We start from the raw sequence: 71,312 nt of genomic DNA, 5'->3' as shown, positions 1-71,312 counted from the left end.
CCTGAGCACCACCAGGAGTGACCTCTAAACAGAGAATCAGGAGCAGCCGAAAGTGATCCACAAAAGCAAATAAAAGACAACGGTTGTAAATAAATCCATGCATTGTATTTCCAACCCCAGCTGAGCAGATCTAAAGCAGGGTTGTCATGTGAATTAATGAGCCAAGACAGTCATGGGGGAGAGAATCATGGAGTCTGGTGGATTCTGACTCACCAAACCAAAACTTCTCTTCATTTATTAGTTTAAATTCAACCGGGAAAGGGAGAATCGGATGAGAGACAAAAATACCTAGTCTAGGTACTTTTTTTTTTACATGTCAAAGAGATGAATGAAAAGGAAAGAAGAGGGGCCAGCGAGATAGCATGGAGGTAAGGCGTTTGCCTTCCATGCAGAAGGACAGGGGTTCAAATCCCAGCATCCCATATTGTATCCTGTGCCTGCCAGGGGCAATTTCTGAGCCTAAGCTAGGAGTAACCCCTGAGTGCTAAAGAAGAAGCTAGAAACCCCTTTATTTTGGATAAAAGCAGAGTGTTCCAACAAATCGTGATATAACTTAATGCCTTCAACTATAGCAAATACTAGATTTTAGATGGACAGTAGTGAGATCGATTTTCCTTATAAAATGATTTATACCAAATCTGGATCCCTTTTATTCTCCTCATTTCTTTCTCTGCTGTCTTTTCTTGCTACTATGTCCAGGCTGCAGTGTCCACCAGGGCCTGGACACTTCAGTGGCGGTGCTCATAAACATGTAATGCACTGGGCATAAGCACATGTGTGTGGCTCTGAGATGCTCAGGGACTGTGCTGGTGGAATCACACCTATAGCTATAACTCACAGCCTCATACCTGCAAGGTGAACATTCTACTACTGGGACACTTTCCTGGATCCAAATGTTTTATTGCATGAATAAGAAGAACACAAAGATCCAGTAAAATCCAAAGATCCAGTGGCAGCAGAAGAATCCAGACATTTAAAAAAAAAACTCCAAATTACACATGAGAGCAACAAATTTTGGTCCAGATCAAAGCTTGGATAGAGGCTTCTTGTATGCCCTCCAAACCTAAATTCACCTCCCTCCCTTAGGCTCTACACCTACTCAACAGCGAGAGTTGTTCTGGTCACATTCACATTTTGGTGTGATGAAGGGTGATGGCTAAGCACAGCTACAAAAAGTGGTGTTGAAAATCCAAAAATAATTACAAGAGCAATGCCATGGCTTTCACATCTGGACCACCAAGCAATGATTAATGGGTCCCTATGTCAAACAGTGATGCCTTGGGCAGGATTCAGTTTAGTGACCTCAGCATGAAAAACTCTGTATCCCAGTTCTGATCCTCTGAACTGTGCTATCCTGGCCACTACTCTTTCTGCACATATCAAACTGGACTCCGAAGACCAAAGAGTTTCCCACTGTATTCTTGTTTAAAACCGAAATGCACCCATAGCTAAACACAGGTTCATGTAAACATTCTGTAAAAGCACCCATGGAAGCTTGCTAGCCAAGTAGGACCTATGTCCCACTCATGAAAATTTAAAAGGATAAAACAAGGTTGAAATAAGCATCTATTCTGTAGTGGGGGGAAGGATGCTACTTAGCAAATTCACTGGGCTTCTAAAAAGCAAAATTTTCTGGGGCCGGAGAGGTAGTACAATGAGTAGGGCACTTGCCTATACATTACTGACCCAGGTTTGATCTCCAGCATCCATATAAGGTCCCTGAGCACCACCAGGGGCCACTCCTGAGAACAGAGCCAAGAACAGCCCCTGAGCACCACAAGGATTGCCACTACCCCCCCCCCAATGTTTTTGCCATTGGGGGGGAGGAGTTAGATCTGAAGTCAAATTATTTAATTTTTCCCTACACTTCCCTTAAGACCCTGAATTGCCCAGACTGTTCTCCACCTTATTATGTTATTCTTCTTTCTGTCACGAGTAAAGAAGACTCTGTTCTTTCCAATCTTTGAACATTTTCACATAGGCCAGAGGTGAAAGGTTAGTTCCTTTCTAGTGGCAGGAGAGGGAAGTAGCATTGCTCCTATGAAACAATAATATGGGACCTGTCATAAGCCACACTGGCCCAATAACAATATAGAAAAACAGATTTATACTGCTAGAATATATATACTAGGAGCTTAGAAAGTCTTATTTTTGACTTGCCTTCTTGAGGCAGTGTTCTCCCTTGAACTCAAATTCCAGTCTTTCTTTCCCCTTATTTCTTTCTAAGTAAAATTTGTCTAATAAAAGCTATCTTTCTTCATTAAAATTAGAAAAAGCATTATTTTGTTAATATATACAGATATTCATTTAATACGCTGCATACATGAAACACATAATGTTATTTCAACAAAAATTTTTTTGGAAGAGAACAAATACAGAATGATCTCACTCATAGATGAAGTACAAAGAAATGAAGCAGAGAATAAAAATGACCAATGAAAACAAGCCCCGGAATTCTGCCAACAGAACTGAGTTTTCCAAGCATATTTTCAGAGGCTAAGGGTGGGAGGAAAGAGAAGGATTAGGGGTAAGAAGTTACCTCTAGGGGTGGCTGTGGTGCAGTACTAAAGCATAAATATTTGTATTACTATAAATCATGCTATCTCAAGGGTTTTTTGGGGATTGGGGCCACACTCAGTAGCGTTCAGGGGTTTCTCCTGGCTTTGTGCTCAGAAATTGCTCCTGGAAGGCTCAGGGAACTATATGGGATACCGGAAATAGAACCCAGGTCCGTCCTGGGTCGGTCGCATGCAAGGCAAATGCCCTACTGCTGTGCTATCTCTTCGGCCCCACTATCTCAAGTTTTAAAAGTTGAGTTAGATAACAATAAGTAGAATGGGTATAATGTTTATCCTGGAGTCTTTGTGGCTGTTCAGAAAGATGCTTCCTGCTGAATGCTCAACTGATTAAGGGTAAACAGTAGGGTCTTATAAACACTTCTAAACACTATAGCCACTGCCCCCTCTTTAGTGAATCCAAATCATCTGTGTGTTTTAATTTTCTTTACCACTGACTCATTCCCATAAGCATAAAGCTCACTTTAATAAAAAGAAATACATTAAAGAACTTCTCTTGGTCCCAATACCCTTCTAGCTACTGCCTCATTTTCTTTGCTCCCATTTAGAAAACAACTTCTCCAAAATTCAGGTTTCAAGTCTTTGAATTTGCTTCCCAGCCCCTGTTGAAGTTGCCCAAATCTCATCACACACCTATAAGAATCCTGGTTAGAGTTGCTGATGGTCGACCTCCTCAGAGATAACCCACTGATCACTCCTGGCTCTTATTTCACTTGACAAATCTTCACCTCTTGTCACAATCTATGCCTTGAAAATCCATCTTCCCTAGTTGTCTGGGTGTCACTCTATCTTTCTGGTCATACACAGCTTATTGGTTAACTTCTCAGTTGTAAATATTTTGTCCACTGTTAGGTCTTCATTACCATTTCCATTAGGATGTTGGTGACTCTCAGATGTGTGCCCCCATGTGGATTCTCCGAGCTCCTGAGATCTATACAGAACTTTCTATGTATTTTTACTTCTACTGAGATTTGAACTTAATGCTGCCCAAAATTGAACTTCTAGACTTAAAAGCAGCGTCTTCTTTGCAACAAGTCGACTTTGTGACTAGATCCAGGTAATGCTCTTCATTAAAAGGAACCAGAGCTCTTTGGAGAAAGAACTGATTCTTGGATAAGGAGGCAAATAAAGAATACATTCCAAGAGCATACTGCAGTGCCAAAAGGTAACAAAATATTCAAGGGGATGAGGATTTGTAAGAAGAAAGAAGAAGGAGGAGGAAGAAGAGAAAGAAGAGGAAGAGGAGGAAAAAGAGGAGGAAGAGGAAGATGATGAGAACTAGAAGAAGAGGAGGAATAGGAAGAAGAGGAAGAGAAAGAAAAAGAAGGAAGAAAAGGAGGAAAAGAGGAAGAAGGAGAAGGAGAAGAAGGATAAGAAGAAGGAGGAGGAGGAAGATGATGAGAAGAAGAGGAGGAATAGGAAGAAGAGGAAGAGGAAGAAGAATAAATAAGGAAGAGGAGAAGGAGAAGGAGAAGAAGGAGGAGAAGAAGGAGGAGGAGGAAGACTGGGACACATCAAAAAGAGAAGGAACAACCAATGCTAGTGTAGATTTGGGGAGAAATGAAGTCTCAATCATGCTGATGGGAGCCTATACTGCTCCAGTCTTTTTGGAAAACAATATGGACATTCTTCAAAGAAAATTAAAATTAAGCTTTCATATGATCCAGCAATACTACTCCTAGGGATGCACTCTGCATTCCTATGTTCATTGCAGCACTATTTACGATAGCCAAAATCTGGAAACAATCCAAGTGCCCCAAAACAGATGAGTTAATAAAGAAACTATGAGACATATACTACACAGTTGTTAGGAAAAATGAAGTCATGAAATTTTCTTATACATGTATGTACATGAAGAGAATTGTGCTGATCAAAAGGAGTCAGAGGGAGAAGGAATAGACATAGAATGATCACACTCATGAAATATACAAAAAGATAGCATGGTATTAATATCCATTAATATTCATCAATATCCAGAGACAATAGTGATAAGGTCCATGAGGACCAGTCCATTGTAGGAAGCTTGCCACAAGTAGCAGGGGAGTGAAATTAGGGCAGAGAAAGGACCACTATGACAGTGAAAGTCAGAAATGATCACTCTGGATATAAACTGGGTGCTGAAAGGATATAACGTAATATTCAGGATACCCCTTCATTAACAATATTGCAAACCATGGTGTCTAAAAGGAAAAATTGAAGAAAGAAGAAAGGAAGGAAGGAAGAAAGAAAGAAAGGAAAGAAGGAAGGAAGGAAGAAAGAAAGAAAGGAAAGAAGGAAGGAAGGAAGAAAGAAAGAAAGAAAGGAAGGAAGGAAGGAAGGAAGGAAGGAAGGAAGGAAGGAAGGAAGGAAGGAAGGAAGGAAGGAAGGAAGGAAGGAAGGAAGGAAGGAAGGAAGGAAGAAAGAAAGGAAGGAAGAAAGAAAGGAAGGAAGGAAATGTTTGACACAAGGCAGGTGGGGGGAGGGCAGGAAGGAAACTGGAGACATAGATGGTAGGAAATGTACACTGGTGAGGGGTGTTGTACATTGTATGACTGGTACTCAATCATGAACAACTTTATAATGTGTATCACATGGCGATTCAATTAAATAATTGATTTATTAATAAAATAAAATAAAACATCTAAAAGAAAAGAAAAGAAATACAGAGGAGTCAATATAAGAGCTCCCAATGGTCAAAGCTAGAATAAGTTAACCAACAAAATGAAATAGTACTAGATTATAGCCCCAAGTATAACCTAAGATGCCACAGATCCATACTGATATAAATAATTGAATGCAACAAAATTAAAGAGTACTGGTTGGTTATAGCCCCAAGTATAAAATAAAAATTCATGAATCCATACTGATTACAAATGATTGAACAAAGAACTAAATAGAGGAGATCAGATAAATGCAGAAGATTTCATGCAATTAACGTAGAAGCTACTCTGCCTGAAGAAATGGAAGAGGATGTTTCCTTCAATGCAGGCTCTGTGCAAGGGTTCTCTCTGAGAGTGGGGCATGGAAGGGATCAAAAGAGTAATTTTTAGGGCCAGAGCAATAGCAATAGTGAGGAGGGAGTTTGCCTTGCACACAGCTGACCTAGGTTCAATCCCCCAGCATCCCATATGGTCCCCAGAGCCTGCCAGGCGTGATTTCTGAGTGCAGAGACAGAAGTAACCTCTGAGAGCTGCCAAGTGTGGCCTCAAACAAACAAACAAACAGTAACCTTAAATCCAGTCACTCATTCAAGAGATGTACGCAAGCTTATGTTCATTGGGAAGTTTATAATGACCAAGATCTGGAATCCCAAGCACCCAATAACAAGTAGAGACATTGTCTACACTGGAACAGAGCTCTAAGAAAAGATAAAATCTTGCCTTTTGCTGCAACATGAGTGGAACTTAAGAAAAATAAATCAGGGCCAGAGGGATAGTAAATAAACCAGTGCACCCCTCAAGCCAGGGTGGAAGTATATATACCCCACATAAATAAGCAACTAAGCCATGAATAATAAATCCATATTGTTAAGGCAGGAGAAACACTGAGCACATTATAATCAGGTGAGTGAAACTGTCCACACCAATTTGTGGTAGGCAAATGTTTATCTACTTGCATTTTTTTAAAAGTAACTACAAGGATTTGTCAACTCTTCTGGCCTTGAAATGATGAAAAGTTCTATCTTGGCTCCAGGAAAACATGGCTGAACTAGTGGTGAGGAAGAGAATGGACCCCAAGATAGACAGGGTGCTGTAATAGGTAACAGGTACTATTTCCTGACCACATGCTAATAGCATAGTCTCATAAATTCTCATTTATTATTTTTAAAAATTATTTCAAAATCAATTCTTTAATTGAATCACTTGAGATACACAGTTATAAAGTTTCCATGATTGAGTTTCAGTCATACAAAGTCTAACACCCTTCACCAGTGTACATTCCCTGACACCAATGTCTCCATTTCCCTTCCATCTTCCCCAGTGCCCTCTCCCCTGCCCGCATTCCCCCTCAACCCGGTTATTCTTTTAGATATAGTGGTTTCCAGAAATTCTTTTCCTAGCCCAAAACTATTAGAGCCTTTGTCCTATTTTAGGGTGGAGAAGAGTGATTTTTCAGAAAGGGATGCCGGAATCAAATTCAGGTCAGTCACATGCCAGGAAAGCTACTACCTGTTGTACTCTCTCTCTCACCCATTGCTGAGCCTCCAATGTTCATTTTGTCACGTGCTTGACACCTTCAAATGATTCACATCAATTCACACCAGCAGTGACAACGTTCAGCTCAAGGGATCATAGATGTGTTTTGTGTATTTTTGTACTTTCATTTCGTGTACTTTTTCCTATTTGCCTCATTTCATAAGTATAGTGTACTGTTTCATATTATACTGTGAAATATAACACACTTAGAAAAACATGCATAAAATAATTTTCAACTTGCTAAATTGTAGATTAGGCCCTCCCACAATCCCACGCTGGGCTTCTTCTCATCACAGGCTCCCTCATTTCCTGAGAAAACAATCCTTCTCTGTATTCTCATTTACATCCTCATTTCCCAATAAAACCAACACATAATCCAGTCTCTAAAAAACAAGTTTGATTCTGCTCATTTTGGTTTTTATGTACTTGGACTAATATTGTCCGTATCCTGCTTACCTGCTTAGTTGCCAAAATATTTTTACTTTCATTTATTTATTTTTGGTTTTTGGTTCTATTTCTGGCTCTTTGCTCAGGAGTGACCCCTGGCAGTGCTCAAGGAATCATACCTAATGCCAGAGATTAAATCAGGATCAATCATATACAAAGCAAGTACTTTATCCCTCTGTATTATCTCTGCCCCCCAAAACACGTTTTATTAAATATCCCATAACAATGTCTTAAGAACATGCTATTTTCAAAATCCAGGGAAAAATCTTAGTGTTATAAAATATTTTAACCCTGAAACCAATCCCACAAGGATCTCTGGAACCCAGCCCACACGGTGCAGCCCAGTGACACCATCTAGGTGGGACCATATAAAACTCAACATTTGTGCTCAGGAAAAGTCGTAGCCTTAGAAAAGACAGTTCAGAGCCCCTAGCTGGTCTGCTCCACATTCCTCTCCACCCTGTCAGCTTCCTGCCACCTCCCTGCACAGCCAGCTCAGCCAGCTGCCTGCAGATGAATTTTCCAACTCACTGCTATCGGGCAAAAGAGCCCTGGTGCATGTTCCTCTGCCCCTGACCCTACTTCACCTCTTCCAGCTATTAAAAGCCCAGAATCACCCTATTCATACCCAGCAACATGCCCTCAACTTCCCTATCACTCCATCTAGTCTGATATGAGTCTTGCACTGGCTGGACCATGGTACGATACTTAACTACTAGAGATGCTCCTTCCTCACCACATCCCAGCCTGCATTGGGGGTCAGATGTGGGGACACAGTCTTGAGCAAAACTGCCAGCTCCCCACCCTCAGGAAATATTCCTATGTGGGACAGCCAGTCAGTCACAAAGAGACGTTCATATATCAGGTGCCAGTGTTCTAGGAACATAATCCCAATAAAAGGACAGTAGGTAGTGGAGTAGGAGTGTCAGAGAGGGGCTATCTGAAATGGAAGGAATGAATCAATAACTTGAAGCATATCCCCATAATGGAAGAGGAGCTACTTTGTTTCTAGTAAAGGAGTAAACAAGAATAACTTTTTCCTAATAGGAGGGAACAGGTAATTAAAGACATCCAGCCATGCACCAAAGATAGGAGATAATCTGGAGTTAGGAGATGTGCAAAGTCTAGAGGGCATTGTGTGGCTTCCTAAGCACTGCCTGTTGGAAAAGAAGGAAGGAAGGAAGGAAGGAAGGAAGGAAGGAAGGAAGGAAGGAAGGAAGGAAGGAAGGAAGGAAGGAAGGAAGGAAGGAAGGAAGGAAGGAAGGAAGGAAGGAAGGAAGGAAGGAAGGAAGGAAGGGAGGAAGGGAGGGAGGAAGGGAGGAAGGGAGGAAGGGAGGAAGGGAGGAAGGGAGGGAGGGAGGGAGGGAGGGAGGGAGGGAGGGAGGGAGGAAAGGACGGAGTGAGTGAGGGAGGAAGGAAAGAAAGAAGTTTTGATGACCTTGAGAGGCAGACCTGCCCACATCTGGGAGGGGTCATTGGCTTCCTGTTTTGCTCACCTTGAGAGGCAGAAAGGGAATTCTGCGGGAGGTTTGAGAGAGGTTTCAGCAAGATAGCTGGCAGAAATGGGGAGATGTCAGGGCAGCTGAAAAGAGCCTGCTTAAAAGGTTAAAAGCTTAGGAGCCACACGTGGTGGTTAGGGCCTTAATAAAGTTGATGTCTCCTGAAACCTGACTGCCTGTGGATCATTTCCTCGCCACCACCCTGAGACACCCTGGCTGGAGGAGGTTGCAGGAGTGTGGCCTGGGCCAGCAGAGAAAGGCCTTTCTCTATCCCTCCATATCACCATCATCCACCACCATCAAGGAATATATAATTAATATGTTTTTCAACAGGAAGGAAGAAAGGAAGGAAGAAAGGAAGGTAGGAAGGAAGGAAGGAAAGGAGAGAGGGGAAGGATGGATAGAAGGAAGGGAGAGAAAGAAGGAAGGGAAGGAGGGAGAAAAGGAAGGGAGGGAGGGAAAGATGGAAGGGAGAGAAGGAAGGGAAGGGAGAGAAGGAAATAAGGAAGGAAGGAGAGAAGGGAGGGAGGGAAAGAAGGAGGTGAGGGAGAGAGGGAAGGAAGGAGGAAGGGAGAATAGGGAAGGGAGGGAGAAGGAAGGGATGGAGGGAGAGAAGGAAGGGAGGGAGGGAGGGAAGAAGAGAGGGAGGAAGGAAGAAGAGAGGGAGGGAAGAAGAGAGGGAGGAAGGAAGAAGAGAGGGAGGAATGGAGGGAGAAAGGAATGGAGGGAGGAAAGGAGGAAAGGAGGGAGGGAGGGAGGAAGGAATGGAGGGAGGAAAGAAGGAGGAAAGGAGGGAGGGAGGGAGGGAGTCATGGGTTGGGATGTGTCTCTGCCAAGCACATACTTTGCAGGTTTGAGGTCCTAGGTTTGGTCCCTGAACCATACACTATAAACCAATTGCTGAACTGCAGGCACTGATGGAAAGACGGTCCCAATCTGTCACGGAAACTAAGCCATATGCATGTAGGATCCCGTTTTGTAACAATGAGGAATGTGTAAATATATGCACAGACAACAGACCAGAAGGAAAGAAAACCCCAACGTTAAGTCCCTCTGGGGTGGCGGGAGTGGGAGAATGGGAGGTTGGGTTTGGAGTGACTTAATCTCTTCCCCATATCAGGGTTTACTACCATGCCCATCACCAATTTTAGCTCAGAACTAATCACATACAGTAACTGGATCACCAGCTGCAGAGTCCAGAGATATCCAGATTCTCCTGTTCCTTCTGGCCCCTCTGAAACATCCCACTGAAATCAGCCCCCTGGTGCTGCAGCACCCCTTTGGCTGAGCTAGGAAATCAGGGTGAACAGACCACTTGGCCACCCTTCCAGAGTTAGATTAAACCTCTGCAAGCGGCGGGGAGCCCCACAGCTCAGGGCCCAGAATGCTGGAACTGCGGGTTGTTAGCACCCAACTTGTCAAAGGGCCTCATTCTAATTTTAAAACCTGCCAACACTTTGGTCTCCCGCGGGATTCCAGGAGCACCACCTTCCTGTGCTTAATTTTTCTGCACCTCAGTCTCCCTTCGGGTAAATACAAGGACATGGGCCAGGAGACATCTCAAGGGACTGGAGTGTCTACTTTGCATGGGGAAGCCCCAGATTGGATCCTCAGCTTGATATAGCCCCCCAACAATACCACTGGGCATTATCAGGTGTGACTTCAGACATCTCAAAAAATCAGGGCCCGGAGAGATAGCACAGCGGTGTTTGCCTTGCAAGCAGCCGATACAGGACCTAAGGTGGTTGGTTCGAATCCCGGTGTCCCATATGGTCCCCCGTGACTGCCAGGAGCTATTTCTGAGCAGACAGCCAGGAGTAACCCCTGAGCACCGCTGGATGTGGCCCAAAAACCCCAAAAAAAAAAAACAAAAACAAAAAAAAAATCATTTTAAGGGGCCAGTGAGGTGGCACTAGAGGTAAGGTGTCTGCCTTGCAAGCGCTAGCCAAGGAAGGACCGAGGTTTGAGCCCCCAGCATCCCATGTGGTCCCCCCAAGCCAGGAGCAATTTCTGAGTGCATAGCCAGGAGTAACCCTTGAGCATCAAAACGAGTTTTTCCCACACAAAAATCATTTCAAATGGGACTAGAGTGGTGGCACAGGCAGTAGGGAAGGCATTTGCCTTGCAGTCAACCCACATTTGGTCCCCAGCATCCCATATAGTCCCCTCAGCACTGCCAGGAGTAATTCCTGAGCAGAGTCAGGAGTAACCCCTGAGCACTGCTGGGTGTGTCCCCAAAACTAACAATATTATTTTTTTTTTAATTTTGCAGAAAGGTTGGTTTTTCTCAAGGGTCAGCAAACCACTGCACCCCACAAAATCCATCTGCTTCTATTTCTGCAAATAAAAAAGTGGGGGGGGGTGCACAATCACCATGAACAGCTTGCCTGTGGCTGCCTTCTGTTCTGCCACTCCAGCTGAGCTGAGTCACTACCAAGAAGTCAATGTAGCACATGAAACCTCAATATTCACCAGCCAGTTACTCCAGGGTGTTTTGTAGGTGAGTCTGCAAACCCTGTCCCAAGTCTGGCACTCCCAGAAGTAAATGATACTGGCACTGGTGAGTCTGTGACTTGTTGGGGAAATGCTGGCAGGAGGGAGTGAGGTCTGGACAGGGTGCGGAGACTATCGGGCATGACAGCCTTTAAAAAGGAACAGGGGTGTGGGGCAAGAGGCAGAGCCCATCCCCAGGAGCTGTTCCAGAGCCAAGTCTGTGTTTAGACATTTGCATGTTACAAGGATCACTCTGGCCCTTCTGGCCTCTGTCTTGGGGCAGGAAATAGGGCATCTACTGCCTACATCACAACTGAGCCTGCAATGAGCCCCAACAGGGGCCAGAGTGAAAGCACAGCAGGTAGGGCATTTGCCTTGCACAAGGCTGACCTGGGTTTGATCCCTGGCATCTCAAATGGTTACCCGAGCCTGCCAGGAGTGATTTCTGAACACAGAGCCAGGAGTAAGCCCTGAATGCTGCCAGGCATGGATCAGAAACCAAAAGAAAAAGAGCCCCAACAATGCAAAGGTCCGGGCTGGTGTCAGTATCAGGGTAGGGAGGCAGGAGGGAAGCACTGAGTCTGGAGACCTATGAGTCACAGAGGAGAATGAGTTGCTTAGCCACAGACTAGAGCTGGTTTCCTGAGGCTGCCAGCTGAGGGTGCTGCTGCAGGTGGGTTTCCTTCATGGCTGCCCACTATGCAGCCTCTCCAGAGTCACCCCCTCATGTTCTGATGTCCAAATACTCTCCTTTAAGTCACCAGTCTGATTGGATTAGGACCCTCATGGCCTCTTTCTGGGCTCTGTCTTGGTGGCAAAGCACTGACTCAGCAACCATGAAGGCCTGAGTTTGATTCCTGGTTCCACCCATGTGCACAAGGCAGGGTTCCAGAAGGCATGCTGTTTAGTGGCCCAGTGTCTCCACAGAGTGTGCTAGGTGTGAGCCAGCCCTGCCACTAAGGTGTACAACCTCTGGAGAGCACCCCAGACAGGAGTACATAGTCTCCTGCCACAACTCTCTCTTTCTCTCTCTCTCTCTCTCTCTCTCTCTCTCTCTCTCTGTCTCTCTCTCTCTCTCTCTCTCTCTCTCTCTCTCTCTCGCTCTCCCCCCCCCCCATCTTTCTCCTCATAACATCAGCCCTTGGAAATCAAGGGTATGAATGAACAAGAGAAAATAAAGGGACCTATAGGCTCACATTAGATCCAAATCCAAGTACCTAACTTCAGGACTTCAATATGTGGATGTGGGGTTCGCCATTGAGCCCCTAATAGCAGCGTTTCAGCAGCCCAGTCACTGGGCCTGGTTGGGAGGGCAACTAGGAGAATGGGAACTGAGGTGGGATGTAGGGGAAAGAGGATGGAAGATACCCAGACTGGTAGACCCATGTTGGCACTGAGGGTGGCAGAGAAGAGCCCCGACCTCAGCTGGACATGACCTCTAGGCAGGACAGTAGGGGAAGGAAGGACAAAGAGGCAACCATGAGCAGCTGGTGCCCCGGGTCAAGGGCAAGCCATTGTCCAGCCAGCTGTCCTGTGTCCTCCAGCTGAGCCTGAGGCCATGGGGGAGACAGAGCACCTCCACTCTCTGACCTCATCCAAATGCTGCATCCCCCTCAGGTCCTGGCCACCCATGGACCTTGTGCCAGAATGCAAAGCTTACAGCAGAAAGGGGAAGGCTCCTTCTGAAGCCTTTCCCAGGGGCACTGCCCTGCTCTTTCCAGGGGACTACTAGGTACGGCAGCCCCTGAAGAGGAACTGGGGTGTGGGTCAAGAGGCAGAGCCATCCTCAGGAGCCGTTCCAGGGCCAAGTTCATGCTTCTTAGTTTTCCTGTAGGGAATCATGGCTCAGGCACACAAGTATAGGTATACACATACACAGGCACACAGACATGCATACAAATGTACACACAAAGCACACAGATGCATGAACAAGGTACATACAGACATACTTGTAAACACACGTACATGGCACATGCACTCACAGACCTCTAACTCTAAAACCACACCCGTCAAAGGTCCCTGTTAACACAGGCCCTGGGGAAGGGAGGGCCAGGCTCTGCATCACCCACACCTCGTGGGAACTTACTAATCAGACTCATCGCTGCGCCTCTGAGGTGTTACTGGGTAGCACTGCCGGAAGGTTCTGAGCAGAGTGGACAGAGGGAGCCAGAGTGAAAAAACACACCAAAATCCCTCTGTTCCTTCACCCCTACTCTGCAATCCCTGACCCAGTCCTGTGTAGGAGATTCCCAGGCACTTGAATTGGAAGAACAGGGCAACTCAAGGCTCAGCTCACTGCTTGGGCAGGAAACCTGGATTTTCACAGATTCCGTTCAAGCTTGCCTCTGCTCCCCTCACACACACATACCCAGTATGCCCTGGACAAGGCTCAGAGCAAGCGGAGCTGCTCTCCCTTGAGCACAAGCCTCTCACCCTGGCCGGTGGCTCCTTGCCCTGCAGGAGAGAACTGGGAGAACTGGGCCCTCAGTGGTCTCTGCTGTTAGCTGGACTCAGCCTTCCCTCCAAATGCCGGAGAGACAAAAAGGCAATCTGAGAGACGCAGCTCAATAGGCCCAATGCCTCCCTGCTTGGAAATTTGGGGTTTCATCTCCAGCACCATAAGCGCCCCCAGGAGTAAGCCCTTTAGGGTAGGGCCTAAAACAAAGCAAAAAGAAATAGCCCCTTGTTTCCTGTTTATTGTCCATAGTCCCAGGGGATCACTTGTGGATCACAGGTCAGTTGTTTGTAAGGCAAGTGCCCCACCTGCTGTACTAGCTCTCTGGTGCCAAGAAAGAATTTTATTTAAATAGAAAGCCCAGTAGGGGGGTTAAAGCACTTGCCTCGTGCAGAACTCAATCCAGTTCCATCCTGACCCCACACAGAGTACCTGAGCCCCAAGAGCAGTGACACCTGAGCACAAAGCCAGGAGTAAGTCCTGAGCACTGCCAGGTATGGCCCCAAAACAAAGTAAGAAATAAAACTGAAAGGCCAGAATTAACTCGCTGGCCCTGCACCTCCTGGAAAACCACATTCCCTTTCCCTACCTCCCCACCCCCTTCTTGTCTTCCTGCTGGGCCTTTCCTCCTCCTTACTGTCCTCTGGCACTGGTCATGCTGGCTTCAGCCCAGGTTTCTGGCTCCTATCATAGATCATCAGCAACAGTGCCTGGAGGTGAGGGGTCCAGGAAGGGCCCCTGATGGCTTCTCCCGCAGAGCCCTGACCTCTGCCTCCCTGAGCTGGCACGTGGGGAATCCCACTGACGTGGTTAGGAAGACCAACAGGGGGGCAGCCAGAGCCAGGACAAGTATTTGTGCTTAATTGGGGAGAAGATAAGAGCCAGGCAGCACCTCCCCACCAGCCGGCACTGCTACCCTCCTGCCAGGGGAGCAGCTGCTTACCTGATACCCCCCCCCAAAGGATCCGCTGCTCAGTACTCAGGGCTAATAAGTAGTTGAGCTAACCAGATCAGTGCAAAGGGTCATTTCTGGGCTTGGTTCATAGACAGAGAGAAGCTTCCTGCTCCCAGCGGGCTGCCCTTTCCTCATTCCATAACCGGCCACTGAGACAGCAGGACCAGTGGCGGGAGGAATTGAAAGCTGAGAGGGGACAGGCAAGGTCCCTCCCTCCATCCCAGTGCAAGTGACAAACAAGAACCGAGTATTCTGTGCCAAGGAAGCATATGTGTTTCCTGCAACGGGCGGAATCTTTGTCGAGTGGAAGGAATTTCAGGAGTTGGCGGCTGTGGGGTAAACACTGGTTTTAGCATCTTCTGCTCTTCTGGATGGTGTAGAGTGGGAGGAATACTGGGGATACCAGATGACGGATGGGTGGGAGTTTCTTGGGGATGAGCTGTGGCCCATCCCAGAGTTAACAGAGCAAATAGAGGCCCTATCTCTTGCCTTCAGGCAGGAAGACCTTTGAGTGACCCTGAACTCCTGTACAATTGGGTGGGAGAAGAGTTGAGCTGCAGGCACCTTTGCTGGCGTTCCCTCCTGCCTACAGGTTTTCTTAGGGAAAGGTCTTTTCAGAACTCACAGCACAGAATGCCTGCCTCAGGTTCTGCTTCTAGGAATCTGACCCAGGCCAGCAGCTTCTAAGAATGCTTTTCCTTTCTTGCTCTGAGAGTTCGACATTATCTTCCCCATAGAAACAGGAATGTGGAACAGTCCCTTGCCACAGCAAGTTGGAGGGAGCAGTGCTGCGAGAGTGGGAGGCATGGACATTGAGGAGGAAAATCAACTCAGCATCAGATCTCAATGGTCACATCTCAATTGATAAAGAAAAAAATACTTTTTCCTCTTTCATCCATTTGGGTCCTGTTCTCCATTCCAGCTGCTAAAGGTATTCTCTATATCACAGTGTGAGGGAAGGGTCCATCACCCAGGGGAATGTGAGGACATCTGGGCCATGGAATGTAGAGGTAGGAGCAATCATTACCAACATCAGGGAACTGCACCTGTTTGAACCTCACTGCTTGTTGGTGATGACCAAGAGCTGCCCAAGGGTGTTCTGTGTTTCTCATGTGGCCTTTTTCCATCTTGACACCAAACACCAGCCTTCCTTATAAACAGTAGGCTTGTTTCCTCCTACTCTGGCCTGCTGAGGGCTCTTAGAAGTGGGTCTGTCCAGAGAACATGCCTTTCCCAGCCTTTAGCCCCTCTCTCCCAATGCTCACTGTTGGTTTCTCTGGGATCTCGGCTGCCTGCAGAGGGCAGTGTCTCCGGTTCTTTTTTCTTTAAGCAGCAGAACTCAGGGAGAATTTCTTTCTTTGCTGAAGCTTCCTAAGGGTATTGAACTTGAAGAAGCAAGGTCCTGGATGAAGAAGCAAGGTCCTGGATGTTTTTGAAGTTGGAGAAATCACCCTCCTCTCCCAAAGAACACCAAAGAATGGGAGCGGGATATGGGCTGAGAGGCAGAGGGACTTAAGGCCAAGAGTACCCAGCAGCTTCCCTCATGGTTTTGTTATCTGCTCTAGATAGCATGTTAATCACCACAGGTCTGTTTTATAGCTCTGTAACAGCACAAATTGGGACAAGTAAGGCAGGTAACATGGTCAAAAACAGAGAGAAAAGGCACTTTCATACAATGACCTGAGCTTTTTATATATTTACATATCCCCCCCCCATTGTTTCTGCTGATTGGTTATTCCTTACAAGCTTACTGGATTAGAATAACCAATCTGGTTGTATATGCAGATAAGGGTATGGGGTGATTGTGGGACAACAAATCAGACTGCACTTGATTTGGGGGGGGGGGCAGTGTAAAATAAACCCCACTCTGTGAAATCACCCCACGCACCATATTTCAAACCCCAGGCAGATGGGTCTAAAGCAGATAGGGTAGTTGTGAAGAATAAACCAAGCCAGTCAGAAGAGAGTCGTGGAGTCAGTTTGCTTCTTGCCTCATGGTCTCTCTCTCTCTGCACACCAAGCCAAACTGACCTACCTTTATTCAATAGTCCCTATTCACCTGGGTGAGGGAGGGTAGAGTGAAATCCAGGTGGGCTTTTACATATCAAAGGGATAGGTTTAAAAGAAAGAGGAAGCTGGGGAACACTTTTGTTTTGTCATCTTACAATTTCACCCTTTCTGTTCAAAACAAAACAAAAAAAAATTGAGAAAGGCAATAAAAGTTTTGTTCTACTGTTCTCTGCCAGTGGCAGGAACCCCAGATCAGAAGTTATAAAAGTGTATTTATTTTTGCATAGGCATAGTAAAAGTTGGCTGTAAAAGCATCAAAGGTTAGATTGTATACAGCATTTTCAAAACAATAAGCTTTTTCCATATCCTTGTCTTATACATAAAACACAAAAATTTTTCATAGAATTCTCTGAAACATAAACATTAGAACCTTTCTGGAGATATACTTAATTTGAAAATTCTTAAACATTTTTATACAGAGCACTGTAATATAAGTCTAGAACATTTGAGTTCTTTTTTCATAAACTTCTCTAAACAAAATCTCTGCATATATATAGTTTGAAAATAAGTTTGTTAAAACATTCTTTTGTTTGTTTGTTTGTTTTTGGGTCACACACAGCAGTGCTCAGGGGTTACTCCTGGCTCTATGCTCAGAAATCACCCCGGCAAGCATGGGGGACCATATAGGACGCCAGAATTCGAATCAACGACCTTCTGCTGGCAAACGCCTTACCTCCATGTAAGGCAAGCGCCTTACCTCCATGCTATCTCTCCGGCCCTTGTTAAAACATTCTTATAACCACTGTATTAAGAGTCTATAGTATTCAAGTTACTTTTCCATAAACTTTTGTGGACAAAGACATTAGAACATTTTAACTGACATAATTTTGAGAATCAGTTGCTAAATAATATACACACTAAAACATCACAGTAATTGGGAAACATTCACTAGGATAGCTAAGAACTACGTATTAAAAAATCTAACAACATTATGGATTTCCCCAGAACTGTGCAAACTAATACTAAGCCACTATAGTTGGATACAAAACTTTCAGTGAGGCATAGAACAAAACAATAACTATTATGATCTATACAGATAGACCACACAGTTTAACCAGCAATATAATGACCAATGCAAATAGGGTCAAAAGATTAACCTAGGGGCTGGAGCGATAGCACAATGGTAGGGCATTTACCTTGCACACAGCTGACCCAGGACAGACCTCGGTTTAATCCCCAGCATCCTCTATGATCCCCCAAGCCAGGAGTGATTTCTGAACACATAGCCCAGAGTAACCCCTAAGCATCACCAGGTGTGCCCCCCCCCAATAAAAGATTAACCTAGAAGAAAGTTGCAGAAGGTTCTGAAAGCAGCTTCTCCATTAGGCTTCAGCTGGGATTGGATTCTCCATCTTCTCCATCTCCTCTTTCTTTGGTATGCTGCTGAGGTCTTCTGGGATGAAAAGGTCTTCAGTATCTGGGTCAGAATCTGGGTGAGGGACCTGCTTATCTCCCTGCTATTGGTCCCCCTCCATTGGGGCTTTCTCTTTGGCTTCTACCCCATCAGTGTCCTCAAAAAGCTGCTGCAGTTCGGGGTGTTGAGGTCCTTGCACAAAGCACTTTTGGTAGAAGAATGGTGGTGGACATTGGCTTCTAGGATGCTGTTCAGAGTCTTCAGCTCTCTCTCCTTCACTGCCTGCTTCTGTCCCCCCTGAGAGGGTTTCTGCCACATTCAGAACAGGAGCCACGTGCACTGATGCTCCTGTGATGTTCACTGCACTTTCAGTCCAGCTGAAGGAGGCCAGGATGATGATAATTCACTGGAGGGTCAAATCACTCACCATCATTGGGGTCTTCTCGGATCCTTGGGTCACTGTTCAAGTGCCAGTTATAAAATAAATCACACATTGTGCAATCGCCCCATGCAACATATTTCTAACCCCAGGCAAACGGGTCTGAAGCAAGTAGAGCAGCTGCAAAGAATTAATAAACCAAGCCAGTCAGGAGAGAATCATGGAGTCAGTTTGCTTCTCGCCTCATGGTCTCTCTCTCTCTGCACACTAAGCCAACTGACTTTTCTTTATTCAACCAATCCCAATTTACCCAGGCAGTGGAGGGTAGAGTGATGTCCAGGTGGGCTTTTCCATATCAAAGGGATAGATTTAGAGGAAAGAGGAAACCGAAACCGGGAGTGCCTTTGTTTTGGGTTAAGGAGGGCAGATGTCCTTATGCTAATAAGGCTAGGAGGATTACCAATCTCATATGTAAATTAGGATGTGCAACACGATTCCTCAGAGGTCTGATCCCTCCTCTCTTGTCCCTTCCTGCTCACTTCCTCTCTCCAAATCTCAGGTTCCCAGGTAGACACCTTGAAGTCTCCTTCATCAAGGAGTGAATCAGAGAACCCAAACACCACATACACAAGACACTGGGAATCAGAGGCACTTTCCTCCTAAACTAGACCCCATGCCCACTCTATTCCAGATGCCACCATGAGGAGACATATACTTCTCCTTCTCTGCCTTCTGTCTGCAACCTTTATTTAGTTCTTGTTCCCTTCAGTGGTTCCCTTGCTCCCACTGTCTGCCAAGCCAGGAATGATCTCTCCCAAGCAAATTCAGATGCTGCCAGAGTCACTTCCAGGGTCACTCACTTCTTCTGGTCCTGAAAATTGAGGGGTCCTGAAATGGGCCAACTCTGCTCATTCATCCTTATGGCAGCTGCCACAGCTCCTGGCCTCACTCCCAGCCCATTCATTGGCTTTCAATCTCCTCTACCACAAAAGAAGCCTAACTCCAGGGAGACTGGTTCCAGATCTGCCCACCCTCTCCCTTTCCTGGTTATCTCTGGCTCTGCACTCCTACCACAAAAGCCACTTGTATGCAGGATTTCTGCCACACACCCAGTATGTGCTGCTTTGTTTTCAATTGATCTGACCAATATTATCTAATTCCCCTGTTAACCATGTAACTCCTGCTAAAGGAAGAGAACTTTCCTATCTTGGAAATTTTGGACAGACTCAGCACATAGCTCCATGACCGACATGGGGCTAAGACTGGCAGGCAGTTTGCTTGGTTTTGACTACATGGGTGAATTTATTCATTTTAGCTGAATCCATGAAAGGCTGCATTTTCCTCCCTCAGGCCCTCACTCCCACATTCCTGCCGCATCCTGGGGAATCCTAGAATTTGGGACACTGCTCCTCTAGGGACCCTTTTCTCATCCTTGGTGAAAGAGCCAAATTCCTGGTCACCAGGAAGTCCCATTCTGGCAGGAAATTGAGCAGATTTGTTTGCAAATTGAGCCCAGGGCGCCCTGCCAGGGGCAGAACAGAGCCAGCCTCAAGGAGGCAGCAGATTGGGACTTATCTGCAGATACTGTCCCCACTGCTCACCTCTCTCACCCCCATATTCCATTTTTCTAGTGATCCACAGGTTCAACTTTCTGAGAGAGGGCTTATCAACTCCCTGCTCAGCTCAAAGAAAGTGATAGGACTCTTCTATTTCCCTAAAGCCAGTGGGAGATTCTAGAATCCAGTTATTCTCAGATTCTTCCTAATAAAGAGAACAAAAGTAGCCAGTAGTTCTGTACTCTGTGTCAGACGCTGCAGAGTGATTTACACATTGTTTTATAGACTCTTGACTATTATTCCTCGACACAAAGTCCATCAGTACCCCTATTTCATAGTTGAGTCTTGGAGAGATATGAGAGACGATAGAGCAGGAAACTGTGCCCCTCACAAACCCAGCAAATTGTGGCCCTCACAAGCCAAATCTGACCTACCACCTGTTTTTATAAATAAAGTTTTATTGATACAAACTCATATTCATTTGCTTACTATCTTCTGTGGCTGTTTATCTGCTATAATGATAAAACTGAGTAGTTGAAATAGAGGTTTTCATGCCTGCAAGTCAAAGGAAATTATCCCTTGGCTCTTTACACACACACACACACACACACACACACACACACACACACACACACACAATCGCCAACCTCTTTTCTACACGACAGAAGCCTCCCGTTCTCCATTGTATGCTGAGACCCACAGTCAGGTTGTTATAAATATGTCCCACAGTCTGCTCCAGTTTTCTTTCCATGTGGAGCAACCAGTCCAAGGTGTGATTAATAGCATTCGCGTTCACAACTCCATCTAGTGCAAGTAAAAGCCTTGATTCTCCTTGCCTGCCTCCAACTACAGTTGCCCAAGGGGTGGGTACCATGCTCAGCTCCATGGCAGTTCTGCCTGACAAAAGATGATGAACTACTTGGGGTTGAGGCTCAGTGGTAGAGCATTTGCCATGAATGAGGTCTTGGATTTGGTTTCTGGCAAAGAAGATGTAGGAGGAGGAGGAGAATGAAGAAGAACACAAGGGAAAAAGAACAGGGAGCACCAGGGGATAAGGTACCTTCCTGCATGTAGATGAGTCTAGTTCAATCACCACATATATGTCACCAGTCAATGCCAGACCTCACAGTTTCATTTCAATCACCTGATATATGGTCCCCTGGTACGAGGAGTGAACTCTGGGTATAAAACCAACAGGGGCCTCTGAGTACCACCAGGCATGCTACCCCTCCCAAAATGATAAACTAGAGAGCACAGGATCAGCTTTTGCAAATGTGAGGCTGTGCAGTGATCTCCAGAGCCATACACACACACAAGAAGCACAATCATCACAGCTCTGCAGGAGAGTGTGTGGTCTGCAGAGTGTGTGGCCATCACCTCTGAATGGAGTATGGCCCCACAGATGACCACTACACCCAATTGTGCGTGAGAGAGAGAGAGAGAAAGAGAGAGAGAGAGAGAGAGAGAGAGAGAGAGAGAGAGAGAGAGAGAGAGAGAGAGAGAGAGAGATCCCTGGTCACTGTAGGAATAGCAATAAAAGGAAAGAAAACTTTGAAAAAATTCATTAGACCAACTAGATTCTGCAGAGTCTGCTCTCAGGAGCTTGAAATCAGAAAAGAAAGGCCAAGATTGTTAGGGGAAATGGAAGCTGTGACTCATGAGGACAAGAGCAGTTGAGAGGTCTGAGACAGGCAAGAAAGGGTATGGCATGAGGGTGCCTGCTGGTGGCAGAAGAGAAAAGGAAGAACCCTAGAGATGAGGCAAGGGAGGTCCTACTACTTTGAGAGCAAGAGGGAGACAGGAGTCTTGGTTCCCAATGGTTCCTTGGGTTCAGCTTTCAAGAAAACAATTGCCTCCCTCCTGGATATTGGTTAAGGGTTTTTTTCCATTGCAAAATGAAAGAAAAGTCAACACAATTGTACGTAAGCAGTGATGGAAACCCATCAGCTCATATCAATTAAGAGTACTTCAGGTTGGACTTGACCCAGCAGCTCCAGTGACATTTCATGTGACCCCCATTTCTTGTCTTCTCTCTGCTCTGCCTTTGCTTGATGGGCCTCATCCTCGGACTCCACAGGAAACCCTTAGCCAGCTCAGGCTCTATTCACTCCTAGGGCCAAGATGGCTGCAGTAATGCCATAGTTTCATCTCAAACAAGCTGCCAGCAAAGAGCCCAACCCACCCCCAGTGACTCCTACACAATGTGGGATACAAACTCTCCTTGCTTAGCCCTGAGCCAGTCACTTGGGCCAAGGGGACAGGCTGTGTTGATTAGGTTAGTTAGATGCTACATCATCACCCTCAGTTTTCTCATAGCTAATAACCACACTTTGTTATTATCAGCTGTTGGATTGTCTGTTAGTTTCCAAGTCCTACACCACACACAAAAGCATTACCTCTCTGATGCTTTCACAAAGCCATCCAAGAAAGCCACCAACATTCCCCTTTCACCAGACAAATGGAAGTTCAGAGAGGGTGGCAGTTCAGGGCCTGTCCAGGGTCACACAGAATCATGTGAGTAACAGGCAGATGTCAGGGCGAAAGGGGCCTCTGGGATCATGGTGCCTGACTTGAGCTATTAGACGGCCTCTTTTTTTTTTTTTTTGTTTGTTTTTTTGTTTTGTTTTTTTTGTTTTTTTGTTTTTGGGTCACACCCGGCGGTGCTCAGGGGTTACTCCTGGCTGTCTGCTCAGAAATCGCTCCTGGCAGGCACGGGGGACCATATGGGACACCGGGATTCGAACCAACCACTTTTGGTCCTGAATCGGCTGCTTGCAAGGCAAACACCGCTGTGCTATCTCTCCGGGCCCTATTAGACGGCCTCTTGCCTGTTGGCTGCCCTGCACGCAGCCTCCCCACCCCCGTCCCTGTTATTCTTCCTCCTGTTGCTCTCTAGGGGAGTGGGGTGGGGTGGCAAAATCCTTGGCTGGGAAGGAAGGAAGCGGTTTCGTCTCATCCCCAGAGGCTCAGGCTTCACGTTGCGTTTACCCAAAAGTCCTGCTCCCACCTCTGGCTTCCTCTGGACTCACCTCCTCCACCTGATCCGTTTCCATGGAAACTGCTGGGCTCCTGCATCCCTTTCATCCTTCTTTCTGGGAAGCAAAGCCAGCTCGCTGGCACCCCGGAGCCAGGCTGGCCACGGGAAAGATGGAAGCAGCAGCATGCGGGAAGATCTTTGCAGGAGGAGGGAGGAGCGAGCCAGTCTTGGGTTTCTTATCTTTGAAGTTGTGCAGAACAGCAGTGGGTGCCCTAAGGGGCTCTGCCAGACCTAAGACCTTGGCCCAGAGGGCAGCTGCTTGCCCACCCTCCCCAGACAGTGGGCACCTCCCTCCCTTTGGGACAGTGATGCCCCATGCCCAGAACCTGAGGCAGAGGGTTGGTCCCTTCTGGGCCGCCCTGGGAAAGAAGAAGCAGGGGGAAAGTGGAAGGCAACTTCTGGACAAAGAGGAAAGTGCTTGTAGGCTGCAGGGGCATCTGGGTGCCAGTGGGTACAGCATCCTTCCCTGTCATGGGGATGTCCAGGAAACCCAGTGGTGCCTCCCCCTTCCAGGAAGAGGGAGTCCTACCATGAAGCTCATGGGCAGGATCTGGAAGCAATGTTGAAGGAGCTTAAGGACCCCCAGAGCACTGGGCAGTGAAACAAACAAACAAAAAAAAACACATGTCCCTCATGTCCAGGCCCTGCCAGGTTGCTCATTCTCTGCCTTTTGGCTTCCTTGACTTTAAAAACAGGTCCAATGCCAGTCCACTGACTGCTGAATGGAGCCCTAAGTTAGACAACAGCAATAAATAAATAAATAAATAAATAAATAAATAAATAAATAAATAAATAAAGTGAGCCCAGTGTAGCAGGAATGTGGCTCAGCAGGAGTGCCTTGCAAGTGGGAGAATCTGGGCCAGATCCCTGGCATTGGGAACAAACGGAATAAAGAAGCAGGATAAAACAGACCCACATGTTGCACTGATCTGCTATAAATCCTGAGGTCCTAAAGACACATGATACATTAAAACTTTCTAGACAGGCAACAACCTACACTAATCACCAGCATACCTACCATTGTCATCATCAGGGCCAGAGCAATAGTACTACAGGGAGGGCACCTGCCTTGCACAGGGCTTAACAGAATTCCATCTCCAGCACCCCTTATGACCTCCTGAGCACCGCCAGGAGTGATTCTTGAGTACAGAGACAGAAGTAACACCTGAGCATTGCTGGGTGTGGGCCTTACCCCCAAAATTACCATTATGATCATCATCCTTAAGTCCTGGAGGAGAAGCAAAACCCTCAGTCCTCCGGAATCATTGAGAGTCATTTCCTGGGGCACAGATGCTGGGCCTTGTTGCTTCGGCTGCTGTTTCCAAACCTGCTAGTTAACTATCTAGTCCCAGCCCTTCCCCATCACCTGATGGGGCCCACATGTTCCTTCTCATGTTCAGGTTTGGGGTTTTGAGAGTCAAAGACTCAGCATTCCTCAGAGGGTGGAACCAGACTGTGGGGTTAGGTGGTGAGTCCTTCCTGGGGCACTGGCTGGGAGGAGAGAGGGGTGCATCTCTTCCCTGCTGGACCCCATGAGGATTGGGGGCCCTTTGCTTGTGGAATGAAGCTTTGCTTGGGGCTTTCAGCTCTGTCAAAACCTCCATCAACACTGAGGATCTAGAACCCACCAGCAAGCATCTGGCCTGGCTACTCTGAAATCCTGGGGACTCAAGTCCTGCAGGAGCAATCCCTGAGCATTGCCACTTGGTGTAGTCCCAACCCCTCAAATTCAAAGCTCTGCATGCCAGGCCCACAGCACCCCTCAAGGAAGGCTCTTCCTTTCTCTGGCCTTCAGAGGGCTCAATTCTGTCTTTACCTGGGAGCTTCCTTTTATAGAAGTCTTCCCTGGAATTGGGAGATATAATGTACTAGTATCCCTACTATGGATACCCCCAGGGCTTGAGAGTTATCAGGAGGTCCCCCCCAACCAAATGCACTTTTAGAAGAGCCACAGACATTTCCTTCCTCAAAGGTTAAGGCTCTGCCCTCTCTTTCAGGGCAGGCTCCTTGCACATCCTCAGTCTTGGTGGGTATTGGGATGGGGGTGCAAGCTTAGTGAACCCCACAAACAGGAGGTTGCTGGCTTCTCAGGAGTCGCTTTGCAAGGTGGTGCTTGGCCCTTGTGTTCTGTCAGCACTAGGAAAACTCCCCAAAGTTCTGTTGCAAATAAGTAACTGCTGCCTTTGACTCAGGCCCTTCTCCACTGCCCTGATATTGCTAGTAACACCCAGGTCTCATGAATTCCTCCTTACCCCAGCTCTAGGGACCTTAGAAACCCATCTGCACGTCCTGTCAGGTCCAAAGAGGTAGACAGGTAAGCACTTGCTAACACCACAGCCAATTAGTAGATTTGGTGCAACTCCATGCAGCCCCCAACACCCTAATCCGGAGCAAGAACTTTTAGGGGTGCTTAGCTCTGAAACACTGTGACTTCTGCAGGACAAGCCTGGATTCTGGGTTCTGGGTGACCCCAGCCTTATGGCCTGGGAAAGGCCAGTATGGGCCTTCCCCAGCAAGGCTCCTGGCCTGTCCCTGAAAGAGAAAATGAGAGACTTCCCTGAGGTTCAGTTTGTGGCCACCATGTACCTGAGTTTCCCAGTTGAGTCAATATCTTGCTGTGGTCCCCTCCCCCATAGCTGCACCCTGGGATGGAAAGAAGAAGATGCTGGGTGCTCTCACTGGAGACCCAGTGGCACCAGGCATGGTATGGATTCGGGCTCCTCAGATCTGGGAACCAGGGCAGGGCAGACCAGGCCAGGAATGGGCAGAACCCTATGCCCATTGGATAGTAAGGGCTGAGTCTGTCCCTGTAGGCTCAGCTGCACCCTGCCACCAGCTGTGCCTGTCACTGTGGGGGTCTTTCTACTTCCCAGGGATGGCCTCAGACTCTCCAACCACCCAGCCAGCACCAGTCCACACGGGGCAACAGGAGCACCAAGTCAATCCATCCTGAAAACAAGACTGAGAGCTAAAGACCTGCACCCCCATTTTGCAGGTGGGAAGAAAAACGACACTCAGAGAGGTTATATAACTGGCCCAAGGTCACCCAGCTTCACCTGGACTCAGACCCAAGAAAGCAGCCTGATTCGAAGAGAGGCCTGTCTGTGCTCAACCCAGGGCTGGCTCCTTACAGGCAGCTCCAGGGAAGCCACCCCCAACATCCCTCCCCAGGACGCCTTGGAGACTCTTCAGAGTCCAGGCCTGGCCTCTCATCACAATGGGAAGCAGGGTAGAGTTTTGCATCCAGGTCTGGGGCTCACTTTCCAGGTCCCCCTCTTTCAAGCCCGTTTGCTCTGGGCAGAGACCAGAAAGGCCAAGCAAGTGGTTCTGGAAGGTTCTCTGGGCAGCACTCTGGGTGTGCTCCTCCCTCCACCCCACCCCCGCCGACCTCCTTTTGCTTCTCACTTACCTCTTTCACTCTTGCTCCCCCGGCAGGCAGCTCAGCTAACGCTCATTAGCACGTACTAATGAGAAGCAATCCCGGGCTCAGGCACTCTGCAGGAGGAGGGCTGGGCTGCGGTGGCTCTGGGGGAGACCAACCTGCACAGCCAGGGCAAGACACCCCACCCCAGAGACCTACACTAAACATCTGTGGGTCAAGGGTGAATCTTCTCTGTCCCTAAAGGGGGGCCCCTGAAGGACACCCCCCCCCATATGCAAGAGCTATTTCTGCCTTTCCCAGTACATGCCTCTCAAAGTCCTCAGAGCAGGTCCAGAAGGGTACTGGAATAGGGTGGGGATTGGGGGAGTGGAGGAGAATGAAGGGGAGAACAGTAACCAAGACTCAAGGGATAGAAGAAGTAGGCCCATCTCTACTCCATCTAATTCTTCCCCGGGGGGTGTCCCTCATACCAGCTGCCCCCCAGTAAAGCCTGGCTTCTCCTCTACCCCCAAGACTCCACGAAAGGTTCAAGAGAGCTGGACAGAGGGCTGGGTTCAGTTAGATCCAGCAAGGCATTTGGTCATTTTTAAGCAATTTCATCAGCAAAGTGGTCCCTAAGTTCTTCCTGCTATGGAAGGGTCAGACTAGAAAAGGCATAAGGCTTGATTTGAGTAGGGCTAGTAAAAACCCAAGTCCAGGTGCTTAAATACCTACCAACCCTCATCCTTGCTCTGCTGGCCTGTGAAGGCACCCCTTCTATTATTATTATTATTATTATTATTATTATTATTATTATTATTATTATTATTATTATTATTATTATTATTAATTATCTTCATCACCATCCCCACTATTTTGCTAGTCTCAAGATCCAAGAAGGTCTGAGAGCAAAGGTAAGGCACGGGCTCAACTACCGTCCCCTTTGCATGGGAGAGCCTGGGTTTCTCCAGTTCCCCACCGGGGAGGTCCACGCGCCCCAATCCACCCGGGCTGCTCCCTGCCACGGCGCCGCCCCCGGCCGATTCCCTGTGCGCGCGCGCCCCCTGCCGGTCTCCGCGCGGGCGCGCAGCTTCGGGCGCGTATATAAAGCCGCGTGGCGCGCAGGACCCGCTCGGAGTCGGGGAGCAAAGCAGCGGAGCCCGCGCGGGGACAGCGCCGAGCTGCCTGACGTCTGTCTCCGAGCCGCTCGCCATGGCAGGCGCGCAGCAGCAGCAGCAGCCCCCTTACCTGCACCTGGCCGAGCTCACGGCGTCCCAGTTCCTGGAGATCTGGAAGCACTTCGACGCAGACGGTCAGTAACGCGCGCAACTTCTGCGCCCCAGCCCCAAGCCCGAGCCATCCCCGAGGACCCTCGTTGGAGCAATGGAAAGGACTGCGGGTGCTTATCTTCTGGCGGGCGGGGATGATCACATGGGGTCCCCCGGTGATGGGGGGGATGCTCCCCGGCGGTGGCCGAGCTTGCTGGGCTGGGCGATGAATCTACAGTTGGGAGGCGGCCAGAGGCTCCGGTGACAACTGTCAGTAACTTTTCATGCCCGCCCCCCGCGTTGGCAGGCTGGTTCTGGGTAAAGCTAGGGCTGTCTCGGAGCTGGGGGAGAGCCCCCCATTTCCCCTGCAGTTTGTTCCTCCCTGCCTTTCCCAGAGAGGTAACTTCCAGCCTTGGCTTCTGCAGCTACAGGTCTCCGAAGCCCACTTACTTCTTTCCCCCAAGTTATGCTTTAGTGGAAAGCCAGGCCAGCCCGCAGCTGGGGGCTAGGGGGGGCTCTAAGGGATCCCCAAAGAAAATCTTGCTCCACAGTTCCACTTGAGAGGGGCTTCAGGACCTCCCCGGGTTTACTCAGCCCCTCCACACACCCCCACACGCACACACATAGCAGAGAGGGTGGCAGGGCTGGGCCGGGTACCAGCCTGGCATGTTCCCCGCAGGGATAATTCTGGGTGCCCGGGGTGGCTCCATGCTGTGGCGGTGGGTAGAAGCGACATCATCTCAATCGCCTCCGCCGCCAGCCCCGTTCAGGGTGATCCCTGAGCTGTGTGTGACATCCCCCCAGATCTAAAGCTGGCCAGGGAGACTTCTCCAGGTGGCCCGAGCACTGGGATTCTGAGCTTCTTTAGTGGTCATCTCTCCCCACTCCCCACCTCCTTAGAGGCTTCTAGAAATTTTTCTTCTGCCCCCCCCCCTGCATAAAAAAGGAGGTGGAGTCATCTGCTCTTCCCCAGAGGCCTGGCTTAGGCAGGCATCGTAGCATTGTGTTTATCCAGGGTAGTGCCAGAGAATTTTAACTTACTGAATCCCTCCCTACCCTCAGTGGGGCTGCAGGTGGACTGGGCCAGGCAAGGGTTAATGCGGAGAAGTTGCTTGTGCTGGCACCTGGAGCCAGGGAGGGGGGGTGGCCTTGGTCTGCCTGACATCCTGGGGAGGTGGGTGAATCTGTGAAATGGGGAGAAAGAGGGAGGGATGCTCATGCAAATGCCAGCCAGCTGGGACAGTGCTAGGGACAGTGTGTGGTGGAGTCTGCGGGTGCTGGGTGAGGGCAGGTGCACCCCAGCTTGCTCCTGCGGGCGCATCTGCACCAGAGACTGGCAGGACTCAAGGAAAGTGCCGGTGTCCAAGGTTATACCTCCAGCCTCCTGCCAGATGAGTCAGCTAGAAACAGCGGCTTCAGCGACTCCGTCCTGCCCAGAATTAATGGGGACACCCAAGCGCGCCTTGGAAAGCCACTCGGATGCCTGCCGAGTTGATCTGGGACTTGGCACTTCTCAGAACCCCTCACACCTTCCTCCAGGTCCCCCAACCCTACAGTTCACATGCCCTGATAAACAGAGGCCTGATGTGTGTGTGTGGGGGGGGGCAGCACCCAGAACTCTTAAATCCTTGCACCAGCTCAGCCCTTCCTACAAGAGGAGCAAGAGCTCATCACTCATGTACCTTCCCCTAGGAAGGTAGATTCATCCCCAAAAGAGAGAATTTTGGGGTGGAGAGAGGAAGGTGCAAGCAAGAGAATGGGATTGGGGAACAGAGGCTGAGTTCAGGTCACAGGGTCACAGAGCAGGAATTCCATCCCCCAGTCTGGGGTCCCCTAAGCTTCACCTGCAGCCTGATCCTGTGGTCAGCTAAAGCTCCGTCCACTGTTCTGGGCAGAGTCAGGGACGGTGAGCCAGGAAGGCTGAGGCTGGTGCACAGAGCGTCTCTGCCCCAATGACTCTGCCAGGTTCTGGCCTTGTCCGTGAGGTTGCCACCTCCTGGTGTCAGCTCTCCAGAACCTTCTCTCCATCGGAACTAGGTGGCAGAGGAAGGCCGAGCCCAGAACTCCCATAGGCCTCTCGGTGTGATTCTGACCAGCCCAGCTCTCAGTTCCTGGTCTAGCCAGGATCAGAGGTGATTGCAGAAACCCCAATGGTAGTCTCAGACTTTGTGCCCCACTTTTTGTTTGGGGACCACAACCAGCTGTGTCCAGGGGTTACTTGCACTATGCACTTACTTGCTCTACACTCAGGAATCATTCCTGATGGTGCTCAATGAACTATATGGGATGACAAGGATCAAACTGGGGTCAGCTACGTACAAGGCAAGTGTCCTACCCATTGTACTATTGCTCCAGCCCTTCGCAACCCACTTTGGAAGTATCTGAGAGCGTAGAAAGCAGGTGGGCTCCCCCCCATCCCACGTACCCTCAGGGTCACACCAAGAAGCCTTCTTAAGCTATAAAGGAGGGTTGATCCTAGACAAGGGGTCCAGCCTGCTCTATGCAAGACTTCTGCTGCAGAATGGACTGTGCAGGTGATTCTGCTGGGAAAAAATAGAGGCCAGAGAGATTGAGGGGGGTGGAGTGGAGGTTAAGACACTTGCCATGCATGTGACCCACCTGGGTTTATTCCTTGGTGCCACCTATGGTACCCCCAAACCTCACTAGGAGTAAGCCTTGAGCACAGTTGGGTGTGCTCCCCAAAATAAAATAGCTAATGCTTTCACCAGCGTGAGGAATGGTTTAGAGAACGCAATGTAAGGTCTTATCTCAAAGGCTGTTAGAGGGACTCTGAGGCCTCATGTTGGATGGAAGTTATTTAGGACATTACAAAGGAATTGACCATAAGTGTCTTCTGATTTCCCTGGAAGTGGAAAAGGGAGGCACTGATGGATCTTCACGATGGGTGTTGCAAGTCCTGCTTGTCTGGCCACAGGCAGAGCCTCTACTGAGCCATCAGAGTCAGGTCTTGCACCAACAACCTAATTAATTCCTGTCTACACTGCATTCTGCATTATCTAACAGTGGAAACATCATTCCATTTCCAAATGCCTTATCCTCACCAGGTGTTTCTTGCGGGGAAGGTTGGGGAGAAGAGGAGCTTCAACGCCAAAGATCCTGTCACCACTCGGGTGAAGGTGACACTGACGGTTACCAGCAGACTCTGGGAGCTGAGGGGCTGGTGGTTGGTGCCCTCCAGATTGCCGGGCATTGCCAGCTGCTCCTTTCCTGCTCACTGTGGTCGGTGAACTTTAGTAGGGATGGAGGGACGGGGTGCTCACCAAGGAAGTTGATTGTGTTACTATTTTCTGGATGATTTTGCAGCATTTGACTCAAGTTGTTGATCAGGCTGCTTAGATTTTATAGCAAAATTGTCTTCTGGTCAATTTACAATGTGGCAAAAGGGCCAAGAGAAAATGCAGGGGGTAAGATATGTCCTGGGCACCTCATATGTTTTCTCCTAAGTCAGGAGTAGGCACCACTCGGTGTGGCCCCAAATAGAAAAAAAATTAGAAAGCAAAAGAACATGAGCTTTATTTTATTTTTCTTGGGGTAGGGTAGGGGGTGTTAGAAGGTGCTTAAAGGCACTGGGGTCCATGCTGGGGGATCATGGAGTGCCAGGGATCAAACCAATGCAAATTCCTGTACTCAATTCCTGTGCTGTCTCTCCAGTTACTGTTTTATTATTATTATTATTATTATTATTATTATTATTATTATTATTATTATTATTTTGGAGCCATACCCAGCTGTGATCAAGGATTAATGCTGGCTCTACAAATCAGGGATCACTCCTGAGATCCTGGGGACAGAACTTTAGTCGCCAATGTTCAAGACAAGTCCCAACCTACTGTCCTATCTCCCCAGACCCTTGTTTTTTAATTTTTAGAAAATGGCCTTAAAACTAACTTGCTATTTTTGTTTTCTGGAGCCACAACTGGCGGTGCTCAGAGTCTGCTCCTTGCTTGGTGCTCATGGACCACATGCCCCTGCCTTTTCAGACACTCCATTGGCCTAACAACATACCTTTGAATATCATCTACTGGTAGATGAAACAGTACACTTATCTTATGTGTTAGTCATTTTTCAGCAAACATACTACATTAATAATACAAAATGGTGGGCCAGAGAGATAGCATGGAGGTAGGGCATTTGCCTTGCATGCAGAAGGATGGTGGTTCGAATTTCAGCATCCCATTTGGTCCAAAACAAAAAAAAATACAAAATGGGTTCATTGTCTAGTGTCTAGCTAATTTTTTGTTTTGTTTTGTTTTGTTTTGTTTTTGTTTTGGGGTCACAACCCGGCAGCACTCAGGGGTTCCTCCTGGCTCTACACTCAGAAATCACTCCTGGCAGGCTGGGGGGAACATATGGGATGTCGGAATTTGAATCACTGTCCTTCTGCATGCAATGGAAATGCCCTACCTCCATGCTATCTCTCTGGCCCAGTTCTTAAACATCTTTTTTCTTTTAATAAAGGGGTCACACTTTCTAGTGATTGGAGGGGTATGTAGCATCAGTGATCAAACTCCAGGGCCTCATACATACCAGGCATGTGCTGTCACCGGAACCTCAGGCCTAGTCAAAGATCAAAAACTGTGATAATACATTTTGGACACTTTCCCAGGAGACACAAGCCCCACCTCCTCCTTAAAGGCTATATAATATTTCACCCTGGATCTCAGCACCATTCTTTCCTCCATTCTCTGGAGGCACATTGTCTGCCTTCCAAAAAATATGGTACTGAACTTCCAGCCATATGGCCCTTTGCACATAGAGAACTGGGCCTGTCCAGTAGCTAGTCCTGTTTTCTAGATAATGTTTGCTTTGGTTTTTTTTTTTTTTTTTGCCAGGTCAGTATTAAGAGGTGCTCAGGGGCTATTCCTACGTCCATGGGTGCAAGCAGTAAGTGTCCCCTACCCTTGCATTCCCGGCACCCTTAGGTGAAGGGGAGCTCACAGAGCCCATCCTCTGAGGACTCTACAAGAGTGATTGCACCAGCAGCTGTATTTGAGAGGAATAAGGGTTCCTCGCACCCCAAGGGAAAGTAGCCACTGGGACTCGATTTCACAAACAAGACACCAAAGCTGCCTTGCCAGGGCTGGCCCCACAGCACAGAGACCTGGCCACCCTGCCTTGTTTATACCCCAGCCAGACCTTAGCAGTTTTACTAGCTGAGCCCCCTGGGAAGGTTTCCAGGGCTTAGGATACCCCTGGGGAAATCACTCTTGGTTCCCAGAGAGTTGGAATTAATAAATCAGGTGTGGGCTCTCCAAGAACAGAACATTTGCTTTCCCAAGGACGTTACATCACCATGAACAACCCTGAGCCCTCCTGAGGCTCAGCCTTGGCCGCTCCCCCTCTTCTCTGGCCCTCTGCCTCCTTTCTTGAGCTCTGGCGCAATCTGCCCCATCCTGCTGCCTGCCCATGCCCGGAATTGGCCCAGCACTGGGCTGCCAGATGTCCACAAGCTCAGGGGATCAGCTCAGCACACAAGTCCCCATTCTAGCCGCAGGAGCGCCCAGAGACAGGGATTAAAACTGAAGCGTCCAACAGTCAGTCAACCAGTAGCTATTCCCATTGGCTATTTAGGAGGCTTTGTTGGCTGTTTTCTTTGAAGAAGCATATTCCTGAGTCAGCCTACGAACACTCCTATATGATTGATAGGCACCAAGATGGATGGGTAGATGAAGAGCAGGAGACAAAGTCAGGCCAAATCCTCTGCACTTCCTTATCCCCTCAGAATCCTCTTTCCTAAGATGGGGTTGGCCATTCTGGTCGGCTCCACAGCATCCTGGGGACCAGCTGGGCAGATGTAAAGAGCTTGTGGGAGCTTCCCTGGGGCAAGAACCGCAGAGACAGGTTCATTGCCTCAGAGAGTAGAATCTGCCTGGGAGGGGCCCAGTGGTGGTGTGGGGGCAAAGTGCCAGCTGAAGTGAATGTGCCTGTCTGGCCAAAGACTCACCTCTAAGTTAGGTTTTAGTTCTCTGGCTTTCTCCAGCCTCCCATTACCAACAAGGAGATTGTTCTTAACACAGGTTGAGGTGGGCCTGGCTCCAAAGAATTTTGCTTTGTGGAGTCTGATGTGTGTGAGGTGTCCCAGAATTTACATTTCTGTCAAGCTCCCAGGTGCTGCAGACTAAACTTTACTGGGGATATGGGGTCATACCCAGCAGATCTCAGGGCTTTCTCCTGGTTCTGCACTCAGGGATCACTTCTGGTGATGTTTGGGGGGTGGGATAAGAATTGTATATGATGTTGGGGATCGAGCCCAAGTCAGCCATATGCAAGGCTGACTTGCACCTTAACTGTGCCTTAACCTCCATCTTTATGATCCAATAAGATGCTCTTCTTGCCAGATTCCAGGATAAGAATTTTCAGGATATTTCTGGCTTTCTTTCTAATCAAGTTTTTTGTTTTGTTTTTCGACCACACTCAGTGATGTTCAAGGGCTACTCCTGGCTCTGTGCTCAGGAATTACTCCTGGTGCAACCCCATACTCCATATAGAATCCCAGAGATAGAGCGTGGGTAAGTCATGTGTAAGGCAACAGCCCTACCTGCTGCACTATCTCTCTGGCCCCTAATAAACATTTTTAAAAACTAATATATTTTATTTTCTTGAAAAGCATACCCCCCATCTCTTCCTCCTTGATTGACTTTATTATCAATGTATATTAGTGTAGGGAGTAGAGCAATAGCTCAGTGGGTAGGACACTCCTTGTGCACAGCCAACCCAGGTTCTATCCCTGGCATCTCAGATAGTCCCCTGAGTCATCCAGGAATAACTTCTGTGCACTACCAGATGTGGCCCCCAAAAAACAAAACCCAATAAAAGTCCATTAGTGTTATGCCTATTTTACAGTCAATAAACCAGAGTTCAGACATTTTTACATGCACAAGATCAGGGGTCCTCATTCTTTTTAAACAGGGGGTCAGTTCACTGTCCCTCAGACCATTGGAGGGTCTGACTATAGTAAAAACAAAACTTATGAACGAATTCTTATGCACACTGCATATATCTTATTTTGCAATGAAGAAACAAAACAGATACAAATACAATATGTGGCCCGCGGGCCATAGTTTGAGGACCACTGCACAAGACCATCCTTAATATTGGGATTTGCACTCTGCATTGAACAGTTTTCTGTTGCAGAACCATCCTGGTTGATGCAACGTCAGTATCCACTCTTATCATACAGAAGAGTGTCACCATCCCCCAAACCCCCATGTTCGTCCCTCCCTATCCCCACACCACAGGCAATGGAGAAATGAATGAATCAATACATGAATAAACGAGCCTCAGGTCAGGTCACTTGAGGGCCTCCTGCCTCTTTCCCCAGCCCTCCAAAACTTGCACAACAGCAATCTCCAAATTCACAAACCACACTAACTGCTTGCTCACTCTCAGGCCTCCCCTCTGAAAAATCCCCTCATCAAACACTTACGCATGGCCCTAGAGCCAGTGCTGAACACCAGTCTGTCCAAGTCCAGCCCTGGTTTCACAAGCTACACCCATATTTTTCACTCTGAGCTCAACTTTCCACCCCAAAACCAGGAGTGAGTGCCAGCTCCTACAGGAAGGAGAGTTTCCTCCAGTGAGTGGCATCTTTGACCAGACAGACCTCTGCCTTTTTTCCTCCTAGCTGGCCTCCCGGACAGTAACCACACCAAGGAGCATTGCAGAACATCCTGGATGAAAGAGAACTGGGGAAGAAAATGGGAACTCATCTCTGCTTCCCTCACCACCCATGACAATCAAATCAGATTTTCCCCTGCACATCAAAACAGCCACTGATTCAGGAGCTTGGTGCCAGAATTGGCACTGTGGCCTCTGCTCCACTAGAGGGCGCCTCTAAGATTACTGGGGAATCTTAAATTCCCACAGTGCTCCCGTCTTAGGCTAGGAACCCAAGGATGCTCTGCATGTGTCCAGGCCTGACCCCCCGCTACCTTCTTCCCAGCCCAATCCTGATCCAAGCTACACTGGGAGTGAACCCTGAGCACAGATCCAGGTGCACTCCCCTATCTTCTCTGGGCACAGCCCCAAAAGAAACCAATAAAAATCATGGATTTTTGGGGGGCAGAGATCTAACAGAAGTGAGGTTCTTGCTTTGCATTCCTTCCATACAAACTCCTGAGCATTTCCAGGGGTCACTCCTGAACATAGAGCCAGGAATAGCCTCTAGGAACTATCAGGTGTGGTCCCTAAACTCAAACACCCTCAATGAATCATACATCAGAACAACTTGCTGGGAGCAGAGCATACTTTTGTGAGGCCAAACTCAGGCTCCCTGCCGGCCATAATGCACCACTTGGCCAGGTCTGAGTTCCACCCACAGTAACCTCTGTCACAGCTTCAGGCTATCCTGGTGCCTAGGAGGTCTGGGTTCAGAGGTCAGAACCTCAGGGACCTGGGCTGGAGCAATAGTGCAGAGGGGAAGGTGCTTGACTTGCATGCAGCCAACCCAGGTTTGATCCCTAGCACTCCAGATGGTCCCAAGCACCATCAGGAGTGATTCCTGAGCACAGAAACAGGAAGAAACCCTGAGTATCACCAGATATGGCCCCAAAGAAAAAGAAAAATTAATTGAAAGCCCCTAAAGGACCTTCCACTACTTACACAAGCCCTACTCCTTACTGGAGTTCCCCCCACACTACACATTTCCAGTTTAATTTGCATCTTGTCTACAAACTCTGGGCTCCGAACTTGAATAGTCCCAACACCCCGGAAATTCTGGGCCTCATGATGTTTATAAACCCCCTTGAATGGCTTTGCAGATGTGTCTGATGAAGTAACTTTGCCACCAGCATCACTTCTTAGTCTGAGAGGTGCCCACAGACACCAGAACCCCCTTGCGTATATGCCTGCAGGAGTCTTCCAGGTGGGCCCTGTCATTGCTGGCTTTTCTCTCAAATCCATAGCTTTTTATTTATTCTTGGCTGTCTTCACAGGAAATGGTTATATTGAAGGGAAGGAACTGGAAAACTTTTTCCAAGAGCTGGAGAAGGCAAGAAAAGGCTCTGGCATGGTAAGCTCAGCCCCTCTCCCTCCTGAAAGTCCCTCTCAACTTCAAGCCCCGCCAACTCCCCTAAGGACTGGAGATGCTGTCAGAATCTGCCCTCACAGCCCAGTCTGGACACTGTTCTCCTTGGTTTTACTTTGGAAGGATTCACTTTTTCATCTGGGGTTTACCCTGAAAAACTGGTACCTTCTCCAAACCAGAGAGATAGTACAGGGGTTATTTTAGGTACTTATCTTGCATGTGGCAACCCCAATGTGATTCTCCACCAATGCACATGGTCCTCTATATGCCTCCCACTCCCCCTCAGCACTACCAGGAGTGATCCCCGAGTACAGAGCCAGAAGTAATCTGGGTGTGGCCCCCTCAAAACTAAACAAAACAAAAATTGCAACTTTTCCTCACATGATTTTAGGGTACTGAGCCTAGAGAGCTAAAGCCTTTCATGTTTTCACGTGGATGAAAACAACCTCTCTTGGGCAGGCCCAGGTGCTCAACAGAGCTACAATCTCAGACTGGCAGGTTGGGGTGGGGAGGAGTGTCCTGATTCTAGATCCAAGTTTCCCTCTTGCATCTTTGACACTGGGGCCAGAAGGTCTGTGTGGGGGCGACAGTATATTGGAGAGGAAGTCTCCAGACTCTCCCTGTGGCACCCCAGCAGATATCTGCAGACACCACCCATATAGGTGAGGGTTGCAGATTCAGCCCCCACCCTCAAAAACCCTGGTTCTAACTCAGTAGAGACCAGACTTTTCAGCAAGGACACAGCAACAAACTGGGTGGCTCCAATCCAAATGGGAATCTACCCACAGAGCCTGTTGGAGCCAATCCCAATCCCACCCCTGATCCCAGACTAGGACTTCTTGTCCCCTCCAGGTAGCGTGGCTGGCACAGTTAAATGCACCCAAGGTTTTTGGGAAAGTGCCTGAAATACAGAACAGAGGGGATTCAAATGAAGGGTTTTCATTCCCTCATCTGCCTGGACTATAAGGAGCCAAGGACCCACCCAATCCCTCTGGGAACTCTGAGGGCATCTCCTTCCCTGTAGTGTCTCTAACCAGCAGAGACTACTCTGCAAATCTTAGTGGAGTACCAGAAGATGAGCACTGATGCCAGGGGTCTGGCTGGCTCCAAGCTCCCAATGAGTGGGGCAGACAGCGCCTTGGCCCTCACACATGGTCATCAGCATAGTGCTCACACAACACGGGCCAAAAGTCACCACCCCACAAGGGGAGTGATAAGGCCAGGAGAACACAGACCTTCACATGCTCTTGGCCTAGAAAGGGAGGCTGGAGCAGGTCCTGATCAAGGTTCCAAATCCTGTCTCAGATAGCACTGGGGAGCTATCACATCTGTCACCAATGTTCTCAACTGTGTTACTAGGGATCCTCTTCAGAGCAGCTGTGAAGAGGCACAAAGAGGACTAATCTAGACACCCAAAGCACAGGACACAGGATGAAGGTGTAGGACTTAGACCCTTCTGGGCCTCCAGGTCTGCAGGAAGTGGAATCCACTAGGGCCAGTTCTCAAGCAAAATCAAATGAGATCATATCTGCGCTAAGAGCTGGGCATTGTGTTCATATGTCTGGGAAGCAATGAGCCGGGCCAGGCACTCAGCCTTTTCCACTGTAGGCCAACACCTGCCCTTAGGAAGCCCCCAGCAGGCAGGAAGAAATGCTGTGCAGTTTCAAAGGCAAAAGGCTACAGGGGTGGAAGATGGCCTGGAGGGGGCCGGAGAGATAGCATAGTGGCGTTTGCCTTGCAAGCAGCCGTCCCAGGACCAAAGGTGCTTGGTTCAAATCCCGCCGTCCCATATGGTCCCCGTGCCTGCCAGGAGCTATTCTTGAGCATATAGCTAGGAGAAACCCCTGAGCATCTCCGGGTGTGGCCCCAAAACCAAAAGGAAAAAAAAAAAAAGAAGAAGATGGCCTGGAAGTTGGGGGCTGTGCTCTGTGGAGAGGCATATGCCTTGTGAGTTCCAACCTGGCACCACATGCTCCCCTGAGCACTACTGGTGTGTTCCTTATTTAAAATTTTAAACTCAAAGGGGCCAGAGCAATAACACAGTTGGGTAGGGCTTTTTTTTTTAACCCTCCCCTATGCATTTGCCTTGCATATGGCTGACCCGGATTCCATCCCCAGCATCCCATATGGTTCCCAGAGCCTGCCAGAAGTATTTTTTTCTTTTTTTAACTTGATTGATTGATTGATTGGTATTTGGGCCGTACCTAGCAATGCTCATGGTTACTCCTGGCTCTGCTCTCAGAAATTGCCCCAGTCAGGCTGGGGGGCCATATGGGATGCCGGGAATCAAATTGGATTGCAAGGCAAATGCCCCACCACTGTGCTATCTCTCCAGAAGTTAATTTCTGAGGCAGAAGTAACCTGAGTGTGGCTAGGTATAACTCCAAAACAAAACAAAAACGAAAACTTCAAATCAAAACCCCCAAAGAGACCAAGAACTGATATAAGTGGAGCCAGAGAGAGAAGTACAGGGCCAACCTCAGTTGAACCTCTAGCACCACACAGGGTCCCCCAACCACGATCAGGGGTCACTTAGGAGCACAGTGCCAGAAGTAACCCCTGATCACTGTACAGTAGTACCTAATGCCATTCCCCTCAAAAAAAAAAAAAGCCAACAACAAAAACCTGACAGAATTCTGCCTGGTCCAATTCTATGAGGTACAGGACCCACTGGAAGTTGACAATGAGCAAAAAGGAACCCACAGAAAAGCTGATTAGTGTCAATAAGCCCAAGAGAAGGTTCAAGAACTGAGAGAGGCATGAATTTAAGTTAGGTAACAGAGCTAACAGAACCTCCCCACAGTGTTGGTGATCAAGGGGACAAGTTAAATACAATTTTCTCTTGGCATAAAATCAGAATGGAAAGCCTAGTGCAGTGACCCTGGTACAGTGAGTGAAATGTGTGCCTTGCACACAGCTGACCCAGGTTTGAGTCCCAGCACATGTGGTCTCACAACCATGGTCAAGAGTGTGGGCCAGAGTAAAAGCATAGCGGTAGGGCATTTGCCTTGCAAGCAGCCAATCCGGGACAGACCCGGGGTCAATCCCCAACATCCCATATAATCCCCCAAGCCTTCCAGAAACGATTTCTGAGTTCAGAGCCAGGAGTATCCCCCTGAGCACTGACTGGTGTGGCCCACTCCCATAAAAAGGACATAAAAAGAGAAATGAGAGTCCCATTTAATGCTGCTGGTTGGTAGCTCATTTTTGAGGTGGGAGTCCTTGGGCCTCTCTGGGTTAGGCTGGGTTTTGTTGCAACTGCCTCAGTAAAATGTTGGGGCCTCAGTCCTCACACCTGAATGACAAGAATAAGGCAGCTGAAATTTTAAAATCCATCTAAAGGTGATTGAGGAGGGAGTGGAGTGAGGTGCAGGGTCCACTGAAGGTCCTGTTCCCCTTTGCAGATTTCCCGACTGAGCCTTGAAGAACTAGTTGAGTTTGGAGGGACCTCAGAAAGGAGGAGGATGTGATGCTGGAAGACACCCAGCACTAGGCCTATTGGGTCACAAATGATCCCCATGTAATTGTTCTAGAGTAAGGAGAGGCTAAGGGGAAACCCAGCAGCCAAATCAGCCCCCCTCTGCCTTCCCTCAGATGTCCAAGAGTGACAACTTCGGGGAGAAGATGAAGGAGTTCATGCAGAAGTATGACAAGAACTCGGATGGAAAAATTGAGATGGCAGAGGTGAGTTCCTTTCCCGCTGAGAGTTTGTGTGAAGGGTCCTCCTCCCAGGCTCTCAAGCTGGTGTCTTCCCCCACACAAGCATCCAGCTATGAAAATGAACTAGGGAGGGCTCAGCCTTCCCACCCCTGGGTCCACAAGCAGTCTAAAAAAGTACGTATAGCTGGATGCAAGGTCAAACAGTCAACTGCTTGGTTAAAATAACACCTCAATAAGAATTAGGGGGTGATGAGGCTGGAGTAATAGCACAGCAGGTAGGGCATTTGCCTTGCACCTGGCCAACCTGAGTTCAATCCTACATGGTCCCCTGTACCTGCCAGGAGTGATTTCTGAATGCAGAGTCAGAAGTAATCCATGAGCACTGCCAATGTAGCCCCAAAACACAAACACAAAAAGAATTAGGGAGTGAATAAAGATCAGCTGAGGGTTAGATATATATTTTTAGGGGTAAAGATGGACGCTTACATTGCATGTGGCTTCCATACCCAGCATGACACACGATCATAACAGCACTGCTAGGAGTAAGCCCTGAGCACACCCCCTGCCCCCCATTCCCAAATGACCAACTTGGGGCTGCTTTAGCCATTAGCTCTCATCCTCAGGACAGCTCAAGGCGAAACACCCATCCGATCCTGGTTAGCTGGGTGCAGAGAACACCCACTATTCATGCCTGTATTGCACAGTCCAGAAAAACTTGACCCTAAATTAAACCAGGGGTGAGAGGGCTTTCTAGAAAGATCCAGAATCCGGTCAACATTCTAGAATTTTTGAGCTCTGTTGTCTTCTAGAAAACTTAGGCTCTGCCAGAGCCTTCAAAACAGCACTATGTATAATGGATGTGCACGGCCACACGCACAACGGCTGATCAAGCTGAGTGACTGAACAGGACCTTTGCCCACAGGATGCCACCCAGGGGCCCACAGTTGGCTGTTTTATCTCAATTAAGAGGGACCCTAAGAGAGAAAGGGTGGAGAAGGGTGGGCTCCGGGTGAGGTCAAGCCTCCCAGTTCTGCTCTGGTCCCTGCCCTCTGCACTCACCGAAGACGGTTTCATACTTAAGCTGGTGGCAAGGCGGCTGCCTCAGCTCTGAGCATCACCCCCAGAGACCTGAACCAGGGACCCATCCCTTCCGTTTCCTTCCCGAAAAGCTGATGCCCAAAGTACATCTAATTAGGCTGCACTGGGTCACATGCCTTCCCCTCAGCCAATCACTGGCCAGGAAAAGGAATCCTGCCATTTAGGCAGGGTGCACAAGCAGCAGTGCTACTTGCACAAGGAGTCACTTGTCTGTTTTCTTAAAGTCAGTTATGTTGAGGTGTGATTTACTTCTAATAAACTTCTATGAGTTAATTAAGACACAGCTACTTAATCAGTACTACAATCTAAAGCTGGCATTTCTATCATGCCCCAAAGGTTTCTCCACCCAGTACATCAGTATTACTTGCTTTTCGTGTGTGTGTGTGTGTGTGTGTGTGTGTGTGTGTGTGTGTGTGTGTGTGTGTGTGTATTTTCTTATTACTTGCTTTTAATGTTTGTTTGATTTTGGTTTGGGGGCCATACCCAGAGGTGCTCAGGGATTACTCCTGGCTCTGCACTCAGGAATCACTCCTGGTAGACTTGGGGAATAATATAGGATGCCAGGGATCAACCCTGGGTTGACTGCGTGTAAGGCAAATGCCCTACTTGCTGTACTATCGTTCCAGCCCTATTTATATTTTTAAAATAAATTTTACCTACGATGGAATAATTGCTACGTATTGTTGGGGAGGGTCTCTGAGTATTTGTAGTTGTAAGTGGTGCCATTTTGTATCTTTCCAAGTGCTTAAGATTTGGCATGAACCAGAGCCTCCCCAATATCTCAGAGCCTTTGATATTGATGTATCTGAAGGAAGAAAATAGCAGGTGGGGGGGGGGGGTCTCCAGATCCCTCTCTCACATTTCCATTGCTCTCTGCCCCTTCCTCAGCTGGCACAGATCCTACCCACCGAGGAGAACTTCCTTCTCTGTTTCCGGCAGCATGTGGGCTCCAGCACAGAGTTCATGGAGGTAAAGCTGGAGAACCACCTTCTTGGAGCCGCTGGGGTCCTGACTCTCTCTCATGATCAAGGCCAGGCCCACATTGGGGAATGGGGGTGCCTGATGAAAGTCACTGGGAGGCGATGAACCCCTCAGAGACCTGCAGCTCACAAAATAGCCCACAGGGCAGCACACTCAGGTGCTTATGGGACAATAGAGATGCTGACTCCCTCACTCAGACTCAATGGCCAAGAAGTGACATGGGGGTTGGAGGAGGAGAAGGCAGCCTTGGTGATAAGCATCTAGGAAATGCATGTACTCTTCACTGTGGGGTGTTGTTATTGAGCACTTGAGAAACACTGAAGCAGACAGGCTTCACCCTGTATCTGGCTCCCTGACCTCTCTCAGAAACATGTTCCTGGAAGTCAGGATTCTGGGCATCACTTGGAAGTGGGGATTAATTAGCATCCAGAAGCCCAATGAGAGTCCCACTTTCCAGCAACTTCCCATTTCCATTTGTGTGAACCAAGGTTCACTGCTTCTCCCAGTAAAGACGCCTGTCCTAGAACCTTGCATTTTAAATGGGACTTACAGGATCCAGGCCTTTTGGGTACAGGTAGGTTGAATTATATGGGATGATGGCATTTGCCCCCCTTTTGATTTCGGAAGTCAAATTCAGTGCAGATGTACTCAGAGCTATCTCTGCTCTCTTGTGCTTTGTCTGGGTCTATAGCCTGACTGGTCCACCTGCTTGTGCCCCGTGTGTGCCCCAGTGTGAAGTTCCGTCCCTACCACACAGTCTACATGTGATAGTGACTGACCTTCAATCCAACTCCAGTCACCACTTGTTGCATTAAATCCACTTGCAGCCACCAGTAATCCCCTCTCCGTGATTCACCACCAAAGTCTCCTACCCCCCAACCCCCTGAGATCACCCAAAAATCCACATGGCAAGGCCTGCACCATGTGGACAGAAGAAAGTCATTTAGAAGTGACTCATTCCCAGGGCAGAGTCATTTTTCAAGTGTCTGTGTTGAAGATCAGAGATGAGTTTAGTTTTGAAGTGTTTTCAGGTTTTTTTGTTTGTTTGTTTGAGGGGGGTTGGTTATTTTGTTGTTGTTTGGTGGTATTTTTTGGGGGAGCTGTTCAGAATGGTAGGATTCAACCTGCTGGGAATTGACATTCTGGACCATTCTGGGGCCTTCCTATTTGTCAAAAGGGAACATGTCAAGGACTCAGCAAGGCAGGGAGATGCTTGTGTGTTAATCTTTTGGGTCTTTACAGAAGGAAGCATTAGTTCTGATCCCAAAAACCTGATTATTGATAGGGGACAGCCAAAAATTGGCTGCTCTATTCCACCTCTGATCTGGAAATGGGGGAGGGGTGGTAGCTGGTAGGGAGTAAAGAGGAGGAGGGAATGCTTTCTGGAGATGGCGTAGCAAGAAATTGAGACTGACTCAGGCCACAGCAAATGTCTACTGGAATGCAGGGAGTAATCAGGTATCCAAGCCACAGCCTTCCCTAGAGGTAGACTCAAGGTTGAAACATGAATAGTAGAGACTGTGTGGGTGGGTGGGAACATCTGCGTCTTGGGTTGTTCTAAACTGGCCAAAATTCTGCTCTATCTCAGCCCACTACTACCAAATGCCCAGTGATAACAGGATGGAACGGGAGTCAAGAGTAACTCCCACTCCTTCCAGAAGGTTCTTAGTCTTTCCCCAGACCCTGCTCAGTATGAGAAGCTCGCAAAGTAGTAAAAGGGCACCCTGTATAGCCACTCATGGAGAAAATTTGATCTAACATTCTTTATTTTAGCCCTTAGAGATACACACCTGCCACCACCCCATGCCTTTCATAGAATAAGCCAAAGGAGGCCCTATCCAGCAGCCATTTGGAGCTGAAAGACATGTGCAGGCTCCTTCCTTCCTTCCCCTTTCCTTCCCTCCTCCCCTCCTTCCTTTCTTCCTTCATTCCTTCCATCCTTCTCCCTTCATTACCTCCTTCCTTCTTTTCTTCCTTCTCTTCTTCCTTCTCTCCTTTCCTTCCTTTCTTTCCCTCTCTCTTCTCTTCCCTCCCTCCCTCCTTTTCTTTCCTTTCTTCCCTGTTCTGCTCTCCCTTATGTCTTCCTCTGTTGACAAGGAAGGGTCTAGGCTAAACTATCTCCCGGTCCCTGGGGATTGTGTTTCCATCCCACTCTAGTAGCCTTGACTCTGGAGCCCAAGTCAGGTCCACTTGAGACAGAGAGAGGCTCAGGCCCAAGAGACACTCAGCAGGCTGAGCTCATACTTTGTATGAGCCCCATACAAATAGCCCCAAGTTCTATTCCTGGCACCACAAGGCTCCCCAAGCATTGATAGGAATGACTCCCACCCCCAAGCACAGAGCTGCAAGTCCTGAGCAGTACCCATAAAACAACCCCAAAGAAGTGCGGGCAGTGCCTGGTACAGGGCTCTGCAGCAACCTGGGTTCCTGCCCACAGGCCTGGCGAAGGTACGACACGGACAGGAGCGGCTACATCGAGGCCAATGAGCTTAAGGTACGGGGCAAGAAGGTGGGGTGGGGGCCAGTGCAAGAGGCCCAAGATTGTTTAATTAAACTAATAGTAGTCCTTGATGGTGCTGGATGATGGTGACGGATGGTGAGGTCTTTCTCAGCTTGCCCGGGCGCCTGCATCCCCTTCCAGCTGGTGGGTTCAGGATAATGGCGAGCAAATTATCCACGAGCAGTCAGTAGAAGTCAGGAGATACGAGGCTTTATTTAAGGCCATAGCCGCCATGCGTATCTTCTAAGCTAAGCAGCCTCCGTGCATCCAACCATCTCTCATTTCCCCATCCTGCTTCCTCCTGCTGAGGCTTCTTGCTGAATCTCCCACTCAATCCTCCTCACCCCTGAGGCAATCCCTTTATTAGCAACCACAGACCCCTCCAATCCAGGTAAGATAGGTGGAAGTTGGGAAAGGGGTAACAAGGGAGGACGGGCTCAACAGCCTGCACAGGAGTCCATAGGTCTGTACACTCAGACACGCTCCCGGCAGCCCCTCAGCTCCTCTGGGCATCCTCAGGGAACGTCAGACATGGGCATCCACCCCTCGATGCTTGAAGGGTGTGTGTATGTGTGTGTGAGGCTCTGAAGAGACCACCAGGTCACCCTCAGTGCCTGAAGAGAGCCGCTGAGTTGGCGGGAGCTGCTGGCCTGCTGGCTTGGGGGACTCTTAGGGGCCCATTGCTCTTGCAGGGGTTCCTGTCTGACCTGCTGAAGAAGGCAAACCGGCCGCACGATGAACCCAAGCTCCAGGAGTACACCCAGACCATCGTAAGTCCCCAGCGTCCCCTTGGGGCTCTGGGCTGGCCCGATCTTGAGCTGGGGACCTGCCCTAGGCGCCTCCTGAGCCTGAGCAGAACAAGCTCCTAACGTAACCCGCTTTGTTTGTTCCCCCATCTCTATTCCAACAGCTGCGGATCTTTGACCTGAATGGGGATGGCAAACTGGGCCTCTCCGAGATGTCCCGGTAAGGGCCCACACAGTTCAAATAGCAGCCCCGGAAAGCTGGGATCCACCCCCCTGGGACGCTAAGATCCACTGGGGGTGCTGGGATTCACCCCGGGGTGCTGGGATTCACTCAGGCTACTAGGATCCGCTCAGGGTGCTGAGATCCACCAGCTGCAAAGGGGCAGGTCAGATGCCCAGACCGAGGCAGCCGCTGGCGCCAGCCTCGCCCTCCCTCCAGCTCCTGCCTCGGGTTTCCATAACGTCAGTCTCCCGCCGCCAGCCCAGCCTGCCCTGCACCATGGCTCCAGCTCTGACCTAACTCTGCCGCCTTCTTTCCAGACTCCTGCCGGTACAGGAAAACTTCCTGCTCAAATTCCAGGTGAGCGCCTAGGAGCTTTCCACCTGCCCCTCCCTGTCCCTTCGCTAGGGCTCACAGAGGTGGGGTAAGGGGCTCACTCCTAGCTCAGCACTCACAAGTCGTGAGTGCCCAAGAGTACACCTGACTATGCCCCAACATTTGCACCCGACATTGCTCCCAGGGACAAGGCCTGGGGCTGTGCTGGGTGCATGGTCGGGACGCTAGGGGTCAAACTCAAGGACTTGCAAGGCAGTTGCTTTCAACCAAGAATGATCCCCGAGCTCTCTGCTCTTCTTCACATCCCCCTTCCTTCCCTCATCTCTCTGAAACTCCCTCGCCCCCATTCATCACGTAAGCACACATGCCTCTTGCGCTCAGTACTGGAGTGCTTCTTACTGTAAGATTTTGGCCTTGCAGGGCATGAAGCTGACGGCAGAGGAGTTCAATGCCATCTTCACCTTCTACGACAAGGTAGGCTGGCAGCAAGGCTGACTGGGCGGCGCAGTCAGGAGGCTCAATTCTGCCCTGAATAGTCAAAGAGACCACTTAGCTTAGTCCTGAGATTCCTGCGGCACCAGATGAGGGCATCTGCGTTCCCTGGCTGGGGGACTGGGATCCCCGAGTTCAGGAGAGGAGACTTGGTTCAGGATCCTGGGTTTTATGTTCAAGCTGGACTGGAGAAGGCTCCGGGGAAAGGAGGGCAGAGTGAAGCGCTCAGCAATGCCCCCTGGTGCCAGGTCCTGGTTTTGCACCAGAGCTGGATATTTCTTTTTTGTTTTTTGTTTTTTGTTTTTTTTTTCGGTCACACCCAGCAGTGCTCAGGGGTTTCTCCTGGCTCTACCCTCAATTAATTGCTCCTGGCAGGCTCGGGGGGGGACCATATGGGATGCCAGGATTCGAACCTCCGTCCTTCTACATGCAAGGCAAATGCCTTACCTCCATGCTATCTCTCTGGCCTCAAGAGCTGGATATTTCTAAGCAGATAGTTCTGAGGTTGCACCTCCCTGAATGATCCCTCCCAACCCGTGACCCCAGTAATCTTAGGGTCAACAACGCACCTTTGGGTTCTTCTTGACTTGTGACTACGGGATGGAACATTCAGGGTGTGAGTCAGCTCAATGCTTTTTGAACCTCATTTGTATTTGAAAAACCAGAAGAAATAATTCCCCAACACCCCCACCCCAGACCAGGTCCCACCTTGCCCCATTCCCGAATCAACTGGTAAAGTCATCGAGGTCTGAGGACTCCTGTGACACAAGGAAAGGGGAAGGCCAGGCTGAGATGTCCCAGGAGTGGGAGGTTTGGCACAGGCGCAAGGAGAGGGAGGTGGGGGCTCAGGGACCCTAAGATCCGAAACCAAAGCCAGCACTGACCCTCAACCCACCCCCAGGATGGAAGCGGCTACATCGATGAGAACGAGCTGGACGCCCTCCTGAAGGATCTGTACGAGAAAAACAAGAAAGTGAGTCACAGGGCCTTGAGCTTGGTAGGGATGGATGGGAATAGGAATTGTGCCCCTCTGCTCTGCTCTTGACCCTTCACTTCTCCTGGGGGGCAGGTGCTAGGCTGTCTTGCTGTCCTTATAGGCACAACATCACAACTCTTCCTCAGTGCATCCCTGAGGGACCCCATGGCCACCTCCCCCTCCAGGGCATGACCCCTTCCTTTGCACCTCCCAAGCAGAAGTGCCCAGTCCTGGCTCACTGCTCACACCCATCCTGACCTTAGCCAGGGCTCTCAGATGCAGGCGTTGAGTCCACTTAGCCCACTAAATCCCAGGGCTCATCCATGAGGGAGGCCCTGAGAAGTGCTCTGAGACAGACCCTCAGGAGACACTTGTGAGCTCTCTTGGTGCCTCCCCTCGACTCCTGGCGTGTGTTCTTTTCCAAGCATATGGTCTGGCCACTTCATAGACAAGCACAACAAAAGTGCTGCTGTCCCCTACTATCCTGCTGTCCCCTATGCTCTAGCACCTGTTTATAACTCAATTAGGTCTATGGGGGGTGGGGGCAGAAATCACAGCTGAGAAATTCCTTTCCAGGGCATTTTCCCATCTCTTTGTATCTGTCTGAAGGGCTGTGTCTCCTCCCTCTTCAAATGACCTTTATTCCCTTTGTTACCTACAATTGCCTTGTTTTGTTTTGTTCTGTTTTGGGTTTGGTTTTGTTTTTTGAAAGGGACACACTTGTCTGGCTCAGGACTTACTCCTGGCTCTACACTCAGGGATAATTCCTGATGGGGCTTGGGGATCATAGGAGATCAAACCCTCATCAGCCATGTACAATGTACCCAGGGTACAGTTGGCTTTGGGGTGAGGCCAGGAATAAGTTACCAGCAAATACTTACCAGGCATCACCTGCAGAGCCTTTCCTGGCCATGACTGTGGGAAAAGTGTGTCGACCTGCTGTGCCCAGAGTGGGACTCGTAGAAAGGACCTTCCACTAAGAATGTCCCCCGAACCCTGACTCTGGCCAGCTGTCAGTTGAGGTTGGTGGCCCCTGGAGATGACACTGAGTTACATGATGCCTGATCACCACTGCACCAGGTTTCCTCCAAGGATTACAAACTGGAACGAGAGGCCATAGGATATGGAAAAGACTCAGATGTTGAGGGGAAGATCATAAGGATTCACAGGGTGATTGGTTCCTTCCATCCAGAGGTAGAATGAATCAGGAGAAAGTAATGAGACTGAACCTCACATACCCACACCCATCTGGGGGCAACAGGCAGATTCCGACACTTTTCCACCTTAGGGGCCTGCATTAGTCTGTCATGTGTGGCGCTAAGAGCAGATTTCAGAGCAGGTGTGTGTGTGTGTGTGTGTGGAAAAGCTCAGCCTTGTCAAATGTGACCCACTGGACTGTCCCCAGCTCCCAGAAAATCACATGTCTAGAAACTGAGCAGCATATTCTCTCTTCTTCTCTCTTTGCCCATACTTATGGGCTTTGTAATTTTTTGTTTTATTTTGTTTTGGGGATATACTCAGTTATATACTCCTGACTCTGCACTAAGGATTCACTCCTGGAAATGCTCAGGGGACCATCAGATGCCAGGGATCGACCTGGATTGGCCACATGCAAAACAAATATGCTACTCTCTGTGCTATTACTCTGGTCCCAAGTTTAGAGTCCAAACATTAATGTGGAGCTCAGGTTCTAGCCCTATGTTACCTAGTCTCTCAACACCTCCTGAAGTGACTGAACCTAAAAATAATCTTTTTTTTTCTTTGGTTTTTGGGTCACACTGGGTAGCGCTCAGGGGCTACTCCTGGCTCTAAGCTCAGAAATCGCTCCTGGTAGGCTCAGGGGACTATATGGAATGCTGGGATTTGAACCACCATCCTTCTGCATGCAAGGCAAATGCTTTACCTCCATGCTATCTCTCCAGCCCCTAAAAATAATCTTTTTTTTTTTTTTTGGTTTTTGGGTCACACCCGGCAGCCCTCAGGGGTTACTCCTGGCTCTATGCTCAGAAATCGCTCCTGGCAGGCACAGGGGACCATATGGGATGCCGGGATTTGAACCACCAACCTTCTGCCTGAAAGGCAAACGCCTTACCTCCATGATATCTTTCCAGCTACTAAAAATAATCTTAATGCCAAGTTCTTAGAATGGAATTCCTCTTGCTGATATATGAGGGCCCCTCCTTGATACCCAATCTGGTTCCCCTCATAATGTGGTCAGGGGATATTTCCAGGTACTTCTCAGTGTAGGACAAGGCCACTCAATCTCATCAATGTTTGGAGGTATTTGCAGGCATCTCTGGCTTTGTAGCTCTTGATGCTTTTGGAGTCTGGGGAAAGTTGGTGACTGGGGGCAGGCATAGGCTGAGCCAGCTCTAACCCTGTCCCCATTGTCTAGGAAATGAACATCCAGCAGCTCACGGGCTACCGGAAGAGCGTCATGTCCTTGGCTGAGGCGGGCAAACTCTACCGCAAGGACCTGGAGATCGTGCTCTGCAGTGAGCCCCCAGTGTAGAGGGGCGGGCATGGGGCTGCTCCCGCCTCCCCAGCCCTACCCTGCCACCCTGCCACTCCCCATTCCACAGCCCCTCGCAACCTGCAGCCTGCAGCACAGGAGATGAGAGAGGGGAGTTAAGGATGGAGTCCCCACATGCCCATGACTGCCACCCGGCTCCACCTGCCTGAGGGGTCACCAGTTGCTTGGAAGGTTGAGTGGGGGGTGCAGGGGGCTCCCCTAATCTCTCCATGACAGTGCATGAGCTCGTTCGCTGTGATTTCGAGTCCCACATCCAACAGACTGAGCCCTCCCTGTCAGTCCCCTTCCCACCCAACCTGCTAGCCATGTAGTGCGTCCTCTTTAAAATTCCTCTTGGAGGGGGTGGCCTCCCTTCCCCTGTCTTCCCAACTCTGTGCTCCTTTCCTCTTGGGGTTTCTCATCTTCTTGTTTACCAAAGAAGAGTTTACAGACAATAAACGGAAGCTTACCCACTTGGGTTGGTCTCTGCCAAGAGAGATTCTGAGGGGAGGAGAGATTGTCCCTCTGGAAACCAGGATGGTGCTTGTACCAGTCATATAGGGTGCACTAACCAGAAGCTGGGGCTCTGGTTAGAGCTCAGGTTCTGCTGTGGTCCTGCTCAGATCTACACACCCATTTCCCCAGCACTCTCACCTTCTCGGTTTTGTTTCTCCTCCCTTGCTGGGGGGCTTTCAGAAGGCTCAAGGTGAAGGTATTCCATATCTCTTGGATGACTAGATGTAGAGCTGGGATGGGATCACAGGTCAGGTGTGTTGAATTAAGTAATAAAAAAGCCCTTTGGATGGAGCTTGGATGGAGGTGGGATGGTGATGGAGGCCTTTCTCCTCCAGCTCAGGACCACATGGCTCCACCTTCTCCATCAGCTGGCGGGTCTGCAAGTTCAGGTGATTGCTTCGGGTAAAAAACTCACATGTGGGGGGGAGGGAGGGACTCACATGCAGTCAGGCTTCTTCAGGAAATATCAGCTTTATTTTCCCTGGCCAACATGTGTGACCTATAATCTTAAACCTATTTAAACATGGTCTTGTCAGCTTGCCCTGCGTCTTAGCTTCCTTCAGTCATCTCTTCTGCTACCTTCTCCATTCTCCATCCAGCCAAATCTCTTAAGACCCCTCCCAGAAATGGGAGGTCTATTAGCAGGTAAGGTTACACCGGAGGAAACGGGGGTGTGGTTACACAGGTGCGTGTTCTTTGTAGTGGAAAATTCCAGTGAGCTTGGTGGGTATCACCAACCAGTGCTCCTGGCCTGCCAGAGCACAACCAACCCCTCATCAGGGACCTCTTGGCTCAGGCCCATGTGCCTTTTTAAAAGGCAGATCTCAGAGCTCCAGAAAGGTGGTCAGCAAGGGGCAGGGAGGGTGAAGGGGGAGCTGCCCCCAGCTTCTGGGGAAGGAGCCACTAGGGGCAGACTTCATTAGGTGGAGTGAAGACAGGGACGGGATGGAGGCACCTAGAAAAACTGACTATTCAAAGTTCTAGCACACTGGGAAGGGTGGTTTTGGAGAGGAGTAAGATAAAGAGGTCAGTGGGGCTGATAGCTAGAAGAGTGCTGGAGGCTGGTACATGTCCAGGGCAGCCATAGCGAGGTGAGGCCAGAGAAACGATGGCCCACAGTGCTCTGGAGGTCAGGATGGTAGGATGGATAGACATGCTAGCACTGAGTACCACTCCAGACCTTCGCAAAGGGCTGGGGAGGTTGGGGTATAGTGGGAGAGGGTAACACTAGACAGGCTTCATTATCAGGGTCACCAGGGTGGAGAGGGGCAGGTTTGGGGTGCAGAGAAGAGCCAGGAGCAGGAGTACGTGACTGGGGTGATCAGTGTCTCTGCTGGGTGGCATTGAAGCAAACAGCCAGCATGTCCTCATCCTCGGGTGTAGAAGACCAGAACTGGGTGCCAAGGACACTGAAGTGAAATGGGGAACCTGATTCCCCAGGGGACAGAATGGACTCTAAAGATGAGAAAATTATTGAGGGATCAGGAAGCACTGAGACCCCAGACCTAACTTGGGGTGACTCTTGGGTAGATGGAAGAAAAACAAGACCATCAGGGCAGAAGCCACAGAAAGCTTCTTTCCTTCCCTCAGGGCTCATCCCTGACCCTGACAATGCCTGTGTACAGTGACATTCAGAACCCCAGTTTCCATGTAACCAGGAGGCTATAAAATACACGGTCCTTGGGGCTGGAGCAATAATGCAACAGGTAGTGTGTTTGCCTTGCACACAGCAGATATGTTCTCCTAAGCCTGCCAGGAGTGACTTCTGAATGCAGGTCCAGGAGTAACCCCTGAGCATCACCGAGTATGGATCCAAAACAAAATGAAAATATGGTTCAGTACAGATCAGCAAGCCCAGCACCCCTCCCTGCAACTGGAGGCTGGCAAGTCTTTGTTGGGTTCATCCAGTCCAGGAACCAAAGCTAGAGGAATTGACCCACAGCCAGAGATTGCTCAAGGCCCACACAGCCCCTGCCAGGCTGGCTTTGCTTCCTATGATTCTCTGATCAGAATAATATGTTGTTGTTGTTGTTGTTTGGGGGAGCCACACCCAGTAGCACTCAGGGGTTATTCCTGGCTCTGCATTCAAATTATTCCTGGCAGGCTCAGGGGACTATATGGGATGCATGTGGATTGGCCACATGCAAGGCAAATGGCCTACCTGCTGTGCTATCACTCCAGTCCCACATTTGTTTTCACTTTTTGTGGAGTTGGGGCCAACCCCAGCAGTGCTCAGAGATGACTCCTGGATCTGTACTTCAGAAGCATCCTTGGAGGGGCTGAAATTTGAGGTGGGGAGATTGTTTGTGGCTCCAGCAAGAATTCTTGTGACCCCTATACTCTTTGTATTCTCTCTTTATGCTCTGTTCTCTCTGTACTCTCTGTATGTTCTGTACTCCCTCCCCTCCTCTCTCTTCCTTCTCCCCCATCCTTCCCCACTCTCCCACCTCTCTCTCCTTCCCTCTCCCCTCCTTTCTCTTCTCCCCTCCCCTCCCATTCTTCTCTCTCTCCCCTCTCTCCCCCTCTTCCCCTCCTTCACTTCTCTTCTACCCTCTCTCTCCCTTTTCCCCTCCCTCTCCCCCTTCCTCTACCCTTCCCTCTCCCCTTCTCTCTCTCCCTCTATCTCTATCTCTCTCACTCACTCACACACACACACACACACACACACACACACACACACACACAACTGAACACATGTTGATGCTGCTCTTCCCACTGGATGACATTTCCACTCATACACCTTGTTACTCAGTGGTTGGAAACATCTTTGAATGTATTACCTTGGATTGGAGTTTTGATTTAACACCCCAACTGGAAGACAGCTCTCAAGGTGACATGCTCACCCCCAAAGCTGCTCAGCACAACCTTCTGTCCCTATCACATACCCCTCAGCTCCCTGGAAGGTGTCCTGAGCCCGGGTTTAGTGAAGACACTATCTGGGAAGCAAAGACTCAGGCTTCTCCTGGGCTGGCTCCCAAGAAGGGCCTACGGCCAGAATCTGGGTGGCTCCTGCAATGTGTGATATGACCAGGGCACAGAAGGCCTGAGTGATGCCAGGACAAAAAGTGGCAGGGCCCCTGCCACTTTTCAAGCAAGAAGCATCTAGAAGTGGGGAAAGGTGGGTAGACACTCTGCCTCTAAGCCTGCAGGAGCCCCCACATTGGGCTGGGGATTCACGCCATAGCCTGAGTGACTCTCTACCATTTCCTATCGCAAAGGTTGTGGAAAGTTGCACCGGCAGCCACAGACAGTGCACACACGGGCTTCTAGAAATATCTCATCCCGGTTCTCTGTGCCACTGTGGCTCCCTCAGAGCAGCCCTGCTGGCCTGAGCAGCTCAGTTGAAAACCTGGGCCTCAGTGGAACCCCTGTGGCACCATCAGTGACTGCCTCCTCCATGCGTGGATTCAGCTTGGGCTCACAGTGGGTGAACCTAGCTACCTCTACTGCCTTTGATATAGGAGACTGGAACCCAAAAAAGGCAGGCCTGGACCCCTTGCACCCCATAAGATAGCCATACACCCCCGAGAGTAAGGTTGGGAAAAGCCAGGACAGGCCTCTGGGAAAGCATAAGTTCCACCCAAATATAGTGAGGGACACCAGTGACAGTGACATCTCCACATGCTTTATTTCCATCATACAAGTGGCATGTTGGATAGTAGGTGACAGGGAGCTGAAGACAAGCACTCCCCTCACAGACAAAAGCTTCCCAACAACAGCCATTTAACAGAAAACCAGCAGCCGCCCCCATTCCACCCCCCCCCACACACACACACAGTGTTTTCCCGCTTTCTCCAGTTAATAATGCCTTTTAGCTGCCGCCACCAGCTGCCAGGCCAGAGTGAGTCCTGGGGCCAAGGAGATGCTCAGGACTCAGGGGCCCATGCCTGATGCACAGGGCCCCAAGTTCTGGCCTGAGCACTGTAGCACTACACAAGTCTCTCCCCCCACCCTCACCTGAATCTCCAGGTTTAACCCTCAAGACCCCCAAGCACTGCTTTGAACACTCCTGGTGCCCAAGGCACAAACACTACCAAAAAGCCCTAAGCACTGCTGAGGCCGCCTTCCCCCAAAATCCAGTTTTAAAAGTTTCAAGTCCCTCCACCCTTTCCCCTCACTGTCTTTGACCCTAGGCACTGATAATTACTTGCAGAGAAGTCAGATCAGAACAGTGGACCCCATGGACCCATGACTGCTGCTGTATCATGGGAGATGCCTTAGAATGGAGCAGGTGTGGGAGAAACTCCGGAGCCTCCAAAGCTGACTGGGCCACAGCAGGAGGTCTCTGCCAATTATTCTGTCTCACCATGTCAGAATACAGGGGTCCACCCAGAGTCCTCTCCTAAGACTTGAGCTGAACATTCACACACACATACCCCAGGTGTGGGGATGAGGATCAACCCGCTAGCTAGCAGGACCTTCCTTCAACAGTTCCCAATGAGAGCCAATGAAACAGAGCCATGTAACCTCGGTACTTCCACACAAAACAAAACCCCTCCCTGCCTCTCATCCTCTCTTTTAACAAGGCCAGAAAAGTACCAGCCTTGTGACTTTGCAGGGACTTCCCTCCCCCAACCCCTTAAAAATCCCCTTCCCTAGTGTCTTTTCGTTCCTTAGTTAAAAAAAAAAAGAAAGAAAGAAACTGCTCATGGGAAGGGTGAGAGGAAACACCCCACAAATGAAATGATCATGGGGATCATAGACAAGACGGGAAGGGAGGACGGGATCCATTACCCAGCTTACTGCTAGCATGGCCATCCCACTATCTTCAAAATAGATAGGAAGTAATCCCCTGGGCCATGTAAGCAAAACTTTCACCTGCTTTAGAACCATGCCACCACCATCCCCAATGCCATCCCCTGGCTCCTACAGCCCCTTTCACCTCTTGCTTAGCACCAGCATAAAATCCATATCCAAAACCATATGGCTTGTCCCTCCTACAGAAAGATCTTCTACTGCCGCCTTGGGACATGAGTCCTCAGCTAGAGGTTGCCTGAAGCCTCAGTATATCCCCTTTCCACCCCCCACTTCTTCATCTTACTTTTCATCTTTGTCCAAATGTAAACAAGAGTGGGGCAGGTCTCCCTCCAAAATGTTGCAAACATCCCAGAAGCCACCTTTACAGATTAAAAATACCCTAGGAAACCCAGTGATCTGAGCAGCAAGAAACATTTGACAAGAAATAGACCTCAAAATATTGAAAACATAGGCATGTGAGGAAATTGGATACAAGCACTCATAGAAGTGAAAAGGGTTGAAATAAACCAAATTTCCATCAACTGGTGAAATTACGCAGGGGTGACATCACGTTTTCGATGGAAGCATAAATGCGTCCAAACTTGATTAAGTCTCAGTATAAGCTTTAGAACTCAAAAAAGCATTACCCTCAAAAGGCTAGGTGGTTTATAATCCCATTTATATGAAATATCCAAAAATAGGTAAATCCCAAAGGAAAGAAAATGGGGCTTGAGAGGCAGGGGATAGGTGGCAGGAAGCAGGTACGAAGCTGTGACATCATTTCAAAGATGTTCTGGAATGGACTTAGATAGTGGCAATAGTTGCACAACCTAATGATATACAGGAACCACTGGCATCAGGGCCTAAGACACAGCCATACCACACCACCACCACCACCACCACCACCACCACCACCACCACCACCACCACCAAGTCTCTGTGGGTAATTTGGACTCTGAAAATAAGCCAAGCAGGAAAGGGCTGCTTCCTAGAACAACATAAGTGACCTGTGTAAGTTTTCAGTCCTGGATTCACAACTCTGTTACTTCAAGGGCAAACAAATCAGCACCAAGCACAGCTTTCAGCAGGACCCAGATTTTTCTGACGTCAAGAACTCTTGATTTGCATGCACTGAGACCTGAGCAAACTTGACTATAATCTAACTCATTTCCCTGTGAGCGAGCAGTCCCCTTCCTACCACTATCCAGGTGTCAGAAAGGCACCAAGCTCAGTCCCTTCAGGTGTCCTTCTTGTGCTTGGAATCCAACTGAGCCCAGACTGCTGGCTGGGAGAGGAAAAGTCTGTGGGCTCCAAGCTACTTTCATAATAAGGCTAACATGCTATTTTCATTAACAGCCCTGAAGTGGATAGGTCCCCTTTCCCAGGGTCTCTACTACAGACTAAATAAATGATAGCTCCTCAAAGAACACTAGCACCTGAGAAAGGAGGGCAGAAGAAAAAACAGGCTGCCGTTTTCCACACAAATTAGCCACGGGGTTCCATTGAAAACCAGGTCTACGACTATGTCTATAACAGCATCTCAATATCGGAGAAAGGGCACCAGCAGAGTACCCAGCAGAGAGACCCCAGCTGATGGCCCTCCCAGAGGAAAGGAAGAAGGTGCCGGGCTTGGGCGAGGTCCCTCCACGGGGGGAGGAGGGAGTGCTGCTTATCACAAAGGAGAAAGAGCAGAAGCTGCTTGAGGAGTGAAAATGAACAAGTCAACACCCCCCAAAACACATCAGAAAGCAAGTGAGGGCCGAGGATGAACTCTTAGGAAGGGCAGGGAGGGTGAGATTGCAGAGCTGAAAAAAAGATCTTTTCTTTTTATTTTTTAAATTTGATTCTTTATTTTTTAAATTAAAAAAAATTTTTTAATTAAACCGGGACACCGGCTTGGCCCGGCGGGACCCTCCCCCGACTCACACCGGTGCGGGGGAGAAAGAAGCAAAGCGAGGGGCCCACCCGCTGGCCTAGTGAGAAGATTGGCCGCATTTGCCAGGAATGTCCATCTCTTAGGCCCGGCCCAGGAGAGCGCGACACCACCACATGGATCAGAGAAGCAAAGATCTGGAAAGAAAATATGCTCAAGAACAGCACTTGCGGGCCCGGAGAAATAGCACAGCAGTGTTTGCCTTGCAAGCAGCCGATCCAGGACCAAAGGTGGTTGGTTCGAATCCCGGTGTCCCATATGGTCCCCCGTGCCTGCCAGGAGCTATTTCTGAGCAGACAGCCAGGAGTAACCCCTGAGCACCACTGGGTGTGCCCAAAACCCAAAAAAAAAAAAAAGAAAAAAAAAAAAAGAACAGCACTTGCCCGCTGCAGGCCTGCCTTTCGGGGACGCATCACAGCTGAAACCAGAGTTCTTCATCCAAGGCCTAGAAGGCCACAAATTCTGAAGAGCTGAAGCAGAGAGTCGAAGCAATATCCACCCTGTCCTCAATCAATCCCTGCCCCAAGGACAAATAAGCCCCCCCAGACTCATCCCCCCCTTCCCAGTCAGGAAGACACTGAATACTAGAACGAGGAAACAAACTCAAACTCAGTCCCATGGCATCATCACAACCCAGGAGGTGAGTCGCTTTCAATGGTGGTTTGGGGATATTGATATTCTCCACAGGCCCTATCCACCCTCCTGGCTTGCTACCCCCTGCGCCTCAGCAGAGGTGGTTCTAAAACCCCCAACCCAGAAGTGTTCCCCGTCCCCACAAACCTCAGAAGGCCAATATGAGCTGAGGCATATTGGGCACTTGCAGGCTCAAGAAAGTGTTTGGAGAAAATAAAAAATGGTGCCAGACAGATGACTGGACAATTCAGTCATGCACAGAAATAAGGAAAGTCATATAGACCCAATGACAGGAAAGCAGAATCTTCCCAACTCCAGCCTGGTGGGGCCTTCAGGTAAGAACTTGTGTGACAAGAGCTTCCATACTTAAGACACTCCTGTAGGGGGTATTGCCCACCTCACCACCAATCCCTTCTCTCTCCTCTCCAGGCCTCTGCCTACACAATGCTACCAGAAGCAGGCTAGGGGACACGGGACAGAGGGCAACAGTACAGATTCAAGATAAGGAAAGTATACAATGGACAGAGAACAATGGAGAGAAGAGACCAGGCAGTCCCACAATGTAGGCAGACAGCACGGGACAGGCCTAGGGCATTATCACCTGGATCAGGGATGGGAGTATAGATGGGGGAGAGGGGCAAAGCAGCGTGAGTGAGCTCAGAAAAATGGAAAACCTGGACAGTGGAAGGATCCAGACTCATCTACAGTCATACCATAAATGTCTACTTCTCTTGAAATAATGGTTGAGAGCTATAGAACAGCAGGTAGGATGCTGGCCTTGCATGTGGCCTTCCATCCCTGGCACCCCAGATGGCTCCCCCAAGACCTGCCCAGGAATATTCCCTAAGCATCACTAGGTATGACTGCACCTCCCTCCACTCCACTCCATATGCACAAGAGGAAAAGAAGATTCCAGGCTTGGGCGAGGTCCCACTGGGAACATCGTTACACCACTTACCACAAAAGGAGAAGCAGCAGAAGCTGCTAGATATGTATAACTAAGGCAGAACCTACCCCCAATCACCCACACACACCACAACACAACACAACACAACAAAAAACATGCTAAAACAAGCAAGGGCTGAGGGTTAGGGTGGATCCTCAGGAAGGAGGGTGAGATGGCAGAGCCTGAGAAAAGCTCTTGTGGGGAAAAAAACGCTGGAAAACTGCACAGCACTTGACTGCAGCCAACTCTGTCTGAAATTTTAAACCGCAATCCAAGACACACCGTGGCAGGGATGTGAGTTCTTTAGCAAACAGGGACCCCCAGAACAGCTCCAAAAAGCAAGCAAATGTCACAAATGTCCTAAACTTCTCCCTGCCCACAGTTCCTGCTGTATCAGCCCTTCTCTGATTCTCAGTGGCACTCTTGCTTCCAGCATCACTCACTTCTGTGCACTCCACTCTATGGAGAGGTACACCCAGACCCCCTAGCCCTTCTATGATTTCTGTGATCACACCCAAGATGAGGCCACTGGGAATAAAAATGTTCTTTGCTGGCTCTAGAAAACTATATTTTCTCTCCAGAAAGAAGGTGTAAGCGGCCATCTCAAATTTGGGGAGTTGAGGCAGCTGGTGGGAGCAGAGGCACCACTGCAGACCCTCCTGGCTTGTCTCTCTTTGTTAAGGCCTATCACACACAGGGGAGAAGCAGGGAGGTCAGGGCACCTGCTGCCCCAGTGCCAGTCGAGGGGAACTGATCAGCCTTGGCCATGGTCCTCACCCTGGCTCTTGCAGAGAGATTGATGGCACACACACACATCCCTCCATGTGTGGAATACACTAGTGGAGAGAAAAACACCTAGTAGCAGCCAATAAAAGGGGTCTATTTTTTTTTAGAAGGTCCCTGGCTAACTGCCATTGGCTACCAGTTGGCCAAGGTATAAAAGCCTCTAGAGTTCATCACTGGTGGCTGAACTGCCTCTACTCCACTTGCTGCTGTTTCCTACAGATTTTGGATCCTGGGGCCGGCGAGGTGGCGCTCGAGGTAAGGTGTCTGCCTTGCAAGCGCTAGCCAAGGAAGGACTGCGGTTTGATCCCCCAGCATCCCATATGGTCCCCCAAGCCAGGGGCAATTTCTGAGCGCTTAGCCAGGAGTAACCCCTGAACATCAAACAGGTGTGGCCTGAAAAACCAAAAAATAATTTAAAAAAATATTTTAGATCATCTTGCCTCCTCTTGCCTGTTAACTTACCTGGCCCTCTTATCTGACCTTACCCTAATTCCCAAACCCAGCGTGTGCACTCTGCTTTTCTCTCTCTCTCTCTCCCCCTCTTTTGGCCCAAGAGTTTGTCATAAGGCCCCTGGCCTCTCTACCCTGCCCTGTTCTATTTATTAAATGAGATTTCAAGAAAAACTTCTTGTCAGAGTTTTGCCTGCTCAGCCTCTAGCAGGCTAAAGCCCCTGGCAGTTGGGAGGACTCCACTACTGTGGGAACAAAGTGCAGGATCCCCAGTCCTGAGCTCCACATTCTCGGGGGTACCACTGGCACCCCGCCCCATGGCTGCCATATTCCCATGGGAAAGCAGAATCTTCCCAACTCCAGCTTGGTGGGGCCTTCAGGTAAAAACTTGTGTGACAAGAACTTCCATACTTCTTAAGGCACTTCTGTAAGGGTATTGCCCACCCTGCCACCAATCCCTTCTCTCGAGGCCTTTGCCTACACAATGCTACCAGAGGCAGATGCCAGTGGGACCCAGTTCCCAGAATGCCAGTATGCAGAACCCCAGAAGGGACTCAGCTGACCACATTCCAGGCTACTGCCAAAAGCTTGACCCTGTGCAGAATCTTAAGTCTGGAGTCACTGACTGGATCCCCCAATCCCAAGGATGTGGGGAGTCCAGCCCAGCCACACCCTGCCCTGCCCTCCAGAGAACACTAAATGCTCCTCTCTCTTGTTGCCTGCCCATAGCCTCTCCAAAGTGTGCACTAAGTAGCAGCACCCCTAACACTGGGAACCTAGAAAGGCCTGAGCCCTAGCTCCGGGGTCACCCTCACCCCACTCCTTAGAAGCACCCTTTTGCCCCTCTGCAGGGTTTTGCCATTCTGGCCTTTAAGTAATGAAGTAAGGAAAGGGAACCAAGTGGGCTTTGTCTAGAAGGCAATTCATCATTTACGGGGGAAAGTGGGAGTAGGAACTGCAAAGACTTGCCACCCACACCCCAGCTGCCTCTCAGATGCCCCAGTACCACTGTCTGCAGGCCCACAGCCTCCTAAACAGTTGTGGGGAGGGTTGGGGGGGGGTCATGAGTACCACAAAGGCCTTCCAATTGTCCACATCTTGTCCCTTTTCTTGGTCTTTCCCTGAACGAGTAACTACCTGAATGGGGGTCAAGGGAGCACAGGAAATACATTCATGTCAACACAAGATTCCCTGAGTCTACCCCTGCTCCCCTCCAGAGCACTAAGATTCCACCCCAATGCCTTGGGTGGGGGTGGGGTCCCTGGAAAGCCTCTTGGTGTTCCAAGAGAAAGACATAGAACTAGAAGGACCTGAGCTTCAGTCCCAGCAGTGGTAGCCCGTTTGAGTGCCAGTCATTTATCAAATGGGGTCGGGCCTTCGGGTTCTCCACAGTTTTGAGAGCCCTCAGCCCCAACATCACCCTTCGCTGGCATCGCCTCAAGAGGCTGCCTCGAATCCCCTCATGGCAGACAGAAGACACGTCTGTTGCCTAAGAAGCCCTGCAGAAGGACACTGTCCCGTCCCCTCTTGGGGAACATTTGCCAATGTCAGGAGACATTTTTCATGGTCGAAACTAGGGCCTGGACTCCTGGGGAGTGGAGGTGAAGGTGAGGCCAAGGGTTCTACTTTACAAACCATGTAATACACACGACAGCCTGAAGACAAAAAATTGTCTGGCCCCAAATGTCAAATAGTGGTGAGGCAGATAAAACTTGGTCTAGCAGGGACTGCGTACCCCCACCTCTTTGGGGGTGACTAAACGTGGTAGTCCTCAGAGCAGGCATGGTGGACATACACATGAGCTGGGGACAAAGCCAGGGCTGGAAGCACTATATCAGGAAATTCCTTTCTCAGGAGGAAGTGCTGTTTCTTTATCCTAAGGTGGGAAACTGCTTGCTTTGCTCTCATGACCAGTCAACTTGATTCAACTTGATCCACAAGTACCAGCAGAGACAGGGGTGTTAAGAGATGGTGAGAACTTTCCTAATGTCACCCAACTAGCATGCAAGGCACTGGAACCCTCATCTGCCTTTCCTTCTACTACTTGAGCGCCTCTTTAGGCCTCTACCACAGGGAGGAGCAGCCACCCAGGTGACCGGCCAGACTTCTTCGCTGGTGCCCACTGAACTAACCCACAGCGCTCTCCCAGAAGATGTGGGCGCAAGGGTGGTAGGCCTGGTCCCCCTGCTCATGCCAAGTTCCCAGCAGGCAACTTTTCCTCCACTTAATATCTCTCAGGCTCTCTGGATCTCACTGGTTTTGTTTCCTAGCATTAGTCCACTCAAGGACCAGGCAGCCCAGAAGTCCTATGGAAGCCAACATTATACTTTTCCCCCACGGCCGGGACTGACATGCGCCAGGCTTGGACAGGTCATCATCTGTGGCAGAGGCGACTCATCCTCTGCCTTCATCTCTTGCCTCTCGCTGGACAATCGTCAGGTTGCTGTGGAACCTGCCCAGCATCTCTGTCCTTGGAGAACCTATGACAATTAAGAAACTGCCTTTAACCTCACTTTGTCAGGGCACATTCATTCTTCTCAGGGTGAATGCCCATAACTCAAGTCCTTATTCCCTGCCATCTTCACAACCTGATCAGATAACAGGCCAGAGAACACACACAGGAGCCAGGCAGTTTGCCCTTGCCCCGCATGTGGCTGGCCTTAGTTCAATCAAACCCTACACTGCAGAGGGTCCACTAGCCCCAGCCAGGAGAGACCTTTGTGCACTGTCAGGTCTGGCATCAAAACCAATGAAAAGAACAGACCTGACAGGTGTCACTCCCATTTGTTCTCTGGACACCAGACTGTTTCAAAGGTCGAAATGTGATTCTAAAGCTCAACAGCTGAGCTCTCTCCACCCCTCTGGTCCTTGCCTGACAGCACAGGTCCCCAAGCCCGCAGAAAACTTTGGCCTCTCCCTTCTCAAGGATGAAAACCCAGGGCATGAGCCAGGATTGGTTTTAAATCAAATAACTGGGGCGAGAGCACAGCAGAGAGGTGGAGCTGGACTTGTACATGGCTAACCTGGGTTTGATCCCTAGTATCCCATCTGGTTCTGGCCCCCCCAGCCTGCCAGGAATAACCCGAGCACTGCCAGGTGCACCCCAAAAATGAAAAGCAAAAAGAAAATAATCTGGCCATGGGTGAACTGACCACCTGGCAGCACATGTGGTGACAAAGCATCATCAACACTAGTCTTCTTGGCTGCCCCTGGTAGTCTCTACACCTTCGTCCACCCGACTTCCGGCAGCTCCTTCAGATGCCACAGAGTGAAACATCTTTTTTTTTTTTTTTTGGATTTTTGGGCCACACCCGGCGGTGCTCAGGGGTTACTCCTGGCTGTCTGCTCAGAAATAGCTCCGGGCAGGCACGGGCGACCACATGGGACACCAGGATTCGATCCAACCACCTTAGGTCCTGGATTGGCTGCTTGCAAGGCAAACACCGATGTGCTATCTGTGCTATCTCTCCGGGCCCAAACATCTTCTATCCTCTCCTCGTACCTGCTGGGAGCTCTGCTGGCCACAGAGCACGAAGCACTCCCTCGCTTAGTTAATCCTCTCTTGACTGAAGAACCTGCAAAGCTGATCTCTGACATTCCCTGGGGGTGGCTGCAGACCACCCTCACCTGGTCCCCTGATACCCGGTCAATAGCCCAGCCCAGGAGGCAGCACTATGATTGCTTCTGCCCAAGCTCAAACACGGACTCAACTGAGGAGTCTCACCCTACCCCCTCCCCAGTCCAATTCAACTGGCTTTCGAGGTTCTACTCTGTCCCCCAAAGGAAATGGCTTCTCTGATAAGAGGTGAGGAGGACAAACCAGACTGAGGACCCCAGAACGAGACCTGAGGAGATCTTGACAGGTAGGTCAGACACCATCACATCTACTCACCTGGAGCTCCTGAGCAAAGCAGACTTGTCGGGACCTGCCTCCATGGAACAGATTAGCACACACATTTGCACCATCTGCTGAGGGGTTTTATGCACCTCAAGAGTTGGCAAAGCCTGTGGTCAATGCAATAGTACAGCAGTTAAAGACTGCCTTGCACGTAGCTAAGCTAGGTTCTATCCCTGGCACCCCATCTGGTCCCCTGACCACTACCAGGCATAAACCCTAAGCACTGTTGGGCGTGGTCCCAAAACAAGAAAATTAGTGTCGCTTGGCCCTGGGAACTAGAAGGGAACATTGGGAGGAAGATTCTTGTCTTAAGCCTGGGGTTCAGTTTAGGGAGTAAAGCCTGGGCCAGGGAGAAGAGCCCCTGGCTAGGGCAGCATATCAGCACAGATCCTTCTGATCAGTGCTTCTTCTCCCCAGCACCTGTATGCACCCCTCACTCGGGTCCCCAGCAGCCCAGCTGAGATATTTCCATCCCCTGTCAGGACACACACAGGACAGCAGCCAAGTACAATCTGTCACCTAGGACCACACAGAAGCCCCATCTCCAAATCTAGGGAGATAAGGGAGGTGGCAGGAACAGATTCACAGCCAGGTAGCTTCTTACAGGCTAGTGGGAGTCTGAAGCCCTCCAAGAAAGTAAGTTTTCTCAGTGCAGGAGAAAGGACAGCAGGCAGCTACATATATGGATAATGCCCTGAAAGAAGAGAATTTCTGGGGCTGGATAGTTCAGGCCACAGCCTAAAGACCTTCCAGAGCTCAGAAGGTGTCTAAACCGGGGGTGGAAGGGGTGGGCCTTGGTAAGCCAGGTAGAGGAGCACTCTGGAGCTGGGTTCTTTCCTCTCAGGGACTCTGGCATCAGGCAGTTCAAGATCCTCGGAGGTGGTGAGGCCAGCTTAACCTCAGAGCCACTGAAATCTAAGGTCTGGATGGGGAGAGGAAAAGTTCAAATTCTCCTCTCTCTTTTTATTTTTTTGGTTTTTGGGGTCACACCCATTTGACGCTCAGGGGTTACTCCTGGCTATGAGCTCAGAAATTGCTCCTGGCTTGGGGGGGGGACACTATATAGGATGCCAGTGGATGTAACTGGGGTCCGTTCCAGGCTAGCCCTTGCAAGGCAGAAGCCTTACCTCTAGTGCCACTACTCTGGCCCCAAATTCTCTTCTCACTGCTCTAAACTTGTTACAGGGTCCACTGGGGGGGGGGGAGGGACAAGTTCCAGAGATAACAGTGTGGGCACTCATTCCCCCATGTGTTGTCCAACCAGAGCCTCCACTCTGCTTCCAAACACCGGCTTACTTGTCCTCCCCTCTCCCACCGACACAGCGGAGTGCCATTGTTACCTCTGAGAGCTTTGGCCTTGCTGAACCTTGTGTTTCTGAGCCACAGCAAATAGGGGAGCCTTGCTGAGTACTGCACACATGGAACCCTCCAAACATGTCTCAGGGTTCCCCATTCCAATTAAAGAAAAGGAAGCCCCAGGACAGTACCCGGAGCCAGCTAGAATATTGCACCAAGCATCCCTAAAACCACCCACCAAGTTCCTCCTAGATCTTCACCCACCACACCCTGCTTCCCTACTTTGGTATTCTCCTGACCTTTGGGAGTCCTGGAGAGAGGTCTCGAGTCTTTGTTTGGGACCTTCCTCTGTTCTGTTCAGCCCATGTTCAAGAGTGGATATCTGTGGGAGGAGGCACAAAAACCTGCAGTGTGATGAGAGAGAGCCCTTGGTTTATACTCACCAGAGGGCTAGATTCCTCTACTCCTTTCTGTGCTGGAGATCCCAACTGTGGGATCCTGGGCAGAACATAGTCTCCAGGTAACCTCGAAGAGTGAGAACAGAATTTATCCGGGGTGTTCTCTCAGAGCACAAGGTCTTGGCCCTAATAGAGGGCATACCTGGGAGATGAGGACCCTCATTCTCCCGCATCAGAGGCCCCTTCAACCATCCTCTGGACTCAACCCCGAAAAAGCCACCCTTCCCTGCTCACAGCTGAAATTGCCTTAGATCATTCTCTCCCTCCCCACCCCACCACATTTCAGCTCCTCAAACACTCACACCCCCACCCCACCAGGGCGAGGCAAATCCCAGGGTGCCCCACCCCATCACCCACAAGTCCCAGTTCAGAAACTGTCACCAACCCCTCCACAATAACGGGCAGGCAAAACCCAACTGAACAAATTTTTTTAGAAAATATAAATATGGGAATTTAAAGCAAAAACATGTATCTCACTGGGAGCATTTAAAAAAAAACTGAGCCCAATAGCAGGGGTGCAGAGGTAAAGTTGGGGAGCAATGCCAGCCTGGGGCTGAAGCCAAGATCGCCTATATTAGAGGCATTGCCACTTAAACCTCCCTCCCCCCCTGCCCAGTATCTATCTACAGGGGGTAGGCATTGGGGAAACTTCTGGAATCTTCCCTCCCTTGTCAAAGCAGGGGGTTGGGCATGGCAACTCCCACAGTGCTCCAGCCCTGGTCCTCGCCCCATCTCCTTCCCCAGGGCTCCCCGAAATAGCCCAACCTCAGAGGCCGGCCTTCATCATCTGCCAGCATCTGCATGGCCTGTCCCGCCTGTTCAAGGATGCTCGGATGGTTCTGGGGACTCAGGACTTCAGTGAGACCCCAAGCTCGCAGGGACCTCCGCTGAGCACCCCCAGTCCTACACTCATACAAACTTCTTCGGGGTCTCCACTGCTTCCCAGCTTGCTGCAGCCCGGCTGGCTCTGATGTGAGGCAGTTGCAGACCAAGCACCCCCACCCCACGTGTCTGGTTCCCAACGGTCAACTGTCTCTGCGCAGGCGCAGTCTGAGCTCGCCAACCGCCTCTGCAGAGATCTGGCTTGGCAGCCCCGCCCAGAGACTCCCTGTCCTCTGCTTTCAGCATCTGGGATCCACCGCCCTGGGAAGGCCCGGTGAGCAGATGAGCTGGGAGCACTTTTTTCTGGAGTGTGCAAGATCAGACAGACACCCAGGGGTCTTGGGTACAGCATGCAGAAGCTCTTGGGTTGGGCAGAGAAGGCAGAGCTCATGCTGTGTGGTGGGTGCAGAGTGATGCAGAGTAAAGGACCAATAAACCTGCCCCGGTGAGCAAGCCCAGAACCACAGGGGTTGTATTGCTCACACTTGGATGTACCCATGGCAGTACAGGGACATGTAGGGACAGCAGTAGGGCGCTGACTTTGCCTGCAGGGGACCCTTGGTTTGATTTCAGGCACCACACGCATACACATGGTAAAGCTTCAAATAAATGGTCTATTCAAGCATGTGGTATGTGGGGTGTTTGGGGATGGAACCCCTTCATCTTGTGCCTGCAAAGCAGGTGCTTTACTGTAGAGTGTCCCATTTTCACATCCTGTTTTATAAAAGAGTTGCCTCGTTTCACAAATTCCCTAGTTATATTGCGAGATCACAATATCTTTCAGTTCTCATCAGCACTACTTTTTTTAACCCACCTGGCTGTGCTCAGGGCTTATTCCTGACTCCTGACTCTGCTCTCAGAGATCTCTCTCATGTCAGTACTTCGGTATAAGGCGCCAAGGATAAAATCCAGGTCAATTGTAGTATGAAGCAAGCTTCCTAGCCATTCAACTATTCATCCTGTATATCTTCTTTGGAGAAAGGACTGTTTTGAGTCCTTTGCCCTTTAAAATTTTGTCATTTTGGGGCCAGAGCAGTGGCGCAGGTGGTAGGGCATTTGTCTAGCACACCCTAACCTAGGACAGACTGCAATTTGATCCCCTAGCATCCCATATGGTCTCCCAAGCCAGGGGCAAGATTTCTGTCATAGCCAGGAGTAACCCCTGAATGTCACCAGGTGTGGCCCAAAAACCAAAAAAATTTTTTTGTCATTTTATGGTTTAGTTGCAAGAATTCAATTTATATTTTGGATACAAGTATATAGAAATCAGCAATGTGGTTTGCTAATGCTTTCTTTCAGGCATTCTTTTACTTCTGTCAGTTATCTTTTTTCTTCATATTTGCTTTTTATTTTATTTAACTGAACTTTATTTTTGAAGAAATAAACATGAAAGTGTTTGATCCAACTTCTCTACCTCCTCAGAGATAAGAACTATTCTGATTTTAATCTTCATTAAACCCTGGTTTTCAAAAAATGTGTAAAACACAATGGAAGAACTGATCCTGACAATTGAGTTTGAGGCATAGAAGTTGAAAGGGGAGGGGTATTCAAGACCTGAAGGGAAGGAGGTGAGTGTGTGGGTGAGGGATGTGGTGTTGGAATTCTGTACTTTATAAACCACCATTAGCAGTATTAGAAATCACAAAACCTCAATTAAAAAAATGCTTTACAAGGGGCTGGAGAGATAGCACGGAGATCAGGTGTTTTTTGCCTTGTGTGCAGAAGGCCTGCCAGAAGCATTTTCTGAGCATAGAGCCAGGAGTAACCCCTGAGTGCTCCCGGGTGTGACACAAAAACAAAAACAAAAACAAAAAAAAGAAAAGAAAAGAAAAGAAAAAAGCTTTACAAATAAAAAAATGAGCCTGTGTTAGCCTTTTATTTATTTATTTTTGTTTTTTTTTGTTTTGTTTTGTTTTTTTTTTTTTTTGCGGGGATCACACCCGGCAGCACTCAGGGGTTACTCCTGGCTCTAAGCTCAGAAATCACTCCTGGTAGGCTCAGGGGACCATATGGGATGCCGGGATTCGAACCACCGACCTTCTGCAGGCAAGGCAAACGCCTTACCTCCATGCTATCTCTTCGGCCCCCTGTGTTAGCCTTTTAGAAATGCAATTAGTGGCATTAAGAAAATTCAGACTGGGGCTGGAGAGATAGCACGGAGGTAAGGCATTTGCCTTGCCTGCAGAAGGACAATGGTTCGAATCCCGGCATCCCATATGGTCCCCTGAGCCTGCCAGGATTGATTTCTGAGCATAGAGCCAGAGTAACCCCTGTGTACGGCCAGGTGTGACTCTCCAAAAAATCATACTGGGACAAAAAGATAGTTTCAGCATCTAAGGAGCTAGTCTTGCACATGACTGACCAGGTTCTAGCCCAGTAGCCATATGACCCCTCAAGTGACCCCTGAGTGATCCCTGGAGTGATTCCAGGAGTCATCTCTGAGCACAGATCCAGGAGTAAGCCCCAAATACTTTGGGTGCTGCAAAAAAAGTAAAAAAGAAAATTCATACTGTTGAGTCACGCTCTCGTGATCCATCTCCAGCACTTTATCATGCAAAACTATGCATGATGTTCTGACCATGAAATAGTGACCCCTGCTCAGCACCTAATAACTACTCTTTTGTGTTTTGTCTCATTGAATTAACTAATTTATAATCAATGACCTACACAGTAGATCATGTGGAATGTGTCCCTTTAAAACTGTCTTATTCCATTTAGTCTAATGTCTTAGACAATTCATATTGTAGAATTTTCTGGTTAATAGAGGTGGCGAGGGTAGAGGTAGTGCAAACCCAGGAATCTCAGGGCCCTCTCCTGACTTTTCTCAGCCCCACCTTGTGGGCCAAAATATCCAATGTTCTGGGCAGTGAGGAGGTGCTGGGGACCATGTAGTGCCGAGGATCAAACCCGCAACCCAGAATATAGCAGATGTGCTGAAGTCATCTGTTGTGTATGTAAACATTTTAATGGGATTATTATGTTACTGACCCTACCCTGATCGGTGATTGTGCCCTACCCTAGGGTGTGACCTGGCATTCTGACCCCACCCTAGGGTGGTACCTGATTGCTCCCACCATTGGGTGGTACCTGATTCTGGGGCATAAAAACAAGGGTCTGTGGAAGGCGAGGGGCTTTTTGTCCTGGACCTATCTTAGACCTTTTGGCTTCGGCCTCTTCACGGAATAAAGAGCTGTTTTCTTTGGAAGCCTGACTGCCTGTTGGCTTTCTTCCCATCGCATTCACCTCAGAACCGCCAACTGAACAGGGTAACAGACGTGTGGTCCGAGCTGGAGGAGAAAGGCCTCATCCTCCATCCCTCCATCAGTTAACCTCTTCAGGGGCTGACTTGCAACAGTCATCTAAGCAATCTCTCCAGTTACCCTGCCCCATGTTGTAGAAGAGACTATCATTCTTTCCTCTTTTTAGGCTGAATAACATTACACATACACATAAAATGAGCAAATATGTGCTTGTATGTGCATGTTCACATCTATACACGTGTATCATATGTTCTTGCTCATTGATGGACATTGGGAAGGTGGCCAGTCTCTACCCTCAATGTCCTTTTTCTAACTGGAATTCAGGGGCACCTTATGGCCAGTACCCCAAAGCCTGTCCTGGTAAAGGCTTCATGAACAGGCTTATGCCTTGCCTACAGCCTGCTCACTACTTTCATGAGACTCAGCAGAGATTCTGATAAAGCCTAAAGTTCTCTGTAGTTCTTTAAGAAAAGTGAGCTGGGCCCAGGGCAGTAGTAACACACTTTACAAGGCCTCACAGCCCGGATACAAGGGGATCTCTGACCCCGGTCACTGTCCAGAGTGGGCAGCTTCCTTCTACAGGGAAACAGGAGGCAGCCACCCACCCAGGGGACCTGTGACTTCTGGGGCCTGCACACTGGCCTTGAGCTGAGAGAGGAGGGTACAAAGAATTTAGAGGAGACACCACTCCTTTTGTAGCCTGTGCCCAAGAAGGACACACATTCTGCACTTACGCCCGACAATCTGATGCAATGAGGGTCAAGCTTTGCTGCCTCTTGGCTCTGACACCATTCAGCTACACCCTTTTGTGAGTAGCTCCAGGTTCAGCCACAAACAGCAATATCAGGAGAGAGATCAACCTGGGGCCCCTAAGGGCATGAATTCGGGCGCTGTGGCGCTCTCACAGTCTGAACACAGCCAGACCTGAGATCCCACCAACAGACCTCACAGCTGAGCAACCTACTCTCAGACAGAGGGCAGGTGCCGTAAATTGGCACCAAGGCTTATCTGACCATGAAATAATGACCTCTGCTCAGCACCTAAGAAATACTCTTTTGTGTTCTGTCTCATTGAATTAACTAATTTATAATCAATGATCTACACAGTGGATCACGTGGAATATGATCAAGTGTGGATCATGTGTCAAAGGGCTTATTCCATTTAGATCATTCAGATCTGGCCTTCTCCCAGAGTCTGCTAAAGTGGATGCTGTGAAGTAGGAGCCCCATGGGGCAGGGAGGCCTCAGGTAACACAAGGAATCAGAGGCTTCACCCAGGTTTAGAGTAGAGTAGTGCATGTCTCTTAACTCCTGGAGGGGGGAGGG

At 49.3% G+C, this 71,312-nt stretch overlaps 1 protein-coding gene across 1 annotated transcript; it reads left to right on the top strand.

The window, feature by feature from the left end:
• The first annotated feature begins 27,477 nt into the window (after window positions 1-27,477).
• CALB2 (calbindin 2) lies at window positions 27,478-50,665 on the top strand. The gene is made up of 11 exons (XM_049786447.1): window positions 27,478-27,669; window positions 36,580-36,656; window positions 40,266-40,355; window positions 42,318-42,398; window positions 44,848-44,904; window positions 45,603-45,680; window positions 45,821-45,876; window positions 46,197-46,236; window positions 46,633-46,686; window positions 47,606-47,677; window positions 50,076-50,665. Exons 1-11 carry the CDS (start codon window positions 27,570-27,572, stop codon window positions 50,190-50,192), a joined length of 822 nt encoding a protein of 273 aa, XP_049642404.1. The 5' UTR covers window positions 27,478-27,569; the 3' UTR covers window positions 50,193-50,665.
• The last annotated feature ends 20,647 nt before the right edge of the window (window positions 50,666-71,312 follow it).

This window comes from Suncus etruscus, chromosome 14 (assembly GCF_024139225.1).
Source record: "Suncus etruscus isolate mSunEtr1 chromosome 14, mSunEtr1.pri.cur, whole genome shotgun sequence".
Taxonomy (NCBI): domain Eukaryota; kingdom Metazoa; phylum Chordata; class Mammalia; order Eulipotyphla; family Soricidae; genus Suncus; species Suncus etruscus.
The sequence above is the reverse complement of the archived record's forward strand: the minus strand, read 5'-3'. Positions and strand labels throughout refer to the sequence as shown.

Coding starts and splice junctions, on each gene's coding strand:
- CALB2 (XM_049786447.1), top strand. CDS start 27,570: ATGGCAGGCGCGCAGCAGCAGCAGCAGCCCCCTTACCTGCACCTGGCC. Junction 45,877..46,196: donor GGCCTCTCCGAGATGTCCCG/GTAAGGGCCCAC, acceptor CCTTCTTTCCAG/ACTCCTGCCGGTACAGGAAA. Junction 46,237..46,632: donor ACTTCCTGCTCAAATTCCAG/GTGAGCGCCTAG, acceptor TTGGCCTTGCAG/GGCATGAAGCTGACGGCAGA.